General features: G+C 45.8%; 2 protein-coding genes across 5 annotated transcripts; both read left to right on the forward strand.

Annotated features, from left to right (window-relative positions):
- The first annotated feature begins 7,808 nt into the window (after window positions 1-7,808).
- Window positions 7,809-13,891, forward strand: ATP5F1B (ATP synthase F1 subunit beta). The gene is made up of 10 exons (XM_081128135.1): window positions 7,809-8,012; window positions 8,486-8,668; window positions 8,907-9,081; window positions 9,580-9,701; window positions 9,945-10,129; window positions 10,812-10,970; window positions 11,093-11,215; window positions 12,133-12,345; window positions 12,606-12,807; window positions 13,637-13,891. The coding sequence occupies exons 1-10, from the start codon at window positions 7,886-7,888 to the stop codon at window positions 13,732-13,734; spliced, it is 1,587 nt and encodes a 528-aa protein (XP_080984261.1). The 5' UTR covers window positions 7,809-7,885; the 3' UTR covers window positions 13,735-13,891.
- Window positions 13,892-15,399: 1,508 nt separating this feature from the next.
- Window positions 15,400-51,075, forward strand: BAZ2A (bromodomain adjacent to zinc finger domain 2A). 4 transcript variants are annotated; one of them, XM_081127899.1, is made up of 30 exons: window positions 15,400-15,585; window positions 20,305-20,389; window positions 30,977-31,114; window positions 32,672-33,265; window positions 34,134-34,319; window positions 34,931-35,149; window positions 35,630-36,106; window positions 36,246-36,306; window positions 37,340-37,448; window positions 37,612-37,713; window positions 37,879-38,089; window positions 40,331-40,431; window positions 40,736-40,801; window positions 40,980-41,207; window positions 41,337-41,591; window positions 41,969-42,183; window positions 42,466-42,540; window positions 42,747-42,927; window positions 43,638-43,697; window positions 43,896-44,040; window positions 44,572-45,224; window positions 45,387-45,609; window positions 45,717-45,872; window positions 45,985-46,136; window positions 46,293-46,582; window positions 46,672-46,804; window positions 46,912-47,058; window positions 47,650-47,876; window positions 47,992-48,135; window positions 48,222-51,075. In XM_081127899.1, the coding sequence occupies exons 3-30, from the start codon at window positions 30,979-30,981 to the stop codon at window positions 48,385-48,387; spliced, it is 5,712 nt and encodes a 1,903-aa protein (XP_080984025.1). In that variant the 5' UTR covers window positions 15,400-15,585; window positions 20,305-20,389; window positions 30,977-30,978; the 3' UTR covers window positions 48,388-51,075. The 4 variants fall into 4 exon arrangements, with proteins under 4 accessions (XP_080984025.1, XP_080984027.1, XP_080984026.1 ...); XM_081127900.1 differs by lacking the exon at window positions 15,400-15,585 and adding an exon at window positions 16,799-16,879; XM_081127901.1 differs by lacking the exon at window positions 20,305-20,389 and having other exon boundaries at window positions 15,436-15,585.
- The last annotated feature ends 2,492 nt before the right edge of the window (window positions 51,076-53,567 follow it).

The raw sequence follows: 53,567 nt of genomic DNA on the forward strand, positions 1-53,567 counted from the left end.
CGATGTAGATCACTATTAAATCTCCACTCCTTAGGACAACACCTGATGTGAAGATTCAGTAAGCACATTTCAGGAATATCATAGCGTGAATAATGTGAGTTGGCCTGGAGGCAAGGAAACAATGCAGGAATTCAAATGGCAAAAGGTGAAGAGGTAGACTTAGGCACTGGCAGTGAGACCTGGAGAAGCAGATTCCAGAGATGTAGGTGGTCAAGTAGGATTTGATAACGTTTAGGATACAGTCTTGCTTTGTTCTTAATACTTAACAGTTTTCCAAAGTGAAAAATCATGTCGCTTGCTTATGAGCTATATTGACAGCCTGGATAATTTCATTGTTTATGTGAAGAACTATCTAGAACTCTAGCCTAAATTTCTTAGCCTTAAATCGGTGACCTTCACTGCTGTACTATATTTAGCAGCTCATTCCCTTGGCTGTATCATGATGATCCTAAGTTCAGGAGTGAGAACTGTAAATTTGCTCCCCTACAACTAACAACAACTTCAATGAGGAGTAGACCTGTGCCTCAACCATTGTTCTTTTCTCACAACTAATTAGCTTCTTAGCTCTAGTTGTCTCCCTATCTGTGGCCATCTGCCTTATCTTGAACCCAGTGGTTCTCAAAATCATGGGGCTCTGGTAAAGTGGATTCCTAGGTCTCAACCCTGAGAGAGGCTTTAGTAGGTGCATGTGGGCCCCAGGAATTTGCAATTTAACTGATACTTGAGGTCAGTGAAGTGTGGTCCCCAGACTAGCAGCATCAGTCCCACCTAGAAATTGGTTAGAAATACAAATTTGGGGCTCCCAAGCAGACCTCTACTCAAATGAGAAACTTGACAGGGTAGAGTCCAGTGAGCTGTCTTAAGCCTTCTTGGTGACTTAGGATTCCAAGTTTGACAACCACTTGATTTAGATCTAAAATGCAGATTCTGAATCAGTTCCTGCTGAGATCAGTGCTGTCCAATGTGAATTTTTTGTGATGAAGGAAACCTATCCATTGTCTGACACAGTAGCTACCAGCCACATACAGCTATTGAGGATCTGAGATGTGGGTAGTACAACTGAGAAACTGAATTTTAATACCTCCACCTAGATAGTGATTACCAGATGCAGATAGTTCCTGGCCCACTCAGGGAAAACGAGTCCATTTATCAAATTCTTTTAAAAATATATTTTTTAATTTAAGAATCTTTTAAAAGATTTTTTTATTGATTTTTAGGGAGTGAGAGAAACTTCAATGTGAGAGCTAAACATCTGCCTACCTGGGATCTAGCCGGCAACCTTTTGGTGTACTGGACAATGCCCACTGAGCCACACCAGTCAGGGTTTTATTGATTTTATAGAGAGGAACTGATTTGTTCCACTTACCCACGTACTCACCAGTTGATTTTTTTTTTTTTTTTTTTTACTGATTTCAGAGAGGAAGAAAGAATGATGAGGGTCCTTGTACCGCTGCCTCCTACATGCCCCTACTGGGGGTCAAGCCCACAACCTGGGCAAGTGCCCTGACCTGGAATCAAACCTTGACCTCTTGGTTCATAGGTTGAAGCTCAACAACTGAGCCATGCCAACTGGGCCTACTAGTTGATTATTGCATGTGCCCTGACTGGGGACCGAACCCTCAACCTTGGCATATCGGGATGATGCTCTAACCAACTGAGCTACATCGCCAGGGCCTCATTAATCAAATTCTTTGCTAATGATAGGGGGAAATCATTCCAAGCATGATACAGAAAAAATATAGAAGCTACAAAGAAAAGTTAAATCTGATATTAAAAATTACACAGGTCTCCATAGCCAAGTAGCTCAGTTGGTTAGAGCATTGACCCACTATGTGAGTTTGATCCCTGATCAGGGCACATACAAGAGTCAACCAATGAATGCATAAATAAGTGGAACAGCAAACTGATGTTTCTCTCTCTAAAAATTAATTTTTAAAAAAATTACATAGGTCAACAGGTTAAAAGGTAAGAGACATACTAGAAGAAAATATTTACAACATATTTAGCAAAGCATTTGAAAATAGCTTGTAATCACTATGACGAGCCAATAGTGAAAAAATGGGCAAAAGGTAGGGACAGGAATTCACTGAAGAGATAAATGACCAATAAATGTGAAAGCATTCCATCTTAGTAGAAACGGGAAATGCAAATGTTATCAAAGTAATTTTATTCATTTTTTTAATCCTCACCCAAGGATATGCTTTTATTGATTTTTGAGAGAGGAAGGGGGAGAGAAACATCAATATGTTGTCTCCCATTCACACCCTGACCGGGGTCAAACCCACAGCCTTGGTTATGTGCCATGACAGAAACAAACCCACAACCTTTTAGTGTACGGGACAACACTCCAACTGAGCCACCTTACCAGGGCGTAAATTTATTCATTTCATATTAGCCACATCTTAAAAAAAGTTTTGGGAAGGATTCTGAGGACCTGGTAAATTAGCGAGATGGTTTTAGAAGGCCATTTGGCAGAATTTCATTTAAATGAACATAATTTTAAGCCAACATTTTATTTCTAGGAATCTACACTAAGTACTAGGTAGTGTACGTGATGTGTGCAGGCTCTCTTTTTCATTCAACATTACATGAAATAGCCATTTGAAACAATCCAGATGACCATAAATGGAGTAAATTAAGTTGTTACAGTCTTAGGGCATAATGTGTACTCACGATCAATAAAGTAAATGTAAAGGTACTGATATAAAAAGTTCTCCAGCCCGGGCAGGCGTGGCTCAGTCTAGGATCCAGGAGATCGCGGTTCAATTTCCGGTCAGGGCACATGCCTGGGTTGCAGGCTCGATCCCCAGTAGGGGGTGTGCAAGAGGCAGCCGATCAATGACGACTCTCATCATTGATGTTCCCCCCTCCCTCCCTCCCTCTCTCTGAAATCAATAAAGGTATATTTTTTAAATTATAAGAAAAAGTGAACCCATTAAAAAGAAGAAAAAGGAAAAAAGACTGTTAAGACCTATCTCAGCCCAAGCTAGTCAAGTTTATTTTTAGTTTAGACAGTATTACTTAAAAATTTAGCTGGTAATATGATTTCAGAAGACTATGGGGCAAACATTTACAGCAAAGAAGTTAGAAAAAGTTCACAAATGAGCATAATGGAGAAATGGCTCGCTATGTATATGCCCCTCAGTAACATTTTAGCTTTTAGCTTTGCAATGTGATGCAAAGATTTAATAACCCAAATGTCCCAAGAAAAAGTTTACTTGAATTTGCTAAGAGGACAAAGAAATGTGCGATACTTTTCAAAAAGTGATGAGTTTCCCAGGTTGGGCGTGGCTCAGCGGTTGAGCGTCAACCTAGGATCCAGGCGATCAGGGTTCGATTCCCGGTCAGGGCACATGCCCGGGTTGCGGGCTGCAGCCAATCAATGACTCTCATCATTGATGTTTCTATATCTCTCCATCTCCTTGCCTCTCTCTGAAATCAATAAAGATATATTTAAAAAAAAAAAGTGATGAGTTTCAGCCCTGGCCAGTGTGGTTCAGTTGGTTGGGCATCGCCCCATGTACCAGAAGGTTGCTGGTTTGGTTCCTGATCAAGGCATGTGCCTGGGTTGCAGTAGGGTGCGTGCAGGAGGCCACCTATCTCACCTCAGTGTTTCTCTTTCTGCCTCCCCCTTCTCTCAAAAAATATTGTTTTAAAAAGTTATGAGTGTTCTGGCCGGTGTGGCTTAGTGGTTAGAGCATTGGCTCCTGCACCAAAGGGTCGCAGGCTTAATTCCCAGTCAAGGTCACGCACCTGGGTTGCAGGTTCAATCTGGCTCAGTCTAGGCCTGTGCAGGAGGCAACAAGTCAGTGTGTCTCACATCAATGTTTATCACCTCGCCATTCCCTTCCACTCGCTACAAATCAGTGGAAAAAAATGTCCTCAGGTAAGGATTAACATAAAAATTTAAAAAGTGATGAGTTTCAGTTACCTGGAAATTTATGTGAAAATCTTTGACACCTGGATTAAGTGAAGTGTCAGTTTAACTGTGTTCAATAGTTAAAATTTTGGCCTAGCTCAGTTGGTGTAGCTCAGTGGTTGAGCATAAACCTATGATCCAAATCTTGGTTCAATTCCCAGTGCGGGCACTGCCCAGGTTGTGGGCTCAGTCCCCAGCAGGGGTCGTGCAGGAGGCAGCTGATCCATAACTCTCATTGATGTTTCTCTCCCTCTCCCTCTCTCTGAAATCAATAAAAATATATTTAAAATTTTTTAGCCAAGACCAAAGGATATACATATATATATATTTTTTCTAATACTCACTTGAAGATATTTTTTCCATTGCTTTTCAGAGAGAGTGGAAGAGGGGGAGAGAGAAACATCGATGTGAGAGAGACACATCGATTAGTTGCCTCCAGCACATGTCCCAACCGGGGCCTGGAGCGAGCCTGCAACCAAGATCAGAACTAAACCCGGGACCCTTCAGTCTGTGGGCCGATGCTCTAACCACTGAGCAAACCCAGCCAGGGCTAGACCAAATAGTCTAAGTCAATAGTAAGTAAAAATTGCCCGGCCGGGCGTGGCTTAGTGGTTGAGCGTCGACCTAGGATTCAGGAGATCGGGGTTCGATTCCCGGTCAGGGCACATGCCTGGGTTGTGGGCTCGATCCCCAGTCGGGGACGTGCAAGAAGCAGCCAATCAATGATTCTCTCATCATTGATGTTTCTATCTCTCCCTTTCCTTTCTTCTCTCTGAAATCAATAAAAATATATCTAAAAATAAATAGTAAAAATTATTACTAAGTTATTAGTAAGTAAAAAATATTACTAAGTGAATAGTAAGTAAAAGTACTAGCTAACAAATAGTGCTGTGTGCCAGGCATTGTTCTAAATGTTTCTTTCATGTATTAATCTACTTAATTCTTGAAACAACCCTCTGAGATTATTCCCTTTTATTTTATTTTATTATTTTATTTTATTTTTTAAATATCTTTATTGACTTCAGAGAGAGGAAAGGAGAGGCAGAGAGAGAGGTAGAAACATCAATGATGAGAGAGTCATTGATTGAGCCCACAACCCGGGCATGTGCCCTGACCGGGAATCGAACCCTGATCGCCTGGATCCTAGGCTGACACTCAACCGCTGAGCTACGCCCGGCCAGGCATGAGATTATTCCCTTTTTTAAAAAAAAGTCTATTGATTTCAGAGAGAGGAAGGGAGAGGGAAAGAGAGAGAACATCAATAATGAGAGAGTCATTGTTCAGCTGCCTTCTGCACGCCCCCTACTGGGGGTCGAGCCCATAACCTGGGCACATTCCCTGACCGGGAAGGGAACCATGATCTCCTGAATCCTAGGTCAGTGCTCAACTACTGAGCCACGCCAGCCGGGCTTCCCATTTTATTAACTCTTTTATAGATGAAGAAAGTGATTACAGAGATTTTATTTTATTGAGAGTACATTTATTAAAGCCGGGGACTGTGAAACAAGGAAGGGCTTAGGATAAAAGAAGCAATGGGAGAGAGCCTAAGTGGGGCTGCTTTGGCTCTCTAAAAACGTTATAGGAAAGAAGTGAGCCTAGGTGGGGCTGCTTTGGCTCACTGGAAAGTCAGAGAAAAGGGGGCCTGGGAGACAGGTTCAGGGGATTAGCCTGGGATGAGCTGCTGCTGCCCATTGCTCCCCTGATTGCAAGTGTCCTGGGGACCCTTAGAGTTTAGGAGGTTCACCTGTACACAGATTTTCAATAACTTCCCAAATGACATGTTTCCAGTGGCAATACTCTTTAAAGAGTATCCTATCTACAGACATTTTATCTCTACTGGTTGAGGGAAGCAAGTGAAATATATAGGTCCCTATTAACTGGCATGCTGCCAGTGTAATGTTAAGAGTACAGATTAAAAATAAAATTTCAAAAAGTTGTATATTTGGTGTTAACTGATGCAGCCCATTGAAATTACCTTTGATCTGCTTCACCATGGAATAAATTCCTGGGTACTAAACTCAATAGGTCCTTTTCAGCCCTTACTTTATATGATGATTATGTGATTGATACTATTGACCACATTTCTCCATGATTTTTAAAAAGATGTATCTATTGATTTCAGAGAGAGGGGGCGATAGAAACATCAATGATGATAGAGTCATCATTGATTGGCTGCCTCCTGCACGCCCCCAACTAGCGATCGAGCCCACAACCTGGGCATGTGCCCTGACCGGGAATTGAACCATGATCTCTTGGATTCTAGGTCGATGCTCAACCGCTGAGCCATACCCAGCTAGGCTCTCCTTAATATTCTTAACTTGATTCTTAACACCAAGGTCCTTGGTCCTCTTACTCTTTGCAGGTTCATTTTTCTCTGCTTGCTCCATACATGTTGCTGTTTTCCTTGGGTTCTATCCCTCTTACTAGGCAAGATTACCATAAGCACTTCAAATTTAACATTATATTCCTGTTTCCTTCAATAGCTAGCTCTACACTGCCAAACAGAAAACTTTTTCACTATATGCAGAAAAATAACTAATGTGGCTGGTGGGAGAAAGTTTGGGGAAGATAATTCCATGCTGAACTACTCCATATGGCCATGTTTGTTCTTACAGATTAAGAGTCTTCCCCCATCCTGCCCCCAAATGGCTCTGAATAAAATCAATATTACAGGAAAGGATGCCCTGTTTATCTACGATTTTTTTTTTTTATCCTTACCTGAGGATACTTTTTCCATTGCTTTTCAAAGAGAGTGGAAGGGAAAAACAAACATCAATATACATCAATCGTTTGCCTCCTGTACAGGCCCCGAACAGGGCCAGGAATCCACTCTGCAGTGCCCTTGGTCAGAATTGAACTGGGACCCTTCAGTTCCCAGTCCCAAGCTCTTCTCACTAAGCCAAACCAGCTGGGGCTATTCTATGATTTAACATATGAGAGGAACACTTCCACACACCTACCTCTGCCTAGCCTCCACTGCCATCCAAAGCTGAGACCTGGCTCCTGCTTCTCTTTTTATATTCATCTGTTTGCTACCCTCTTTTTTACCCTTCCTCACCTCCAATCTTCCTCAGCTGTATTTCCACAAAAGGAACATGCAGTTTCACGCAAACGTGTGCTTGTAATAGTCCTCCTTCCTATTTACCCAAGGAATTTCTCCTTCTATTTCACAACAGACCTATCAGCCTCCCCCACTCTGAGGCAATTCCTTGACATCTCTAGGTGACCCAAATTTATCCCCTCCTTCTTCGTGTACCTACTTAATCAGGGACCATCACACTTCACAGCGTTGTTTGCTCTTTCTTGAAAGGAAGCTCCTATGTCTTACTTATGTCTCTTTAATGCCTAGCACACATCTGTTAAATGACTCGTTACATTAATTTATTTCATTGTACAGCTTTAAGTGATAGAGATTCTGTCCGAATTCCTGACCTGCTGAGCTGTCTGTAAGCTTCCAGTCTCATCACTGCAAAAGAAAAATAGTTTTGACTCTTAAAGAAGGCTCCTGACTTCGCCAAGGTCACCATTAGTGGTGCTTAACGAAGACACCACTTCCTGAACCCCGCCCCTGAGGCTGTCACCCAGTTCAAGGTCCTATCTAAGGAGAGAGCCCAAGGACAGCCAGACAGCCCTCGTGCTTCCCAACAGGAACTCCGCCCCTTCCCTAAACGTAGTTCCGCCAAGGACTGTCTGCAACTGACGTCCCTCTTGTCCAATTAACTTTTGAGGCTCTGAGGGTTGCACCTAGCCTGACAATGTCCAGTAAAAAAAAGAGTTCAGATTAGCACCAATTTTGACCAATGGTTGAGAAGATGAGAGATTGTTAACCTATAAGAGCAGTGCTGAGAATGATAAGCAGCAAACTCATCCAATGGAAGTGCCTACTGAAGAATAGGCCTCGCCCCAAATGCCCTGGTGTTGGCGGCCGCTGCTGCTGCCGCGTTCAGTCTCCACCAGGACTCCGCCATGTTGGGTCTTGTGGGTCGTGTGGCCGCAGTCTCGGCCTCCGGGGCCTTGCGGGGACTCAACCCTTCGGCGTCGTTACCCCAAGCTCAGCTCTTACTGCGGGCCGCCCCGGCAGTGCTCCAGCCTGGTAAGTGCATTTTTCTAGGAACTGGGTTTGTTTCTGCCGCCCCATGACCTTGAGCCGGGGGCGATTGTCACTTGGGCCTAAGGTATTAGGTACTAGAAGGACGCCACGGCCAGCTCCCTGCCCTCTAACGGATGGAGAACAAGAACGGTTCGCCCATGGGAGCTTTCTTCGATCTAATTCCTTCTCATTTTGGAAAGGGGAGGCGCAGCGTGACGGGAAAATGCCGGCAGGTGCAGTGACCTTCCTGTGGAATGGGGCCACCGAGCTCTCGAATAATGGGGTTTTGTGTATTAGGGTGGAAGCTTGTGCAGGCCCTTTCTGGGCTCCTGCACGGCCCTCCTTCTGGACACGCCTTCCCTGCAAGCGGAAGGAGGTCGGGCCTGGGCTGAATTCACCAGTCCTTGTGGGTTAAGTCTCGCTTTCAATGACCTTCTAACTGCCATGACCCCAGCTCCTTCTTCTTTGTTTGTTAGCCAGAGACTATGCCGCCCAAACATCTCCTTCGCCAAAGGCAGGCGTCGCCACTGGGCGCATCGTGGCCGTCATCGGTGCAGTGGTGGACGTCCAGTTTGATGAGGGACTACCACCCATCCTAAATGCCCTGGAAGTGCAAGGCCGGGAGACAAGGCTGGTTTTGGAGGTGGCCCAGCATTTGGGTAAGTAGAATTTGTCAGGAATAGTAGGGTTTGTTTAGTCCAGATATTGCCCAAACCAGGCTGTCTTCCTTCTGTGATGATTTTATCAAAATGACTTTCGTTCTTCTGAGTTTGCTGAAGCCATATTTAGGTACTGAGAAGGAGTCTTGGTTGACTTAGGTCTTTCTATGCTGTATTAAATATCATAAAGCCAACTTGGTTTTATGTGTCACCCTGCAGCACTGCCTTTATCTGACAGGTGAGAGCACAGTAAGGACCATTGCCATGGATGGTACAGAAGGCTTGGTTAGAGGCCAGAAAGTCCTGGATTCTGGTGCACCAATCAAAATTCCTGTTGGTCCTGAGACCTTGGGCAGAATTATGAACGTCATTGGAGAACCTATTGATGAGAGAGGCCCCATCAAAACCAAACAGTAAGTATCCCTCTTGTTGCATCTACATGCAAAGGAACTGCTTTTTCTTGCAGTGTTATACATTAGATGACACCTTTTAGTATGCCAGAATTTTCCTGTAGGGAATACTTAAAATGCTGATATTATTAAAGCCATACAATGCAGTTTCTTCTGAAGAAAATTAAGGATGCAGAAATTCGCATTGTAAAAAACCTGCTACTTAGGACCCAAATTGATTATTTAAGTGAGTTTTAATGCCAATGACGTATGTTGTGGGGTTTCCAGAACTTGCATGATTTGTATTTCCTATTGGTATGTGAAGAAGTGCTGTTAGGTTAGGACACAGTAAAGGAAAATCTTTATGACAAAGTTGTCAGGAAAAGGGATGACCGCTTCCTGAGATAATGAAATCCTTTTGGTAAGAGGACATGAGACTATGAGTAAAGGGTTAGATTTGAGAATTACGGGGAATCTTTCAACAGGATGAATAGACACTGGTTTTCTCTTCTGCCTTTGCAGATTTGCTCCTATTCATGCTGAAGCTCCTGAGTTCATTGAGATGAGTGTTGAGCAGGAAATTTTGGTTACTGGTATCAAGGTTGTGGATCTCCTGGCTCCCTATGCCAAGGGTGGCAAAATTGGTATGTTAGTGGTGGGTACATATTTTCCAAACCTAATGTGGGAAGAAAAGATCCTACCATGTTATGAGTGGGTACTGAGCTCTATCCATCACTGATGAATAGCTTCTGACTTTCGTTCTTCTGAGTTTGCTGAAGCCAGATGCCATTCCTGAGAAGGAAAGAGATGAACTTGTTTTTAAAAAAAAAATTTGATTCTTTAGGAACACAGAACTCTTAACTATTCTTTTTCTAAACCTCTCCCAGGGCTCTTTGGTGGTGCAGGAGTTGGCAAGACTGTACTGATCATGGAGTTAATCAACAACGTTGCCAAAGCCCATGGTGGTTATTCTGTGTTTGCTGGTGTTGGTGAGAGGACCCGTGAGGGCAATGACTTATACCATGAAATGATTGAGTCTGGTGTTATCAACTTAAAAGATGCTACCTCCAAGGTGAGCACTGAACTGATTGATGTCCACATAGTAGGTACGCTAGAAAATTACTGTAGTCGACTGCATTGCTAGCTGAAGCCATGGTTTTTGTTTTCAATTTAGTGTCCCAGAATTCCCTACAATGGAAATTCCTGTCCGTGTTTTCCCCCCAATTTATAATACACTAATGCACATTTTTTTTTCTCTTTGATATTAGATTACATTTCCAGACTTTTTATGGTAGATAGACCCATCATTTGGAAGCTAATTTGGGGGGGGAGTTGGAGGTGGTTCATAAGTCTTCATATAACCCTATTTTGTGCTTTTCACTTACAGCTTATTTCCTTTCTACTATCTCAGTAATTTACAGACTTTTACCTCAGTAATACAAGAAGTTATCTTTTGTGTTTTGAACTGCAACTCTGAAAGGGAAATGAAATTTGTGAATAAAACATTAACACCTACCTTCTGAGAAGGAAGTGTTTTTTTGTGTAGTTTAGCTGATTTGGGGACCTTGGATATATGGCTTCCATACTCCTTTGTCAGGTTTTCTTTTTGCCACGGGAGAGCCATAACACAATCCCCCACTACCTCAAATTATAGAGTCAAGTTATCCACATTTGGAAAAGTCTGCCTTTGGAGCCTGAGTACATTACCCCTGAGCTCCACATTCAGGTTTTCTGATTGTGTATGATTACTGCAGGTAGCACTGGTGTACGGTCAAATGAATGAACCACCTGGTGCTCGTGCCCGGGTAGCTCTGACTGGACTGACTGTGGCTGAATACTTCAGAGACCAAGAAGGTCAAGATGTACTGCTGTTTATCGATAACATCTTTCGCTTCACCCAGGCTGGCTCAGAGGTAAGAGAGAAAGCTTGAGATGACCTGTTTCATTTGACCTTTCTATGGAATGATGCAGATGAGTCTAAAGATATAGATACCCAAGACCTTTTTCTTAGTCTTTTTTTTTCTTTTTCTTTAAGGTGTCTGCTTTATTGGGCAGAATCCCTTCTGCTGTAGGCTACCAACCTACTCTGGCCACTGATATGGGTACCATGCAGGAAAGGATCACCACTACCAAGAAGGGATCTATCACTTCTGTACAGGTAAGAATAATTAAATAAATGAAAGTCTAATTTGTATAAAGGCATGTACAGAGAGGTATAAAACCTAGTTACTTATATCTCAAGAGGCTTTAACTGGATTCATGTGCTCCCTGAAATAATGGGTAAAATTTTGTGTGTTTATGTTAAAAATGCTAAAAGGTTAAGAAACATTTATCTAAAGTAATTGAAGATATACATGTAAATGTAGATTACATAGTAGTGGTTTTCAGCCTGAGGGGAAGTCTGGAACTGCATGGAAATTGAGTGGTAAATGAGTATTCCATTAATGTACTACAAATTTTTAAATGTTTATAGATGGTATGTGTAGTAAAATTATCTAAAAATGTGTCTTAAATTGTGTAGTAACTTTCATGATTCTTTTTTTTTTTTTTGGTTAATCTTCACCTGAGGATATTTTTCCCATTGATTTTCAGAGAGTAGAAGGGAGAGAGGGAGAGAGACATCCATTGGTTGCCTCCAGCACATGCCCCAATAAGGGCCAGGGATCGAACTTGCAACCCAGGTACGTGCCCTTGACCAGGAATCGAACCCAAGATCCTTCTGTCTGTGGGCAGGTGCTCTAACTGCTGAGCCACACCAGCCAGGGCATGATTCCTTCTTCTTGTGAACTATTGTAGTGGGTGCAGGTTTTTTGGTTTTACCTCAAAAAGTTAAAATGTAGGATGAAAAACAAAAGGAATGACAATGAAAAATTCATCACAGCTTAGAGGGACCAGATAATCTGTAAATTCAGCAGCTAGTAGGGGTGGTAGGAAGGCTCTTTTGAGGTGAACTCTTGAATGCTACGAAGACAGAGTAAGAATGAGGAGAGGTTAGAAAAGGGGGTGGGGTGACTTGAGTAGAATTACTTGGCTTTGGCTTTCTGATGTTCTTCATGGCTTCTTGACTCACCTTAGGCTATCTATGTGCCTGCTGATGACTTGACTGACCCTGCCCCTGCCACTACCTTTGCCCATTTGGATGCTACCACTGTGTTGTCCCGTGCTATTGCTGAACTGGGCATCTATCCTGCTGTGGATCCTCTAGACTCCACCTCTCGTATCATGGATCCCAACATTGTTGGCAATGAGCATTATGATGTTGCCCGTGGGGTGCAAAAGATCCTACAGGTGAGTATTATTGCAGGTGGGATTAGTGTCTATAAAATCAGGAGTAGAAAGACCAAGACACTGATCTTAGTTGAGAGCCCTCATGACCACCCCAAGTATGTAACTTTTCCTCTAACTTGTTTACTTATAAAGCGAGATAAGGTGCTAAAATCCTTTGTACAAAGCTCAGTGTGAATATAAGGTGATATTAACCCTTAGATTTTTTGGTCCAAATTAAAGGAATGTGAATATTTACTCCAGGCTCTCTTGTTTTCTCACAGGACTATAAATCCCTCCAGGACATCATTGCCATCCTGGGTATGGATGAACTTTCTGAGGAGGACAAGTTGACTGTGTCCCGTGCACGGAAAATACAGCGTTTCTTGTCTCAGCCATTCCAGGTTGCTGAGGTCTTCACAGGTCATATGGGGAAGCTGGTACCCCTGAAGGAGACCATCAAAGGATTCCAGCAGATTTTGGCAGGTGAGATTTCAAGTATAAAGCTGAACATAAATGGCAGAGAAACTGAAATCTCTTGAATGCTTGCTGTGTTAATGTTCCCATTCCATCAGCCATTGAACAATGTATAAACATATTGCACCTAGTTACATAATTAAAAAAAAATAAGAAACAAGCTATTTCCCATTTTTCTTCTTTGGAAATACTCTTATTTACTTATGAGACAGATACCTGTGTTACTTTTCTTGTCAGCCAACATTTAGTGCATTTAGTCTTTGGTACTCTTCTTAGTGAATTACAAGATCTTATGAGGAAGGCATTATCATCTTGTTTTACAAATTGGGAGACTTATAGCACAAAGTTTAAAATAACCACTCCCAATATCACACAGCGAAAGTGGAGAGCAAGAATTTGAACCCAGGTTATGTGGCTCCAGACCATTTTTTCTTGTTATTATTTTTATGTTTTTATTTCAGAGAGGAAGGGAGAGGGAGAGAGAGAAACATCAATGATAAGAGTCACTGATTCGATGCCTCCTGCACGCCCCCTACTGGGGATTACCTGGCAACCAGGGCATGTTCCCTGACCAGGAATTGAACAGGGATCTCCTGTATTATACATAGGTCGATGCTCAAACACTGAGCCACGGCAGCCGGGCCCATTTGTTCTTAATCCATACTGTATCATGTCTTGTAAATTGGATTTGTGAGGGAAGTTTTTTAAGATTTCTTAGATGACATGAATATATCACATTCTGACTGGTGTCTTCTAGTGGTGAGATATGTATACACTGCAGAAAGTTGATATCCCTCTACTTCTCAATACTTGGGGTATTTTGTTGTTTTCCATACAGGTGAATATGACCATCTCCCAGAACAGGCCTTTTATATGGTGGGACCCATTGAAGAAGCTGTGGCAAAAGCTGATAAGCTGGCTGAAGAGCATTCGTGAGAGGATCCCAGCACTCTTCCTCCAAGCTGTCCCTCTCCTTTTCCTTAATCCCAAAATTTCAGTTTTCTCTGTAAGCCACATGAGAGCCTTGATTGAAGACATTGTGTTCTGTCTGAAGAGTATTTAAGGTTTCCAATAAAATGTACATCCCTCCGAATCTGTTTTTCTTCATCCTAACAACACAGCCAACATTGAAGTTTTTAATAGTAATTTTAGAGTGGTCACAAGAAGCAGCACAAAGTAGGCCATATGTTTGAAATGGAGCATCCAAAAAAAGGCCATTGTCTTGTGTTGATGGACAACTGTGGGTCTTGTTAGAAGTGCACATTGGGAAAAGGGGGGTTTAGAAATAACTGCTGTTCTAAAAAAAGGCAAGAGCTAATCAGTAGGTGAATTTAATATTTAGGAAATGGTGATGCATGTTCTCAACAACTGATACTGATATGTGCAAAAATTGAGTTAAAAGGGCTTCTTCCTCTGCTTTACCTAGGCCTTCATATTTTTTCAGAAAGTATTCTGCTTCCTGATTTATATTTTGGGCAAGCTTTGACTTGTGATTGCTTGAGGCAATGCAGGGTATAAAATGCCATGAGGCCTATCCTTAGCTCTGCTAAGATCCCTTACCAAAGTTGAGGAGAGTGTGTTGCTGAAGAGCAACTTTCAGGGTTGCTAGGCTTGGGCTTCTGAACTATAATAATGGGATTTGATAATTTTCCCTTCGTTTGAGCCCACTAAAAGGTGCAGGGTTAAAAGGAGTACTCAAACTACACCCATTTCAGTTTGAAACAGGTGCCTACTATAGTGCAAGGTTGGCTCTGGTGCCCCTTAAGTTTTTTGGATCCAGACCCATCTACTTCCCTCTGGTGGCAGGACTGGAGACTGCAAGAACTGATCTCACCATTTTGAAATCCTTGAAGGCCATTTGCTAGGATGTGGTTCTTAGCTAATGACTGTTTATAAACCAGCTAGGGCTTTAGTCCTGAGGAGGAGTCCACATCTATAAGCTCCTCCCCTGAGGCTTTCTAGTTGGGCAGAAGCAGGGCGGGGACAAACATCCCAATTCTGAGGCCCCTGGGGGCTGAAGGTTGGGGAGGGGCCTTGGGAGAGGCACCAGGGGTGGGGTAGGGTCCTCTTGAGTTTACTCCCATCTGCCTTATGACGTTCTGGTCACAACTCTCTTCTGTGTCATGTTATGGACGGAAGGTGGAGCCCCTGAGCCGCCTGTGCCCAGTAGTTTGCTTCCAGAAAAACCTGGATTTACGGAAATGCTGAGTTATGGAGGTGGGGGCACTAGGTCTTTACTCTAGAGTGGGTAAGAAGCTGGTTCATAAGGCCCTAGGCTATGGGTCTGCCCTTTCTGCTTTGCTTTCCCATTTTACCCAGATGCAGACCTGGGAACTGTGATCCTAAAGGTCATTTGTATTCCTCCACCTCCGTCCTCAGACGTTCATGCTTCAGCATTCGAGAACCTTCTCCCTCTTACTAGCTGCAACTATTTATTTCCTTCCCCCTTTACCACTCTCGTTCTACCACGCCACTGGAGTGTCAACACAGATCTAACCTCCCTCCATATTTCTCCTAGTTCTGCCCTGTCCTTGCCTCCTCCTCCCTCTCCACCCAGAGAAAGCCCCGCCCTTCCCTCCTCCCTCTCCTCCCCAGTCTGTCACACAGGGACATCACCCTACAGCAGTTCAGGCTGTGGTTTGCAGGAAGCATACGTTGGCTTTTTGATTCGTGCTAGTTCCCAGCTCAGTTTAGGAGGATCTAACGCCAGCCTTCAGGTGAAGGGGGAACCAAGGACAGCGAGGAGCTGGGTGGTCCCAGCCCTGAAGTCCTACCAGCCTGACATGGGTAAGTTTGAGGACCAGCCCCCGGGAAGGCCTGAGGGATGCCTGCCTCCCTCCCTGGCTGACTCAGCAGGGGTGGGGCCTAACCTTTGCTCTTTTGGGGGGGATGGAGGAGAAAAGGGACTGTAGGGGCACAGAGCTCAGCAGGTGAGGCTACCGACCAAAGGATCATGATCCTTGGCAAGCTCCAGGTCCAAGGAAGAGCCTGAGGCTCTGTACCTAAAACTGAGGCTCTCCTCCACCTTAACCCCCCCCCCCATCCCAACTCCTCAGCCCCTTGCTTCTTCCCATGTAAGCTTCTTAGATTCAAGTAATATTTTACAGTACTCACTGCTGGCCTCCAGCCCAAAAGTAAAGCCCACTTTTGGTAGCGCTGGAGGGTTTTTAAGATGTCTTTCCACCTCCTATTTTCTCCCAGGCCTTTTAAGTCCCCGTTTTCTCTCCTCCCCCACCCTGACCCATCACCAGGTGGGGGCTGCACTGAGCAGCTGTTTCCTGTTGCCCCAGAGGTTGCTGCAAGGGTGGTGGTTGGGGGAAAACTGAACCTGAATAAAGCTGATTCTCGCGGTCCCACATTAGCCTCATTAGGGCTGCTATTGGCGGCTCCCCAGGCTCCAGTCACTGAGAACAGAGTAAAAGACAAGATTGTGGTTGAAAGGCCTAGGAGGTCTTTGCCCTCGTGGCTTCCTGATTCTACAGGCTTTTAAACCTGGGCAGTGCCGAGGGAAGAAGACTGTGTCAGGTCTTCTAACAGCCGCAGGGATGGGGCCCTGGGGAGCCGAAACACAGGGAACCTGTTCACCGAGTAGGGCCTCTGTGCGTTACCCCATTAGGATTGGCCTTGAGTACCCTCTCTGGCATCTCCCATCCCTCCTTGGAGTCGTGACTCTCACTGCCTTCCCTGCCCTGCTTTGTGAAAAGATCTTTGCGGGTGTCCCAGGATCGCTGGCGGAGCCCTCCCAAGTCCTCTTGTTAGAACCCAACGCCATTCCCCACGTCACCGCAGAAGTTTCTGTCTCTTCTTCCTGGGATCTGTTCTCTTCCTCCCTCTGGGATCCTTCCTGGTTCTGGCCCCTAGGAGACGCCACCCGCTTCCCCCTCCCCCAGCGGGTTCTACGCGACAGCCTTACTCAAGGGCTCGTCCTTACCCCAGTAGCTCCTGCCCCTTTAAGTGCTATCCTCCGCCCGCCCCCCGCCTCCGCAGCCACCGCCTGCCCAGGGCTGGGGGAGGAGGCGCCGCCGCCGCCCGGCTCGGCCACCTGCGCCGCCGCCGCTGCAGCCGCCCGGCCCTGCTCCAGGTGAGGCCCGGCACCCACGTCCGGTCCCGGAGTTCCTGGGCGGGCCGCCCCTGCGGTCCCTTGCCCCGGGATCCCCAATGTCCGGGACTCAGGATCTGACCACCCCCCTGCGGGAGCTGCCCTTCCTCTCTCCCCCGCACTATCTACGTGCCCATTTCTCCCCTGTCCTCTGCGACCGGAATCCCGAGGCTTCTCACGCCTCTCGACAAACCTCTCCTGGGTATCCCTGCCATTCTGGACCCAGGATCTTCCCCTCCCCCGCGCCTTCCTCGCCAGAAAAATCTCCCGCGGTCTGGGTTTCGCCTCCTCTTCTCTGGAACCAGCGCTTTCCCACGCCATCCTAACCTCCAGTGGGAGGGGAAGAACCGCCACCCCAACTTCTCGCCTCCGTAGTAAGGGGGGGTGAGGGGATTTAGCGTAGACTACAGCCACTGTATGGCCCTGCTCCGCTTGGTCCTTCAAGTTTAACTAAGTCACATCTGAAGCTTTTCTGTTGTTGTCACCCAACCCCACCACTCCCAGAGTTTGGGGGTCCGACCTCAGCACCTGCCAACCAGCCCAGGTCTGAAAGGCCCTCTTCTTGGGCCAGTCCAGTCTAGGAACGCTCCTATCCCAGAGTCAGGGAATTGACGGGGGTGGGGGCCGAATCTTGTGATTCTGGGCTTAAGGGGCTATTGGGGGATAGTGGATGAGGGTGGGGCTGGGAGGAAATTTCTAAGGGTATGGGGTGGTGGAAAAGGGGAGGGAAGCCCAGCCTTCTCTATTCAGATGCAAAGGGAGTCCCCACCCCGAAGGAAATTAAGGCTTTCTTCATCTTCTCCTGAGACAATCCAGGAGAAGCTCCTTGCTGTGTTTGAAACAGGATTGTGCATGAATCTGAAGGGGTGCATACCAACTTGGAGAGAAGAGAAGGGGTTATGGTCCTTTTGCTGTGTTATAGGAGAATCTAGCCTCCCCAAAATATAGAGGGGGAGGAGACTGTTTTGCATTAACGTGGAGAGGGACAAGTTAAAATGGTTACAGGGTTGAGGGCCATCTCCCTATTAGACCCTATCAACATTATGAACCATTCAGCCAGTGAGGGCAAGGATCTTTAATAATTACCCAACATCCTCTGGAGAATTCTGCGTACCTCCAAGTCTAGCTGCTCCCCCAGCTCTGCCCCTTTTCTTCTTGTGCTCTCACCACCACCACCTTCCAGAAATGAGAGGACAAAATGGATTTGCTTCAGACTCTTCTGAGCCTTGTTCCATGGTCGGTCTAGGAGGAAGCTGGGGGGAGGAGAGGGTGGTCAGCAGTCATGTTTGGGATTAGATTCCAGGCGTATCTGGAGGGGGAGAGGGAGGAAGGTTGAGGGATGCAAAGGAATCCCCTTCTCACTCCTCTCTTCTTCCTCCCAACCCCAGCCATCTTGGCTCCAGAATGGAGCCAGACACTGTGGCAACTGACCCCAGAATCAGGGTGGTGCAGCAGGAACATAGGGTGAGAAAGAGGGAGCAGGTGCTAATTTCTCCCCATTTTTTAAAATTACCCACCCACTGGCCTGGTTTGAGAGAGATTCGGAGTATTCCCTAGGTACCCTTCTCACAAGTTGCTGGAAAAAAAAAAAATCATTTACCTCTTCCCCTTTCTAGTAGCTTCCTAGAGGGAAATGAGGTGGGTGATTGGCCACATCTGATAGGATTGAGGAATGTTTGGGGACATACGGGGTCAGTCTGCCCTCTGTCTCTGGCTGTGGGGAGAAGCACAGCTGCTGCCCGGGGTGGCTTCTGGCAAGAAGTAAACACCCAGCTATTGGGCATATTGACATCTCACCCTCATCCTTTCTCAAAGAGCAATGAAGATCTCTGATTAGATGGGATGAGGAGGGGTCTTATTCCGGAAGGAAGGTGATTGTAATCTTTCTGTACCAGGTGGGAAGAATGGATTTTGCCCCACTTTCTATTCTAATCCCAGGTGGCTCCAACACCCCTCTTCCCAACCTCTCCTGGCTGGGATAGTGCAGGGGTTGCCCTGGAGACTAGGCCCGGAGCTCGGAAGGGGTGGGAGCAGTCAAGTGGGGCACAGGAGTAACCGGCTCTTCCGGTGCGGAGCCGAGCCAGCCGGTGGGTGTGTGTGGGTGTGTGTGTGTGGGGGGAGAGGCGTGGCTACACCCGTCTGACTGGCACAGGCTCCTCCTCTGCCTCCTGTCTCCGGCAGGCCTGCCCTGCGATTGGGGGCGGGAGATAGGCAGATTCTCCCTCATCCGCCCTGGATAAGGGAAGAAGAAAAAAAAGGACACCGGTCTCTCCCCTGGCCCTTTAAGAAGCGAATTCCATGTCCTGAACTCTCTTCTTCACCTGTCTTTACTTTTTTATTTTTGGGAAGGAAGGTGGCATTCCTTAGCAGAAGTTTGCTGGATTCCCCGCTTTCTTCATAAGGAAGGACCTCTCTCCCCTGATTGTGGCCCCTACTTACTCAGGAACTTGAGGTCAGCAGACTGTTGCAGGGTCTTTATTTTTTCTCCAAGGTGACCTATAATTCTGTTATTTAGTCAGGAAGGAGAGAAGGGTTTCAATTCTACCTGTCTACCTCTTCCCCCTGGTAATGTGCTTTTCTCAGGACAGAAACCTTCCTAGTCCTCTCATCCTCCTCTTTCCAGTCCACGCACATTGAGGCTTTGCTGAAGTTTGCTTCCTTCTTAGCCTCTCTGAGCCATTTGTAGTGGGGAGTGGAGTCTGTCCCCCAAACTCAGGAAGAGCCCACTCCTCTGTGGAGTAAGGAAATCCAATCTAGACTGATGTATTTGGCCATGCCCTGTCCCCACCCAGTTTTCAGATCTCCTTCTTCCCAGACCCCAGAGGAAAAGGTATTTGTTGACCCCTGCCCCCAACCTGCCAGAGTTTCATCATCACCACAATGTCTGTTCCTCTTCCAGAATATTCAGCCTCAGCTTTGCACAATTTAGGTAATTGTTTGTGGAACTGCATTGCATTGAATTGAAGCCTGCAAAGCCTGTTGAGTTGCAAGAAAAGGAAAGCTGGTTTCTAGTCACATTTTATCTATTTGACCTTGAACAAGTCGGTTATCCTCTCTGCCCTTAATTTCTTTATCTGCCAAACAAGAGGAGGTTGAACTAGAAATTCTCTAAATTCTAACATCATATATGATACTGTTCCCCATCCTGGGGCCCTAAAATAGACATTTTAGATGGTAGCCACACTCTAGTCCCCTGTTAGACTTTTCTTTCCTATTCTCATTAGGTTTCGCAGTTATATAGCCCTATCAAAAAAAAGTACTGGAGTTATAAAATAGGTGGACATCTGGGGCATCTTATTTGCTTGTTAGTTTTCTCGATTATCCCCTCCTCTGACCGGGTTTAGACTAAACTTAGGTAGGTCTTCCCTCTCTGGCCCCAGAGCCAAGCTTCCTTTTCCTACGCACAGGAATCTTCCCGACCCGCAGGGCCCTGCTGATGTCGCTGGGAAAGTGATGATCCAGGCAGGACCAGGCTGCCCCCACAGGACAGAGGTGAGTGGGCAGCAGGCGCAGCAGGCTCTTGCCTTTCTCCACCCCTTTACCAGGACTGAACTTTGCTGACTAACCTTTCCGCTTCTACACTTCCACTTTTCCACTCACTACCCAGCCTGGGAAATAACTGCCTACGAAATTATCTCACCCCCACCCTCCCATAGGGAAGTGGCATGCCTTGGTCCTAGAAGTTTGGTCTTTTAGGTTAACCTTGGGACCGTGTCACGCCTTTCAGTTTGTTCAGTGTGAAGCAGGACTATCGGCCACAATGAGAAACGGTGTAGAGGGAGCTGCTCAGTAGGCTAGGGAAGTACCGCGGCGCTAGGACCCAGATCCGGATCGAGGAAGACAGAATGCCCGGCGCTAGGACCCGGTGGCGGAGGCCGCGGAGGGCGGCTCTCCGTCGACCGCAGCTTCCCCGCCCCCTCCGGCTTCGTCTCACTCCTCCTTAGCCGGCCATGTTGGCTCCGCTCCGGCCCCGCGGTTGAGCCGCGTCCCCCTCCCCCCTCCCGGACCCCAGGCCCCCTCCCCCAAGGTCCCCTCCCCTTCTGGCGCCCGGAGCGCGGCCATGTGAACCGCTTGTCCCCCGGGGAGAGACAAACCCCGAGTCCGGCTGGACGCCGCCACCTCAGGTCTGTTGGGTCTGTGGCAGGGGGCCTGAGGGGAGGGAGTCCGGCTTTCATCCGTGGCTTTCCTCAGGGAACTGAGCCTCCCGACCTGCCTAGAGCCTCGCCCGGGGCGAGGAGCTGACTCCAGCTTATTTCCAGTTAGGATCCAGTCCCGGGCGGGGGTCGCCTTGCCCGAGAGGCTGGGAGGAGAAGGGGGCTGGCGGGTCTGCTGAAGACCCGAGATGGGCCGGTGGGTGGGGGCGGGAGTAGCTTGTGGAGGCTCCTGGCGGCGGCGGCGGCGGCGGCGACGACGACGACGACGACGACGACGACGACGACGACGAGGCAGAGAAGCCGCCTGGCTGGTGGAAATGACTTCTGTGGGGAACTCGGGGTGGAATCCCCGGGAGGGGCTCCACCTCCTCGGGTGGGGGTGGGGATTGTCGGATTGCGAAGGGTGGGTGAGGGGGTTCCCTGGGCGGGTTAACCACCGTTTGTTGGGATGGGGCGTTTTGGCAGCTGTGAGTGGAGGGTAGATGGGGTTTCCAGGGGTCTCAGGGTGTCTCCCTTGGGGGTGTGTGTATGTGTATACGTTCTCATGAGCGTGGCCAACAGGAGAGGGCATTTCTGGAGTGGTGCTGTGCTTGGCTTGAGGCCCTCGAGTCCCGTGAGAATCCCCCACCGCAGGACCTGGGTTGATAGGGCTAATGCTGAAGCATCCGCATTTGAGCTGGCCTTAGGGACCTAAGGGAAGAATAAAGAGGGATTCCTTTCCAAGGGGGATCCCCATTTCCGTGGCGGAAAAAGATAATCCCGCATCATCCCTTTCTTTCCTGATGTTCCCAATTTTTAGCGGAAGGCAATGCCAGTTGCAGTCATCCTTTGTAGGATTTGTTGGAGTGAGAGATTTGCATCTTTGGGGGGGTGACGATAGGGGGGTAGATTCCACCTCCATCTGTACACAAACAGCCCCTCCCCCAAGCCTCCCGCAGGAAGTGGCCGGGAAATGGCAGCTGTGCGTTTGCTGCGGCGTCTCTTGTTTTGAAATGTCCATTTTAATCAGATTTGGTTTCATTTTCTGAGGCCTTCTGTGCAGGCTTGGATCCTGCCAACCATGTGGTATGAGAGCCCTTTCGTTCGACTTTTTTTTTTTTTTTTTTTGAAACTTAATTTGTCAACTGGAAGTAGTCACTGCTGTTGACCCACTGATCCCAATATCCCCTCCAGAGCATTTCTGTTTCCCTGTCTTGATTTTTTTTTCCCCTTGAGTTGGAGGTCATAGAGTAGCAAACTCAGTCATCCACCAGCAGGGCTACACTTTCAACACAAGTGATGCAAATTCCCTCAGCAAGGGAACTGCCAGGAGGACTTGGGATCTTTTGTGGCATGAGAGGAGTGGCTTTCTGGAACCCTACTTAATATGTTCTATGATAGTTTATGTAGTGCAGAGCACCTGAGCAAGTGAGCTTCTGAGGTGAAGGGTGGATACTGAGAGGTGGAAGAAGAGGAGGGAATGGGGAAGATTAACTGTGAGTGGGATTAACTGTGTGTGTTGGGGTAGAGACTGATTTGCAGAGTGAGGATGGTGGGCTTGTTCCTCACTGGTGATTGTAGCCTAAGGATAGTCTCTGTGGGAAGCCTGTTAGTTGACAAGGTGTTGGAGAGTTTACCTTCTGCAGAATCAACTAATTAGGGGAGTTAGCTATCATGTGACTTACTCTTCAGCCCATAAAAGACATCTTCTCTGTTATTACCCTTCTTGGAGAGTGCTATACTTTTCCTCTGTTTTTGTGCAGTCATGTGTCCAGATTTTCTCTTTCTTTCACCTGATAACTCCAGGATATTTCTACTACAGTATATAGTGATGGACTGTGTATACTGTGTCCACAGGCACTTTGTTAGACACTGGGTTTGGTTAAAGATGAGTGGCCACAGGATTTTATATTTTGAGAGATGAGGTATTGAGATCAAAACTTTTCATAATTTTCCAGTCACAAACTTCGTACCTGAATTGTAGATTCCTAGAATAAAGGTCCAGGATAGGAACAGATAGACATATGATTATCTGATAGTGTGGTGCTTTTTTCACTGGGGCCGTTGGGGGTTGATATTCTGGAAACAGTAAAAACAAGTCTCGTGTCATTGTCCTTTTTCTTGCCTCTGCTTGACTGGCTGGTTTGAGTTGCTTTCTGATAGGGTTGATTTGATACTGACTTTAAGTTCCCTTTTCTTCAATCTGTGTTTATCTAAATTGGGACATGACAGAATAGTACATTGATTTTTCCCTGTTGGAGTTAAAAGAGTGAAGGAGAAAGATCACTCCATTCTTTGGACTCTTTAAAAGAAATAGAAGTTGATTTTGAGAAAGTAGATATTGACTTCATTTGATACATGATTGATCAGAAAGCTGAATGAAACAAGGCTTTCATGGCTTTCTTGTAAAATGGATGCATTTTTCTATCAAGTAGATTTCTTGCCTGTCGCTGTGGCTCAGTGGTTGAGAGTGGACCCATGAACCTGGAAGTCAGGTTTCCATCCCTGATTAGGGCAGTGCGAGGTTGCGTGCTGGATCCCCAGTAGGGGGCATGCAGGAGGCAGCTGATTGATGATTCTCTCACATCATTGATGTTTCTGTCTCTATTCCTCTCCCTTCCTCTCTCTGAAATCAGTAAAAACATTAAAAAAAAGTAGATTGCTTAATATTGCCCCCCCCCCGCTTTTCTCTCTCTAAAGAGAAAAAAATTGAGGTATAGATAGAACTAGGTGGGCTGACCTCAGAGCCAGTCAGAAATCTAGAATGCCCTGAGAGAGTTAACCTTGCAGTCTTGTGGTTCTGGAATCAGGTGTTGTCAAGAGAGAAGAAAAGCTTGTTAGGGTTACTGTGTCTTGCTGCTGTTGACCTTTTTATCACATCACGTCAGAAGTGGTCTGCTATATTCTTTTACTGTTAAAATAGTGTGGAAGTTAGTCCAGTAACTGATGTGATGTTTGACCTTGTGTGAGATGTGTTCAGTGAGCCAACATTTTTATGTCCTAGGACACAGAGTAAAGTATAAAACTCATGCCCGGCCGGGCATGGCTCAGCAGTTGAGCGTCGACCTAGGATCCAGGTGATCGGGGTTCGATTCCCGGTCAGGGCACATGCCCGGGTTGCAGGCTCGATCCCCAGTAGGGGGCGTGCAGGAGGCAGCCAATCAATGACTCTCATCATTGATGTTTCTATCTCTCTCTCCCTTCCTCTCTCTGAAATCAATAAAGATATATTTTTTTAAAAAATAAATAAATAAAACTCTTGAAGTTTTTTTCCTGGGGTAAATAATCTTCCCAATTTGTTTCTTGCAACATGGTTGTCCTCATATACCTCATAGCCCAAGATTAATACTTTATCAGCATTGTTACACATGGCTCAGTAGGACCACTTTTCACCAGCTTGACAGTCTGCATAATTTTTAAATTTATAAAATTCTGCAAAACAAAAAGCTTTAAAGAGCTTTGGAGTTTGTCCTTGGATTGGGTCACTGACAATAAAAGTAGAATTGTGTTATTGTGTTACTGAGTCTTTTGTCCTCCGAGTTGTAAGGAATAATTAAGAGGGTATTTTACAGACTAAAAGGATAATGTAACCTTAGCAAAAATTCATCAGAAGACTAATAAAACACGAGGGGTTGTTTTGTTTTTTAAATATGTCTATTGATTTCAGAGAGAGGAAGAAGGGAGAGGGAGAGAGAGAAAAAGATAGAAACATCAACGATGAGGGAGTCATTGATTAGCTGGCTCCTGCATGCTCCCCACTGGGGATTGAGCTGGCAACCCATGCATATGCCCTGACCGGGAATCGAACCTCGATCTCCTGGATCATAGGTTGATGCTCAACCACTGAATCATGCCGGCTGGGCAAACATGAGGGTTTTTAAGAGACAGGTGCTGTCACTACTTTCGGTTTCCTGGGATTGGAATCTTTAACCTGCATGCTCAGCTCAGGTTTTTTTGGGCTGGGGGATATCTTCTTGTTGGAAAGAATGGAGTCCTTAACTGTTACAGCTGAATTTCTGAAAATCAATCAGCTTAAAGAGAGAAATAACCTTTTACAACCTCTGGAGTGTGGTTTTTAGTGTCCGGCAATTTTAGAGGCATAGAAGTGACCAGAACTGTGACAACACTTAGCCTAGATTGTGATATGGTTCTTTTATTCAGTCAACAAATATTTTAAAACCTATTCTGTTTCTTGAGTATTTAAATCAAGCAGAACATTTTACTAATTTAGAGCTTAAATTTATTGCCTTTTTACACTCTCAATACTTCTGTTTCCTTGCCTTATTTTCTGCAGGGGACAGCTGTCTAAAATAAGTCAAGATTTGGGGCCTTTCTTCCTCTAGAAATTGTCATCTCTATTAATAATGAAGCAGAATTTATCGGTTCTCTGAGAATAGTAGGAGCAAAAACCACAAGCTTTATTGGATGAGTAAGCTGGCAGAAAAGATCTATTCATTTATTTGTTCAGTCTGTGGGTTTGACAAATACATATTTCCTTTGGTTCTATTATGTGCTTAGCACTAAATTAGGTGCTGGAGATACAAGGGTAGAACTTAGTATCTGATTGATGTTGTAGAGCCTACATTGTTTAGAAGAAATCAGGACAGAACAGTCATCTTTGTATTCTCCTGAGCAGCTTGGACATGGCAGTTGCCCCCCCCCCAAAATCATCTTTCATCATCTTCCTCCTGCTTTGCTGTCCTGACTAGGAAAGGGGGTTAAGAAAAGGACATTTTGAGGGAATAAGCCTCATACAGTACATGCTGTAGTCTGAGTAAGAGTTTGAAGGGAAGATTTTTACCAGAACTGTCAGAATGGGCTGTGGGGAAGAAGGCATGTCAATTTTGTGGCTTGGCACTTAGAACTCAGTATTGGTAAAGGAAGACAGCTTAGCCAGGGAGGGGTTTTTTAGATACAAAAGTCAAAGCATCCTTGTTTGCAGCATCAGGAACTGGGAATAGTGAAAACTTTTGAAACTTCCCCAGGGTGTGGGGTAGGAATGGGGAATGGGCAGCTTTTATATTTGAGCAGGATTTTTCAGCCTTGGCTCTATTGATATCTTGTGCCAGATGATTCTTTGTTGAGGGCTGTCTTGTGTATTGGCAGGGTCATTAGAAGCACACCTAGTTTCTACTTACTAGATACCAGTAACATACACCTTTTGTCATTAGTAAATACCCAGGGGGCAAAATCACCCTGATTGGAAACTACCCTATTAGAGTCTGGTGGATGAATCCAGAGATGTGTGGAGTTGAGAAATAGTCTTCATAACATTCACAACTATAAAGCTAAAACATAGTGTTGTGATTTATTTACCATACAGCAAAACTTGCTTTTGTTGTTTAGTAAAGATAAACATTTGAAATCTCTCCCCACCCCTTAAAAAAAAAAAAAAGAATTAGAAACCTATGTGTGAAATTTTCGTATACTATATGGAACAAACAAACCAAAGTGTATAGCTGGATGGTGTTAATGTGTCTTGCCTTTCTGTGGGTAGCTTCAGAGGTCTGAGTGTTAGGATTGGTCAGGGCACCTGCAAAAGTGTTGAAATCTGTAATGTTTATTTCAACACTTTGTGCATTGTCAGCCTTTTTTTGTTAAAACCATGTCTCAGGTCCACACAGTAGTAATTCTTCAGTTACAGCTGAGAGAAAAGCAGTCTATTTGGCCATGTGGCAAGGGCTTTGCTTTACTGCTTCAGGCTTAAGGGGTACCATCCCTTAACTCATAAACGAAGTATAGAGGTTCTTAAGAGATCCATTTACATACTACTGGGACTGGGCTGGGTATTGGCCTGATTGTACTTCCTGGTCATGAGAGCTGTCTGCTATTCTGGGGATTGGGCACTGACTGATTTCTTTTTTCATTTGGCCAAAATCCTATTAGTTCAAAGGGAGACACTCTCCTTTACTGTTGTCCTTACTAAGTTCTAGACGGGAAGGCATAATTTACTTTCAGACTTTATTGTGAAAAGCATCTTGGGTAGGGAGGTTAAAATGAAATAATCCAGGGTTTATTGCTGAGAGGAGCTGTCCACATTTTCTTTGCATTCCCATACTGTGATCCCACATTTAAGTGACATCTGAAATCAAGAGTCCAGTTGCCTATAGGGAAGTCTGGCTGGGTAGTGATTTAAATTATATTTGTATTATATTTTGACCTTTTGGGCCCTGATTATCTTTTTGAAAACTAAGCAGTCTTTGCTCCTTTTGTCTAATAATAACAGCTAACATTTATTGAGTGCTTGCTGGATGACAGTGTGCTAGTTCCTTTATATAGATTTTCTCATTTAATCTTTACAAGCCCTGAGGTTCAGCAACGTTAAGTGATTTGCCCAGGGTCACACAGTTAGTGGTAGTAGAGCTGTGATTTGAACCTGGAGCCCACTGTGTTGCACTGATCTCACTGCACAGCACAAAGAGTATTTTGTTTCTAGGAGGCCTCTTGTAAATGAAGTGATTGTGGTCCTGATGACCCTTCAGTAGAGGCTAGTGGGGAAACAGATCTCAGGCAGTAGATAACTTCCCATTCCATTTACTTATCTGATTTCTGTGAGCCATCCATTTATTCTTATTAGTGTATAATTTATGAGACAAGAAATGCTGTGCTCTCCCAGAGTAGCAGAGAGGCCACTCACTAGTTTCTTCATGAATTCAAAAAGAAAATGCCCCTAGGTGGTTTGGCTAAGCGAGTAGAGTGTTGACTTACAGACTGAAGGTTCCCGGGTTTGATTCTGGCCAAGGGCACGTACCTCGGTTGCAGGCTCTGCCCCAGTCAGGGCATGTGCGAGAGGCAACCAATTGATGTGTCTGTCTCACATTGATATTTCTCTCCCTTTCCCCCTCTCCCCTTCACTCTGAAAAAGCAATGGAAAAAATGTCCTCAGGTGAGGATAAAAAAAAGAAAAAGAAAATGGAAAAATGAACTGAACTGTGGCCTCTCTTTGAGTGGGAGGATATAGTCCAGTGTACATAGGAAAGAAGGTGTGTGTCTCAGAAATACACCAGGGGACGTGTGGCTGTGCATAAAACTGGGGGAGGAAAATAGTGGGGGTGAGATGAGATTGGCTTTCCAGACAGCATTTCTAGGACTTCTGAAATGAATTACTGAATGTCCTCTTTGGTCTGTGATGTAAGCTTTGTAACCTAGAGAATTAGGTAATGAACTTTCCTCCTTGATGTCTTTCATTTCAGAGAGATCATTAATCACATGATGTTTATTTTTCAGATCCCTTACTGCTGAAGAGTGGCCTTTAACTATAGGAAAATCCTGGGGGGGTCCTGAGGTCTTTCTTTATAGAGACTCAGTTTCTTCGTTGATGCATAGCAGGTTTAGATTTGCTGCTTATTTTAATTTATTTAAAATATATATCTATATTGATTTCAGAGAGAGGGAGAGAGATAGAAACATCAATGAGAGTCATTGATCAGCAGCCTTCTGCACACTCCCCACTGGGGATCGAGCCCGAAACCCGAGCATGTGCCCTGACTGAGAATTGATATGCAATCTTCCAGATCGTAGGTCAGCACTCAACTGCCGAGCCACGCCTGGCTGGGCTGCTGCTTATTTTAGAGTGAAGATGTGGAAATAAGTTAATCCTAAAGACTTTTCCCCCTTAAATCAACACAATACAAATTGCTTCTATTTTATTTTAAATTTCTTTATCTCTTTTAATACTTTTAATACATATATATATATATATCTTTATTGATTCCAGAGAGAGGAAGGGAGAGGGTGCTTTTATTTTTTATTTGTTAAAATTTCAGTTAAGCTTGGCTGGTGTAGCTCAGTGGTTGAGTGTTGACCCATGCACCAAGAGGTCACTGGTTCAATTTTTTTTTTTAATATATCTTTATTGATTTCAGAGAGAGGAAAGGAGAGGGAGAGAGAGAGAGATAGAAACATCAATGATGAGAGAGTCATTGATCGAGCCCGCAACCCGGGCATGTGCCCTGACCGGGACTCGAACCCCGATTGCCTGGATCCCAGGTTGACGCTCAACCGCTGAGCCACATCTGGCCGGGCAATGTTTCTATCTCTGTCCATCTCCCTTCCTCTCTCTAAAATCAATCAAAACCTTTTTTCAGTTAAAATTGATGAAAGTAGAGCTAATTATGGTATTTAGCTTGGAAAGTCTTATAGCTATCATGCCGTATTCTATACAGGGTTCGTATTTCATGCTCACAATTATGTTAAATTCACATATTACCTAATGGTGTCTAATTTGCATTATCTAGCATATTCAGTCAGGAACATGCAAACCTTGGGCAGTAGTCATACATACTCTTAGCCAATTTATTCATTTTTTTTAAAAAAAGAGGTTATTTAATCCCAGCCAGGCGTGGCTCAGCGGTTGAGCATCGACCTAGGATCCACGAGATCATGGTTCGATTCCCGATTAGGGCACATGTTGCGGGCTCAATCCCCAGTTGGGGGCATACAGGAAGCAGCTGATCAATGACTCTCATCATTGATGTTTCTATCTCTCTCCCCCTCTCCATTCCTCTCTCTGAAGTCAATAGAAATATATTTTTTAAAAAGTTATTTAAAACATCACTAGGTCAGTTTATTGCCTCATCTTTCTACCTGAATTCTGCTGCCCTTTTAAAACATTGTGACCCAAGGAGCTGCTTTTTCAGTATGAAGAACAGATCATGTCTCTCACAAATCAAATTAGAATGCACTACTAATACATCATAAATGTCTGATTGACATGTCAGACTACCAGTAATTCTGGCTTCTGCTTCCAGTATCTTTCTCTTCTCTTTGCTCTATCAGAGAATTTATTCTGATCGAGGGCTTCACTAGTAGCATATCACCTCATATTCAGGAGAGAATGAAAAGCTTTTTTAACCCTGTTGCCTCCCAGTGAGCCACTGCATTTTACAAATATAAATATCCAGCTGTTCTCTTCATGACCTTTTACATTTAAGCCACAAAACCAGAACATTATGAACCATAGTAGGTAGAGTAATATTCCTTGGGACATCCTCTTATTTAATAAATTTTCCACCTCTGATGCTTTCTGAGCTGTGTTCTTGGACAGCATGGTATTTCCCAAGGAAAAAGAGTAGAAATGTTGCTAGATGATTATACTTTTGCCATTATGGTCACCTTTCCTGAAATGTAGTCTCCTTTTCAAATCCCTTTACTAAAGTAATATTATTTTCTTCAGATATCTAGGGCTATGGATAGGATAACATGGAAATTGTTTAACTCAAGCACAATAATAAAACAAAGCAGGATATATATAAAATATGCTTTTCAGCCAATACCCCCATTTCTGTGGCTTCCTATAAAAAAGATGGGTTTGAGAACCTTCTGTGGGACTCTGGCCTTACCTTGAAGGGAAAAAAAACCAAAAGGATGGAGGATATTAAGTGTTATAATAGGGTATTCATACCTAACATAGAAGGGTAACTTGGCTGGGAATTAAGAGGGTAGGGCTGCCCGGCTGGCGTGGCTCAGCAGTTGAGCATTGCCCTGTGATCTAGGAGATCCCTTTTCAATTCCCAATCAGGGCACATGCCCGGGTTGTGGGCTCAATCCCCAATGGGGGGCATGCAGGAGGCAGCCGATCAATGACTCTCATCATTGCTGTTTCCATCTCTTTCTTCCTCTCCCTCTCAAATCAATAAAAATATTTTTTTTGAAAAAAGAGAGTAGGGCTAACACGGGGAAGACTCCTGCAGGCTTGTGTCTTGGTTTTTCTCACTCTTTTTATCTCTACAAGACTGACTTTAAAAGACTATTTCTATATGGTCATTGCCCAGGTTAGGAGTATGTTTCTTCCTCTTTTTTTCCTGACCTCTTTCCTCCCCCTCCTACTTAGGCAGGAGAAGGGTAAGTAGATAGAAGGGAGGGGGCATTCTCTTTAGAAAATTCCAGGTGACATAACTTTGTTTAACCTGCAGTATTTTTTTTCCCCCTCTCTCCCCTCCTACAGAAATGGAGGCCAACGACCATTTTAACTTTACTGGCCTTCCCCCTGCACCTGCTGCCTCAGGACTGAAACCCTCTTCCTCCTCAGGGGAGGGCCTCTACACTAACGGGTCTCCCATGAACTTCCCCCAGCAAGGGAAAAGTGAGTGTGAGGGCCACATGGCATGGGGAGGGAGTGGGCATCATTTCTTTAGAGCAGGTTGATGGGACAAGATTTGGATCCCCTCTGGGCTAGCTTCCTCACAACAGTTCTGTGCCAGGAGGAGAGGGAGGGAGGGAATCCTCAGAATTCCAGCTGCTGGAGGGAAATCAAGCTTCTAAGAACAAGTTCTAGGGGGTTATGGAAGCAATACTTCTAGTGTTGACTTAAGGTTGGAGGGGATTAGATAAATATACTGGCTTTTTCATCTTAGCCTGCTCTTCCCTGTTCCCTGGCTACTGCCAGAAAGTGGTGAGATGGCTAAGGCTTCTGATAACCAGGTCAAACCCATGAGAGAGATAATGGGGCCATCCTATGAGAAGTTGTATTTAGAAGTTGGAGAAGCCACCCCTAGGATGGGGGTGGGGAGTTTGGGGGTTGGATGAAGGTTGGGATGTGTTTCCCTTTTAGTTTGTGCAACAGAAAGGAGGGCAAATGCTTGTGCCGCCTCCTATCCTTGAGGCTGGAAGATAGGGACGGAGAGTTTTAATGCTTACCTAGTTCCCCAGAGAGAAACATCTAATTCCAGATTGACTTGTTACTGCCAGGATCAGGTCTTTTCCTGAATTTGGTTTATCTGTTGCTCTATACCATGGCTCTGCCAAAGTGCCTCTCTAATCTTGCCTGGGTTTTAGGTACTTTATGCTTGGAAGTAGAGAGAAGCCCAAATGCTTCTCTTCCTTACAGTAGAAAAATACTACCATAAACTTATACTTCCCATCTGTCCCTCCTATCATTTATAAGGGGGTTGCAGGTAGATAGAAGCTCCTTTATTTCACTGGAGAACACCTCACCCCCACCCCCACCCCCCTGCAGCGTCCTTATAGCTTGGTTCATTTTATTTGATTGTTCTCCAGTGTAGAGGTTGCCATTGGTATTGAGAACTGAAATACGCAGTATTGGTCATGCAGAGATCCCCCCCCCTTACTCTCTGGTGCCTATGGGGAGAGGCCAATCCCAGCCTTCTGAGCTGGGATCTTGCTGCTGTGGTGACTGCAAATCTATTCTTAGCCCAGCACAAAGTGCTGAATCTGCATGTGCCAGTGAGGTGGAGGCTGTCCCTTCTGGTCCCACTGTGGGGCCAAACAGGCACTGGGGAAAAGAGGCTAGGAGAATTCAGTCATGCCACTCCAGGGGAAAATTTCTTTAGGGAATGAAGATGGGAAAGAATGCAAGTCACTGTAGAGAGTCTGCAAATAGCTTAATTTAAACAAAACAAAAAGCTCTGAACATAGGCAGGAGCCACTGGTCACTCCTGTGATAGACCAGGAGAGCTCCCCAGCCCCCCACTCAGTAGTCTCAGTAGCAGTTGCTAAACTTATATACAGGAGCATCTGTGTTGGGTGTTCCTTGAAGACTAAAAAAGCTATAAATGTTGCAGAGGGGAATCCCCTCCCCTTCACCTTCCTTTTTTCTAGTCAGAGCTATTCTTTTGGTAGAGTTGGTAGAGTTACTTGCATACATATCTGTAACTGACCCTTTTTCCTCCTTTTCTGCCAGGTTTGAATGGGGATGTGAATGTTAATGGCTTATCTACTGTATCTCACACTACTACTTCAGGGATTTTGAACTCTGCTCCCCACTCCTCCAGCACCTCACACCTCCATCACCCCAACGTGGCCTACGACTGTCTCTGGAACTACTCACAGTACCCATCCGCCAATCCTGGCAGCAACCTCAAAGACCCACCCCTTCTTTCCCAGTTCTCGGGGGGACAATACCCACTCAACGGCATCCTTGGGGGCAGCCGGCAACCTTCATCCCCAAGTCACAACACTAACCTTCGAGCTGGGAGCCAAGAGTTCTGGGCCAATGGTACCCAGAGTCCAATGGGGCTTAACTTTGACTCACAGGAACTGTATGATTCCTTTCCTGACCAGAATTTTGAGGTGATGCCCAATGGACCCCCTAGTTTTTTCACCTCTCCACAGACTTCTCCCATGTTGGGCTCCAGCATCCAGACTTTTGCACCTTCCCAGGAGGTAGCCAGTGGTATCCATCCTGATGAGGAGGCAGAAAAGGAGCTGACTTCAGTTGTGGCAGAGAATGGCACTGGCTTGGTAGGCAGCCTGGAGCTGGAAGAAGAGCAGCCAGGTATAACTGGGCCTGTGAGCTTGGTTGGGAGAAGGAAAATGGGGCTATGGGGGCAGTGGCTTTTTGAGGTGAGGAAAACTTGTCTTTCCAGCTCTCTGCAGTGGAGGCTGATTTGCATGTTGGTGATTAGCAGAGCCAAGTGGCTGGTGTTTTTGTGGCAGCAGCACCAGCTCGTGAGTGGGAGTGCAAATTATTTCAAGCTCATGCAGAGCTGCTGGCCTGGAGAGGGCAGGTGGGCGAGCCTGAAACATATTTCAGCCCCAACAGACACTGCATCAGGGCTTTTTCCAAAATATAGGAAGGGGTTGGGGCATTAGCAGGGATCATTGAAGTCAGTTTGACTTGACTATGGCAGGATTAGACTGGCTGCTAAAGTGGCCTGAAGCCTAGTAGTGACTGGCACTTGAAGGAGGGAAGGAAGCAGGCAGAGCATACCATTGCTTGTCTGCTCACAGTTTTCTTTCTTTTTGTTGTTAGCATTGATACATGTCATCATCCCTCTCATCTTTTCCCTCTAAATAGATAAATGCTTAGTTTGCTATTGATTCCAAGAACAAGGGTGACCATCCTGTAAAATCACAAGATGTTTTCTCTGTTTACCACCTGTTTCCACTGAATGGGGGAAATAGCTGCGAACATGATGGGAGTATGGTCTCAGACCCCATACCTGCTATAGGATTTTAATAGTACTCAGTAAGTACTCTGCTTACTGAGAATATCTTGATGTGAAGGGTATCCACCATAGAACTGGCACCTATAAATATTGAAAGAATGAACATCCGTCTAGTGAAGATTGACTGCCTGCTATAGCTGAAGGAACCAGGTGAAGGTGCTATTTCATACTTTTGCTCTTCCTGATATTTCCTAGAACTGAAGATGTGTGGCTACAATGGCTCCATCCCTTCTGTGGAATCATTACACCAAGAAGTCTCAGTCTTGGTCCCTGACCCCACAGTGAGCTGCTTAGATGATCCTTCACATCTTCCTGATCAACTGGAAGACACTCCAATCCTCAGTGAAGTCTCTCTGGAGCCCTTTAACACCCTGGCACCAGGTAGGCTTGGAAGCTGTCTCCCTTCAACTTAACCATGCAGAGGGATAACCAGCTTTTGCCACCTGGAATAGATAGTAAATCAGGAAAGGATTTGGGAATCTGGGTCATGGAGGCTTCCAGATACTCCTGTGGCAGACCACAGTCTCCTGCCACTGGCCTGACTGGGCCAACTGCACTCTGAGCTGAATTGGTTCATTTCCCAAGTTCTCTCCCAATGTTCCTTTTGGCCAAGAGCCCTGGACTTTAATAATTTACTGGATAGGGACTTATTACCACACAGTTGGGCTGTTTGGGTTCTTGCTAAGTAGAAAGAAGACATTTGCCAGTGAACATTTATCTTTTACCCCACTGAAATATAAGAGAAACCTATTTTGTGATAGATGCTAGAATTTTTTGCATTTGTCTGTGGGTTGTTACAGGGCCCATGCTTTTCCCTTCATTTCCACTTCAAGCTTTTATGATCCCTATAGCCTGGTGACTTTACTGTTTCATTAGAGGGCTATAAAATTGCCCTAACTTATTATTAGAAAGAGCTTTCCCACTGTGGGAACTAGAATTAGATATATTCAAACAAATATTAAATCTTGCTTTGTTTTTTCCACCCCCTGAAGAGCCAGTAAGTGGAGGACTCTATGGTATAGATGATACAGAGCTGATGGATGCAGAAGACAAGCTGCCTCTTGAGGACAGCCCTGTGATCTCTGCCCTTGATTGTCCTTCCCTCAATAATGCCACTGCCTTCAGTCTCCTGGCAGATGACAGTCAAACTTCAGCCTCTATCTTTGCCAGCCCCACATCTCCACCTGTCCTTGGGGAGTCTGTCCTACAAGGTAAGTGAGGAGAGGTAGGACAAAGAAAGTCCTTTACCTAGGAAGAAGTGAGAGAACACAACACGTTCCATAGATAGGACATTAGGGGTGGGATATCTGTGAAAGCACCTTGCTGGGAGCTGAGGGGGCTTTGGGATAGTGTGTGGTGGGACTTAAAAAACATAGGCTGCTCCACTCTAACTTATGCCCTGTGCCCAAAAGGACTTGTGAGACTTGGAGTTTGCAGGGGAAAGGAGGCCAGAGGCCTTACTGGCTCCAGGTAAAAGGTATCTCTTCACACAGTGACAGCAGCAGCAGCTTTGCCCTTTAACTTTCATGAATGGTTGGGGAGGACAGCCAGAGGCTAATTCTCTTTTACCAACTCTAGGGAAAAGCCCTTGAAGTAACCCTGTTTATCTTAGTCTAGGTTTGACTGAGTAGATTCTCTTGTTTTATATGACACCATTTTTCCTTTACCCATCCTGTCCCTTTGGATTCTAGATAATGGCTTTGACCTGAATAATGGTAGTGATGCAGAACAGGAAGAAATGGAGACTCAGGCAGCTTCAGACTTCCCAGCACCTCTGACGCAGCCAGTCCCTGAGCAGTCATCCACTGTTCAGCTACATCCAACACCCTCACCAGCAGTCTCACCAGCAGCCTCCACAGCAGTCTCCCTGGCAGTTTGTCCAGGAGCCTCCCCAGAAATCTCTCCAGAAGTCACCCTAGCAGCCTCGCCAGAAATCTCCCCAGCAGCGTTCCCAACAGTCTCTCCAGCTTCCTCACCAGCCTTCCAACCAATCTCAGAAGTTTCCTTGCCGGCCTCCCCGGTGACCTCCCCAAAAGCATCCACCACAGCTTCCCCTGCAGCTGTCTTCCCAACAGCCTCCCCAGCAAATAAGGATGTCAGCAGCTTCCCTGAAACCACTGCTGAACTGGGAAAGATCACTGGAGAAGGCGTCACTACTTCTGGTGGTGGTGAGTGACCAGATTCTGTTCCATCCCTAGTTGGTTCCAGGAAAAGTTTCTGTTCATGTGGTATTTAGCCCTTCCCTACTGACCTGTTTCATTATTTTGCTGAATTCTTAATTTGGGTATCCTCTATTTTTCTCCCAAGGTGATGTACTGAGGAGACGAATTGCTACACCAGAGGAAGTTCGTCTTCCCCTCCAACATGGGTAAATGCTCTAGTTTGCTACAAGTATTGACCTTGACTATTTTAATGAATGACCAGGAAGAAGGGAAAGGAGCTCCTCATCTGAGATGGGGAGGATTGGGCTAGACAAGAGTGGATTAAAGGACAGTTATTTGCAATGATAACGTTTCTCATGAGATTCCTAGGCTTTCCTTTCTCTCAGGGTCTGCCTCCCCTCATCTATTCTTTCCTCACCTTGTGGCTACTCAGGTTTTTACTTAGAGTGCTATAGCTATTGCTGTTTCCAAACCCAGGTGGTGACCCTAGGGATCATATATCTAAATTAGCTGACTTGTCCTATATGCTTGTCCTATGGCTAGTAGTGAATGAGGAGTGGCTTAGTCCCAATGAATCGGCTTTTTTTTTTTTTTTTTTTTAATGCTCTTCAGAGAGGTATGGGCAGGAACAGTACGTGACCAAAATGAACAAGCCAGCTGACACCAAGGGCCTTGTAAGAATACCTTCCTGATCTTTCCCACCGCTGCCCCTCTAGGCTCCTTGTGGTCACCAGGTCTGAGTTCTGTTTAAATTTTGAGAGAAAGATAGGACTTAGTGTTAGAATAAGCTGTTGCTTAGAACAGAGTTCTTTACTAAACCCTGGCCTTCAGAATCATTTCATGGAGTCAGCAATGAGTTTACTCTTCCCCACCCTCTGTCATTTCTGCCTTTATTCCCTTAGGTCTTCATCCTCTTTATTGGAAACCCAGTAATTGCCCTGAATGGCATCGGTGATGGGGGTTTCTGGCTGCTCGTATCACTGACTTTGTAAAGGGAGGGGTGGAGGCCTTTCTGGGCTTGTGCAGTTTGGCATACTGCTTTCCCGAGGCCCTGAAGGGGTTTGTGGTACTCATACCTGCCACCTAGCCAAGCTTGTATCTCAGGCTGTTTGCATCTACATGCAGTCCTAGTGAGAGAGAAGTGGGGAGGATCATCTGCTCAGTGGGCTTGGCTCCTGGGTGGCTTGAGAGTGGGTAGGGGTGTGACCTGGCGGCAGGGCCCGTGTGCTTCTCTGGCAGGTGGCGGAGAGAGGTGCGCATCAAGAAGGGCAGTCACCGATGGCAGGGAGAGACCTGGTATTATGGCCCCTGTGGGAAGAGGATGAAACAGTTCCCGGAAGTGATCAAGGTAATGTAGCTTTCGTGGGCTTTTTAAAGGAAGTACAGACTCCTTTCTTGGGTCCAGTGGCAACAGGCTGGCATTGTCTGCTTTGGGGACTGTTCTTGTGCTATTGCTGTCCAAAAAGTTTGGTAGGGCTATGACTTCATTAATGCCATTTTATCTGTTTTAGTACCTGAACCGCAATGTGGTACACAGTGTCCGCCGTGAGCACTTCAGCTTTAGTCCCCGTATGCCTGTTGGAGATTTCTTTGAAGAGAGAGACACACCAGAGGTACAGACCCAAGGGTTAAATATACTTTTGTCCCCGAGAAAGGGTTGGTGGATAAACGGCAGCTTTCTTTTGGGGTTTGGAGGTTCTGGGGCATTGAATTGTTCACAGGGCCAGGTGGCTAGCGCTGACTCCCTCCCATTGTAACAGTCTTCCGCATTATCTTAGGGCTTGCAGTGGATAAAACTGTCAGCAGAGGAGATCCCATCCAGGATTCAGGCAATTACTGGGAAACGGGGCCGACCTCGAAACACTGAGAAGGCCAAGACCAAGGAAGTTCCCAAAGTGAAACGGGGCCGAGGTCGACCACCCAAGGTCAAAATCACTGAGCTGTTGAATAAGACAGACAACCGCCTGCTAAAGAAATTGGAGGCCCAAGGTACAGTGGAGTTTCTTTTTTTCCCCAATTACAGTTGACATTCAGTATTATTTTATGTTAGCTTCAGGTATACAGCATAGTGGTTAGACAATTACATAATTTATTAAGTGATTCTCCCTATAATTCTAATACTTACCTGGCATTATACATAGTTATTTCAATATTACTGACCATATTCCCCATGCCAGTGATTTTCAACCTTTTTCATCTCATGGCACACACAAACTAATTACTAAAATTCTGTGGCACACCAAAAAATTATATTTTTTGCTGATCTGACAAAAAAAATAGGTGTAATTTTGACTCATTCACATCAGACAGCTATTGTGTTGGCTGTTGTCATTTTTAAATTTGACAATCTGAGGGAAAAGAGGTCAGTGCCCCTGACTGAATAGTCAGGTACTGCATATTTTAAAAATTCTTACAGCACACCAGTTGGAAATAGCTGCTACTGTGGTATACTCTATATCCACATGAATATATACATATATATTTTAATATATCTTTATTGATTTCAGAGAGAGGAAAGGGAGAGAGAGAGAGATAGAAACATCAATGATGAGAAAGTCATTGATTGAGCCTGCAACCCGGGCACGTGCCCTGACCTGGAATCGAACCCTGATCGCCTGGATCCTAGGTCGAAGCTCAACCGCTAAACCACGCCCGGCCAGGCCCACATGAATGTTTTGTAACTACCAGTGGTGTTTCTTACTTTGAGATTCCGCTTGCTCTGTGAGGTTTCTGAAATGTTGATGAATTGCTAATGTCTGACTTTCCCAGGAGCATGGCTGATATGGTCTGGACAGAATGAATCTGAATCACCTCCTCACTCCCTGGAAAGCAGCTTCGGGGTCCCAGCTCTTTTGTGGTACTTTTTAAACAACCAGTTTATTCCTTGAGTTGCTCTTACTAGTGGAGCCTTGGGCAGTCCCCAGATGTTATGAGAGGAAAGGGCTTTCATGCCCTTTTTACCATCTTTCAGCTTCTTATTTATCTCTGGTTTGGGTTATACACTCTTTACTCATTGACACCATCACAGAGGTTCAGAATTCATATCTGAATCCAAAAGATAATTGGCACTGTTTTAGTGTGACAGACAGGTAGGAAATGTCTAATTTTTTAGTAAATATTGCATTTACCCTAATATAGTATGAAGAATTTGAAAAAATTTGTAGTCTTCTGACTCCTAATTCAGAGTTCCAGCTCTGCCAGTTTCTGACTGTGTGACCTAGAGCAAGTAACTTATATTTTAATAGAAGCCTATAGTGGTTCGTCTGCAGATAGTATCTGTCTAATTTAGAAGGTTATTGTGCAATGTGGAAGTATTTCTATGCCAGAATAGAATAGGTACTATCATTTAAAAACATCAATTCTAAAACACTCTGTTGTTTGCAGAATCACACTCAATATTCAGTTTCCCAAAAGGGAAGAAATTCAGTTCTTTTTATGGAGCAACACATAGGAACTGAGCATAAACGACAGCTATGTCAGTGTTGATCTGATTCCACTGAAATGTCCATTACTTGGGCCCTTCCTTTCTCACACATTTTGGTTAATCAGTGCTTCTAAGTCTGGAGACCACTGTCTTTCCCTGGCAGTTTGGTTTTCTGTTTCCTTTCTCTGCTCTAAAATGAGTCTGTGGGTTGCTGCCCTTGTCAGTTAGCCTAGGAGATGGATAGGCTCTGAGACTACTCAGCCATTGTGTCCTCTAAAGCAATGCAGTCTGTTCCAGAGGCTGGCACTTCTGGGCCAGAGATACCGTTTGAGTTCTTTGTTTTACTCTCATAGCAGGTGCCTCTCCTACATCCTACCCACCATGCTCAACATTTTCTTCTGTGTACTTAAAAAAAAAAAAAGCCCTGGCCAGTGTGGCTCGGTTGGTTCGAGTATCGTTCTATGCCCTGAAAGGTTGCTAGTTTGATTCCCGGTCAGGACACATGCCCGGGTTGCAGGCTCAATCCCTGGTAGGGGTGTGCAGGAGGCAGCTGATAAATGTTTTGCTCTCATATCAATGTGTGTATTTTTCCCTCTCCCTCCTCCTGCCCCTTCCTCTCTAAAAATCAATTTTAAAATCTTCTAAATTAATAAATAAATAAAATGAAAAAGAACTCTAAAAAACCAAACTTCTAGATTCTCCAGGGAGTTGCTTGGGAAGCCAGCTTTGTGACAGGCAGGTGCTGCTTTGGATGCCAGAGATTGTTCTGCCTATCTCACTCTTTATTTTTCTTTCTGTCCTCACAGAAACACTGAATGAGGAGGATAAAGCAAAGATGAATAAAATCAAGAAGAAGATGAAACAGAAGGTACAACGTGGAGAGTGTCAGAATACTACCCAAGGACAGGTGAGAGACATCAGAGATTACACAGCAGGTTAACATTTCCTGCTAACCAGCTCTTTCCTACATCTGTCAACCTCCGTGTAGCAAGCACACCTTGATTACCTAGAATTTGGGGGGGCTTGATTTAGAGAATTGGGCTTGTTCAAGAATAATGTGGGCATCTCCAGGGTGAGAGAAATGATCCATTGCCAACCCCTTATCCCATCTCTCACCTCTCCTCTCCAGCACCCTTGTCTTTTTGGAATCCTAGCCCAAGCAGAGATGCTTTCAGAGTTTGAGGAGAAATGACTTCCCTTATGGTTTACAGGCCAGAAACAAGCGGAAACAAGAGACCAAGAGCTTAAAGCAGAAGGAAGCTAAGAAGAAATCCAAGGTAGGTGCATGTACACACAAGTATAACTTTGAAGTCACCAAACTGATTTTGCAAGACATGTGAGTTGGTCTTTTTTATAGTATGTTTCTGGGCTCTGGGATGGAGGATGGGGAACAGGGAAGGGTGGTGACTGGAATCTTTATGGCACTCTTGATTCCTCTCTCCTTTGGGTGGGTAGGCTGAGAAGGTAAAGACAAAGCAGGAAAAACTGAAGGAAAAAGTCAAGAGGGAAAAGAAGGAGAAGGTAAAAATGAAGGAAAAGGAAGAGGTGGCCAAAGCCAAGCCAGCCTGTAAAGCAGATAAAACACTGGTTATGCAGAGATGCTTGGAGGAGCGGCAGAGGCAGCAGATGATCTTGGAGGAGATGAAGAAGCCCACAGAGGATATGTGTCTGACTGACCACCAGGTAGTGGGGGGAGAATAATGTCCTGGGTCTTGGAGGGGCCACTTCAGTTAAAGGAACGACCTCCTAGATAACCAAACTGTTGTCTTCTAATCTGTTTGACAGAACCCCTTACCACTTTTATCCTTGCAGCCTCTGCCTGACTTCTCACGCATCCCTGGTCTGGTCCTGTCTAGTGAGGCCTTCTCAGACTGCTTGACCATTGTGGAGTTCCTGCACAGCTTCGGCAAGGTGCTGGGCTTTGACCCTGCCAAAGATGTACCTAGCTTAGGGGTCCTGCAAGAGGGACTCCTGTGTCAAGGCGACAGTGTGGGCGAGGTGCAAGATCTGCTGGTGCGGCTCCTGAAGGCTGCACTCTATGATCCTGGCTTGCCCTCCTACTGTCAGGTGGGTTCCTTTCCAAGGCAGGTTGGGAGGGCCTGGGATCCAGTGCTTTGTCCCAGTTTTGCTTTCTCTTTAAGTTAAACATATGAAAGCCCCTCCCTAAAGTGATCGGGACAAGTGAAGAGAGAGATAATTTGTTTTCCTTGTATTTTTTCCTTCTGTTTCTTTTTCCTGACCTCCATCTGCTTACTTTTTGTTCATTTCTCTTTCACTCCTTTTCTTTTGTACCTTTCCTGTGTCCTTTCTTATCTTGTCCTGGCAACTTTCGTTCTTTTCCTACCTTAACCCCAGTTCTCTCCTGTATTTTCCTGTTCCAGATTCATACAACTTGAGTTGTTCCTCTTTCTCTCTTAACTTCCATTATGTTCTCCTCCAAACAGTCCTTAAAGATCTTGGGGGAAAAGGTGTCGGAGATCCCACTGACAAGAGACAATGTATCTGAGATCCTGCGCTGCTTCCTCATGGCATATGGAGTGGAGCCAGTCCTCTGTGACAGCCTGCGCACCCAGCCTTTTCAGGCCCAGCCACCCCAACAGAAAGCTGCTGTCCTGGCCTTCCTTGTACATGAGCTTAATGGCTCCACCCTCATCATCAAGTGAGGGGCAGGGATGGGGATGGTTATAGTATGCCTTGGTCAGAATCAGATGGGGAGGGGTTTAGCCATAGAGAGTCTTGGGTGATATGTATCCACTGCCATGCTCTGGAGATGCTGGAGTGACTTGGGACTGAATCTTATTGCCTTCCCTGGAGAACTTAAGCCTTTCTCTGCCATTTTTTCAATCAAGGCTAGGCTTCACCCCTTGACCCTTGAGCTTCCCTTCTTTTTTGTGTGTGCTGCCACTTCTACCTCAAAATCCCATTCCCTGTTCCCCTGCAGTGAGATTGACAAGACTCTGGAGAGCATGTCCAGCTACAGGAAAAACAAGTGGATTGTTGAAGGCCGGATCCGGAGGTAGGGACAAGACAGATGGTAGGGTCCAGAGAGAAAGGTGGAAAGGGTGAAGCCTAGACAGGACTTTTGCCTGGAACTTGATGCTCTTAGCTCCTTCCCCAGGGTTGGGACCTTACTCCAGGGCTCAGGGTGGCTTAGATTCCAGGTGTTCCTTTTGTGGTAGTATCACGTTCCTCACCATAGTTTCCTTTAATCTCTATTTCAAGACTGAAAACTGCTCTGGCCAAGCGAACTGGGAGAACTGAGGTAGAGATGCAGGGGCCAGATGAAGGCCTAGGGCGGAGGCGCAGCTCTCGGATCATGGAGGAGACTAGTGGCATGGAAGAGGAAGAAGAGGAGGAGAGTACAGCAGCTGTCCATGGCCGTAGGGGTCGAAGAGATGGAGAGGTACTAGCCATAGACCAAGGAAAATTGAAGTTGAGAAATGGAATATAGTTGACTCTTGAACAACATGGGTTTGAACTGTGCAGGTCCACTTTTTAGATGTTAAAAAGTAAATAGCCCCTCATTTCCATGGGCTTTGTATCTATGGATTCAATCAACTGTGGATTGAAAACAGTACATATTTTCAGTCTGTGGTTAAGAGTGTGAGTGTATGCATTATTCTACACCATTTTACATAAGAGACTTGAGCATCTATGGATTTTTGGTATCTGCAGGGTGCCCTGGAACCAACCCCCTGCAGATACCAAGGGACAATTGTAGTTTAGGTTTGGGGGAGTCAAAAATTATATGTGAATTTTTGACTGTGGGGAAGGGGAGAGTGTTAGCATTCTTTTTTTTTTTAAGTATTTTCATTTTTTATTTATTTTATTTTTATTTTTTTAAAAATATGTTTTTATTGATTTCAGAGAGAGGAAGGGAGAGGGAGAGATAGAAACATCAATGATGAGAAAGTCATTGATCAGCTGCCTCCTGTACGCCCCCCACTGAGGATTGAGCCTGCAACCTGGGCATTTGCCCTGATTGGGAATCGAACCACAATCTCCTGGATCATAGGTTGATGCTTAGCTGCTGAGCCATGCCCAGGGGGTGCATTTCTCTTTCTTGAATCTGATAATTTCTTTTCTCTCAGTGTCCACTTGTTTCTTCTCCAGGTTGATGTCACAGCATCTAGCATCCCAGAGCTAGAACGCCAGATAGAAAAACTCAGCAAGGTATTGTGCTTCTAACCTCTCAGGAGCTGGAGATATGGGCTGGGTGAGAATTGATTACCTTATGAGTTGGGCCCAGATGGTATCAATTTTATAGGGAAGCTGAAAGCCATTGCCCTTCTCCCATATACTGGATGAAGTCACCACTGTCGATCTGGAAATGTGTTTTTTATTCATCTTCCTTTTCCACTGTCTACCCAGCGTCAGCTCTTCTTTCGCAAAAAGCTGCTTCACTCATCCCAGATGCTTCGGGCATTCTCCTTGGGTCAGGATCGTTATAGACGCCGCTACTGGGTGTTACCTTATTTGGCTGGTATCTTTGTGGAAGGAACAGAGGGGAACTTGGGTAGGTGTGTCAATGTGTCATGGGGGCCTGAATTGAGACCTATCAAACAAAAGTTAAATAATTCCTTTTCCTTTGCCTAGTCATTTTAGGTGTCTTTCATTTTATGAGAATCAGCATAATATAGTGGTTAAGGGCATAGGCTATGGCGTGAGACTGCCTACATAACTGCTCTGCCATTTACAGGCTGTATGCTTCAGTTTCCTAATTTGTGAAATGGAGATGATAATAGTATGTATACTTCATAGGGGTATTGAGAACTTTAAAATGAGTTAATGTCCTTAGAATAGTGCTTGACACATAGTTGGTTCTTCATAAATGTTAGCTTACAATTATGCTGCTGCTGCTGATTGCTTGGGAGAATAGTATTTCTTTCCCAGATACTGTGTTTATTGGCATATAAATTGTTCCAGTAGAATGTCAAAAAAGGGATTAAGACCGAGAGAAAAAGGAAGTGTATATCCTGTGTTTGTACACCCTCTTTCTTTCCCCATATATCTATGTATGCCTTAAGCTCTGTACTTTTCTTTACAGTTCCTGAGGATATGATAAAGCAGGAAACTGATTCCTTAAAAGTGGCATCCCACTCAACACCCAGCCCAGCCCACTTTTCTCTGAAGAGGGAATTAGCTGGCTCCAGCACCTCTGCCAGTTCTCCTGCCCGGGCCCGAGGCAGACCTCGGAAAACTAAGCCTGGGTCTGTGCAACCTAGGCACCTTAAATCCCCTGTCAGGTGTCAGGGTTCAGAAGAGCCCCAAGCCCAACTTCAGCCGGAGACTGAGCCCCCCCCTCCACTTGAGGCTTATGCCCAGCCCCAGCTTCAGTCCCATCCTCCAACCCATAATGGGTTCCTGGAGCCAGAAGGCTCCCTTTTGTCTCTGGGTCAGAGCCAGCATGACCTCAGCCAGTCAGCCTTCCTGTCTTGGCTGAGCCAGACTCAGAGCCATGGCTCCCTGCTGAGCAGCTCAGTCCTCACACCTGATAGCAGCCCTGGAAAACTGGATCCGACCCCATCACAGCCCTTGGAGGAGATGGAGCCTGAAGACACAGAATCCAACCCTGATTCTCAAGCCCCCTGGTTTAACTTCTCAGCCCAGATGCCCTGCAATGCTGCCCCTACACCACCCCCTGCAGTTTCAGAGGACCAGCCCACTCCCTCCCCTCAGCTACCTGTCTCCTCCAAGCCAGTAAGTAGCCAGAATTAGTGGTATGCACTTGACTTTGTCTTGCCACAGGCTCCATTGCCTGGCTATGGACTGTTGCTAAAATTGGGGGAAGGGATAAGACGCCATTAGGGTCCTATAAACATGAAAAAACCCTCATCCCCATATGTTTTATCTCACGCACAGGTTAATAGACCCAGTGCTGCCAACCCCTGTTCCCCAGTGCAGCTCTCTTCCACCCCCTCGCTTGGGGTGGCTCCTAAGAGGCGAACAGGAGACCCTGGTGAAACACCACGGAGTCCCACAGGGCTGGGACAGCCAAAACGGAGAGGGAGACCCCCTAGTAAGTTCTTCAAACAGATGGAGCAGCGTTACCTAAACCAGCTGACAGCCCAGCCTGTTCCTCCTGGTGAGTGACCTTGGGGTGCATGGGGGTAAGAGGAGTGGCATCAGATATGGGCCATGTGATTCATACTGGTTCCCACCCCACCCCGCATACATGAACTCTGTTCACAGAGATGTGCTCTGGCTGGTGGTGGATCCGAAATCCTGAGACATTGGATGCCACCCTCAAGGCCCTGCACCCCCGAGGCATCCGAGAGAAGGCACTTCACAAACACCTAAATAAGCACAGGGACTTCTTAAAGGAAGTCTGCCTACGGCCCTTAACTGGTAAGATAGATAGTTAGACCCAGCCAGAGCTAAGAGCCCAAGGTGTAAATGTTGAGTTGCTGCTGTGGACAATGACCTGATGGGCCTTTTGCTCTGCCTTCTGTCTTATCAGATTCTATTTTTGAGCCCAGTCAGTTATCTGCTTTTCAAGAAGGGATTATGAACTGGTCCCCCAAAGAGAAGACATATGAGACAGACCTGGCTGTGCTTCAGTGGGTAGAGGAGCTAGAACAGCGGGTTATCCTGTCTGATCTGCAGATTCGGGTACGCTGGGGCTGGCACTGGGTAAGGGGTTGTTGAAGGGAAGGCGTCTTTAATCTTTTGGGAAAAACCCTTGGGTCTCTCCTTCACAAGTGATCTCCCATGACCTTTTCTTTCTTTACAATGAGGAGTTGTACAATCCCTCTCTCCTACCTGCAGGGCTGGACATGTCCTAGCCCAGACTCTGTTCGTGAAGACTTGGCCTACTGTGAGCATCTGCCTGACTCCCAGGAAGATATCACCTGGAGAGGTCGAGGCAGGGAAGGACTGGCTCCCCAGCGTAAAACTACCAACCCTCTGGATCTGGCTGTGATGCGACTGGCTGCCCTGGAGCATAATGTGGAGCGGCGGTACCTACGGGAGCCCCTTTGGCCAGCTCATGAGGTTGTGCTAGAGAAGGCTCTGCTCAGCACACCCAATGCTGCCCCTCAGTGCACCACTACAGAGATGTGAGTGACTCCCCCCCTTCTTGGTCTTGGGAAGAAGGGGTAAGTTTAATGGATCCTACTCATCCAAGATCACCACTTTCTCCCTCCAGATCATATGAGATCACCCCTCGCATTCGGGCCTGGCGCCAGACGCTTGAGCGGTGTCGGAGTGCAGCCCAGGTGTGCTTGTGCCTGGGCCAGCTGGAGAGGTCCATTGCCTGGGAGAAGTCAGTCAATAAAGTGGTAAGAGGCTGGGAGAGCCTGGTAAGGCTGGGGAGCCGGCTGGCCCAAGTGGGTAGGGTCACTGACGAACAGGGGGCTCACCTTACCTCCTCACAACCTTGGTCTAGACCTGTCTAGTTTGCCGGAAAGGTGACAATGATGAGTTTCTTCTGCTTTGTGATGGGTGTGACCGTGGCTGCCACATATACTGCCATCGGCCCAAGATGGAGGCTGTTCCAGAGGGAGATTGGTTCTGTGCTGTCTGTTTGGCCCAGGTAAGCCTTTTGCTCTCTCATTCCCACTCTAAAGTCAGAGATTTTCTTTCTCATCCTATTTACCACCAGTCCTACAAATACCACTTTTTACCGTGTCCTTGGAAAGATCTTCTGACTAGGTGCTAGGAGACCTGGGTTCCTGAGTTCTGGTCCTTCTTTGGACAAGTCACATAAATTCTATAGCCTCACTTCCTTCTATAAAATGGGAGTGATTAGCCTGGCCAGGCGTGCCTCAGCGGTTGAGCGTCGACCTAGGATCCAGGTGATCAGGGTTCGATTCCTGGTCAGGGCACATGCCCCGGGTTGTGGGCTCAATCAATGACTCTCTCATCATTGATGTTTCTATCTCTCTCTCCCCCTCTCCTTTCCTCTGTCTGAAATCAATAAAGATATATTTAAAAAAAAAAAAAAGAGTGATTATACTTTCCCCTTTTTGGGTTATGTGAATAAAAAATTTACATGCTGGCTTATGCGTGAACATATTTGGCAGCCTTCTCAAGCACACCTAGACATGTAGGAATTATAATGAACTGGAGGGCAAGCAGAGTACATCTCCAGATGTTGCTGATACCATCTTTTTCCTATCCTTAGCAGGTAGAGGGAGAATTCACTCAGAAGCCTGGCTTCCCGAAACGAGGCCAGAAACGGAAAAGTAGTTATGTGCTGAACTTCCCAGAGGGTGATGGCCGCCAACGCCGTGTACTGTCCAGGGGCCGAGAAAGCCCAGCAGTGCCTCGGTACTCGGAAGAAGGGCTGTCACCATCTAAGCGGCGGCGACTCTCCATGCGGAACCACCACAGTGATCTCACATTTTGCGAGTGAGTTGAGTGAATTCTGGGGACAGTTGGCTCTACCTTTACCAGAGTAAAAGGCTAGAAGGGGACAGTGTATTTGCTTCCTGAGATGTAGCCATCACTGTCTCTTTAATGGTAGGATTATCTTGATGGAGATGGAGTCCCACGATGCAGCCTGGCCTTTTCTGGAGCCTGTGAACCCACGTTTGGTGAGTGGGTACCGGCGCATTATCAAAAACCCTATGGATTTTTCCACCATGCGGGAGCGGCTGCTCCGAGGAGGGTAAGTAGACATCAGCAACTTTCCTGGCTCCTCTGTTGCTACTGTTAACTCTACCCAACTCACAGCTTGGCCTCACCCCTGCCCAGGTACACCAGCTCAGAGGAGTTTGCGGCTGATGCGCTCCTGGTCTTTGACAACTGCCAGACCTTCAATGAGGATGACTCTGAAGTGGGCAAGGCTGGGCACATCATGCGACGCTTCTTTGAAAGCCGCTGGGAAGAGTTTTATCAGGGAAAACAGGCCAATCTGTGAGGCAAGGGTGGTGGGGAGTCACCTGTGGCATCTCCCCCCACTCTCCAAACAAAAACCCCTGCCATTCTCACCTGCTGATGCTGCCCTAGGTCTTGACTCAAGTCTGAGATATATCTCTGATATTTGACTCTACCTTTGGCAGCACCCTACATCCTCTTATCCCTATACCCCTTCTCCCTTTCCTCCTCTTGCTCCTCAAATAAGAGGGGCAGAGATGAGGTCCTTCTGGACTGAAAGCCAAAAAAAGAAAGAAAAAAAATAATTTTTCCTTTGTTTTATTTCCTAATTAAAAGTGAGGCGGAGGAAAGAAGTCCCTACTTCCTCCCCCCAGCTTCCTCTCCTTCCCTGTACATGCCCCAGCATTCTGGGGCTATTTAACAATAGCAATAGTTCTAGTGAATGTGTGAAACCGAGAAACACTCTGTACTGTGTGTGGACCCGCAGTGACGGCCAGTAAAGTGGACTTAATTCCCAAGTGTGTCGAGCCGGACACCGGGCCCTGAACATGCTGCTTCCATGTTCAGTCCCTCCCCTGCTTCTCACTATCTCTCAATTTTTCTGTTCCCTCCCCTCCCCCCTTTCAGATTTTCTGTCATCCGATAATCTAAAACTATCGTGTACGGGTTCCTTCATCCTTTTCCAAATCTTTTTTCCTTCAAAGGAAAAAAAGTTCAGAGGTCCCTGTCTTTCTGTCCTCATCTGCCAATAGCTGTCCCCTCTATAATGTTGGATACTCCTCACATGCTGAGTTTCTAGCCTTTTCTGAAACTCAGTATCTTAGAGAGGGCAGGGAGGCACCCTGGACCTTGGGCCTTGCAGCCTCCTTCCCCCACCTTTTACCCAAACCTCCCTCTTGGGAACTCCTCAGGGACAACTACTGCTGAGTTTGGGCGCACCCCAAGATGGAGGCCAGGTAGCAATCGACTAACCTGAGAGAGGTGTGTGTGTGTGTGTGTGTGTGAGTGTGTGTGTGTGTGTGTGTGTGTGTGTGTGTGTGTGTGTGTGTGTGTGAGAGAGAGAGAGAGAGAGAGAGAGAGGACGCTGTTAATTGTGCCCCAGTACTGTTTGAAGGCATCCATTCAGTTTCCCCAAGTATGTTTTTATTCCCACCTTTCCCATTGTTTCAAACCATCATATTTTTGTCTTTGGGAAACCACAGGAACAGTTTTTCTGGGTACAAGGCTGTGTCTTTCTTCTCTCTCCCAGTCATTTCTGTTCCAGCCTCTAAACTGTGCAATCTTTCAGCAGAAACTCTCTCTCCTTTCAGTAGCTTTGAGTCTTAAGCTTTTGCAGGGAGAGGGGTAGAACTGGATTTTTCCTAACCCCATGAGCTTCTGTGGGTTTAGTTGTGCTTTCCTTCCCTTATCTACTTCATACCCCAGGACCCCTTCCCCAGCAGCAGAGAACCTGGAGCACAAGAGTAGGGAGGAGGGGTTTTGGGTCCACCACTGCCCTACGTGTGACTATGTACAAGTTAAGCCCCAACATGTGAGAGGAAAGCTGCTAACTCCCAGCTATAGCCATGCGCCCCTGGCCCCCTGCTTTCCTGTTCAGCAGAGCCACTCCCATCAGAAATTACGGGTACTTGCACTGGGGAGGTGGCTGCTGGCTGGCCCAAGCAGAGCGCTAAGGCACCCAAGAAATGTTCCATTTTAGGGGGGGTACCAGGTGAGGTGGAGCATTCTTTGTACTTCTGGCAGCACTGAATAGCCACTGGGGGGGGGCGGGCAGTGTAGGTCCTGGGGCAGCCCTTTCTTATTCCTTTATGCCCCTTCTCCCCCATAGCCTATTTCTAAAGTCGCCTTTTCTGTCAGATAAACCTCAAAACTTTTAATTTTATTTGAGATTTTTTTTTTTTGCTTTTAAATAAGAGGTGGATTGAAGAATATTTGAATTGACTTTATATTATGCATAAATATTTATATTTTATCTAAATAACTGCGCTGTAACAAACTTTGTGTTAGTCAAACATTTGGAACTGTTATAGTTGGGGCTCTTCTTTTTCCCCGTGGCAGTTTGCCCCTGGTGTAAAATGTACTAGAGTTTATTGTTGGAGGCAAGGTGGACAGGGGAGTGAAATCTCAGTTGTTCCTACTTTGTGTTCCTCTCCCAGCTCCATCTCTTTCCCTAGGGACCAGGCACTCGTAAGGTGGGGTGGAGTCCTAACCTCAGTTTGAAGTGTGGGGGCTGAGGGGGGGTGGGGTAGGGCATGATCAAAGGGGCCATTTCTCACTTTTCTTTCCTTATCTTCACTGCCCCTTGAGCTAGGTGGATTTTTTTCTCTTCTTGATAAATAAGAGTATTTGGTGGGGAAGGCAGGTTAAAAAAAAACACACACAAAAACCCACCCCCTACCCTTTTGTTTCCCTTCCCCCTATCAGTCTGGTAACAGGAAGAAACCACACCATCAACACCAACAAGTTTCCATGTTCCTTTTACATCAAAAGGGACTTGACTTTTTATATAACCAAATGTGGTGTTTTAGTGACTTTTTGATAATGTACAGTTTTTTGTGAATTTAAATTTATTTCTTTCTATATTTTTAGGACCAACCTCATTTTTAATAAGGTTAAAAAAAAAGAAAAAAAAAGTCTAGAGAAAAAACTCCTGTTTTTGCCATGTGATGTTCCACAAGTGCAGCTGTAGAAAAGTGCTTGTCAGTTGAATAAAAACCACATTTGATAGAGATTCAAAAGACTCTGTGTGTTTATCTTCCCTTCCACACAGGTTCTCACACTTGCCTAAAGGAGAACACAGGGTGTTAGGGTGAGTATGACTGGTTTGGTGGAGATAGCAGGCAGGATCTTAATCTTCCAAGGTTGATTCCAAACCTCTAAGCTTGCCTTTCCTGTGCAGAATTTCTGCTCCTATTGATGGAAATGGGGTCTTAGTGTCTCTGGCCAAGGGGCTGGAGCAGCATGGGATTCAGTGTGCCTAGTTCCTGCTTTGTGAGACATGGCTTTGGCCTCCTAAGCTGCCACCTGTATTCCTGCAGTAGCAAATATGAGCCCATCACCAACTTCCCAGCTTCCACCCATGGATAAGACACCTGGAGGTAATGTTTGTGTTTTATTTGAAAGGTTGAAATGAGACAAAATGAAACTCGACCAAATTGTAGGGAAGGAACATGAGAGTACCAAGGGTCAGAAAAAGAATAATAAGCTAGGTGGGTGGAATTGGAATAGACATGGGAAGAGTATAAAACTAGAAGCCTCTGGATAAAGGAAAAAATGTACAAAATGTGCTTGAGTATAAATTAAACTTTTTTCCTGTCCAAGGTGATAAGTGCATACAAGCATGCACTCACCACCCAAAAAGTATGTGTTGGGGGACAGGATACCAGTAATGGGGTGAGGACTTTCTTTACTCAGGCTGGAAAATCTTATTACCCTCCAGGCTAGAAGTTTTATTTTGGTGAACCTTCTAAACTAACTGGAATAACATGGAGAAGGAACTTCTGTTCACAAATGCCTTGTTCGGTGCTTGCTTACCTTCTCAGCTATATGGCAGCCGCTGGCCTATCATCCTAAATTCTGAGCTCTGCTCCAATGTTGGTGTTCCTGGGAATGGCTCCCAAGTATTGGTTAATATCCTAGGCCAGGCTGTCATTACACAGTTTATCCCCCTGGCCTCCCACAGCAAGACCTAATTGAAGAGTTCCAGGGTGACCAGAAACAACCAAAGGAGTTTTTGCACTTGATCATGAACATTTCTAGCTCCCAGCTTCCTAACTCTCATGATGGGAAGAACAGAGTAAAGGAAAAATGTAAACCAGGTGTTTATGCCCTTCCTCCTAAGAAAGGAAGGGGGGAAAAGCTGAGTAAATATGAAGGATCTGCTAATTCTCGGAAGGACTTAAAATATAGGTAAGCACAGAAATTGGCTTAAGAGGGAATTGGGAAGAATTGATATGATAAGGCATGAGATTTAAGACCTAGCCCTTACAGGTTGGCTTTTATAACACCCACCCTTTTTCTCTGAAGCTAGTCTATCAGGGCTGGGGACAAGTTTAGACCTGATTACCCATCCAAGTTTATTGCCCTTGGATAAGGTCAAAGTATCCTCATGAGTGCAATGCTGCTGCTCTCCCAGAAGGTGGAGCATGTGTGCAAGAACTGCAGTGACTTTTATTTCTTCTAGAAAACTACCTCTGTCCAGGATCCCTACAACATTCCATTCCAGCAAGGCCTCTAGCAGCACCTTTGTGCTGCAAAGTACCAACCCACATGTAGGCCCCCAAAGGGCTGACACTGAAGCATCAGGGAATGAGTGCTGCAGGCACCAAGGGGGGGAATGAGCTCACTGATCCATAAGCTGGAAAAGGAAGAAAAATGAAACTGGGCTGAAGTAGCCCAACCCAGGGATGGTCTATAGTGCAGCAAGGTCTAGTTTTCATCCTCAGTGCAAGTCAATGTCTTTCTACCATCCCCACTTATTACTGACAAGGGCTATTGCTGCTTCTGAGCCATCAGGCTTCCAAGTCTGGGCAGCTCTTCGAATTCTTTGGTTAAAAAGTAACACTTCTCATCTTCATTTCCCACATCTTCCCTAACCTCTACCCATACTCTCCAAAAAGTCTTACCAGCCTGGGGTCTGTGTATCATCTCAGCATGAGAGGAACAGTAATAACACTGGCATGATATGGGACAGGCAAGCTCTGAGCCTAGTAAAGGACGGTATCATTTGAAGAAGGGACTTGAGAGTGCTCTATCTGACTAAAAACAAACACAGTACTAAAGTATTTTAAGAATGTTATGAGCATCTGTAATGAGTGGGGATGAGATTTGACATGCAGAGAAGCTATTATCTGGGCTCTACGAAGACAATTCAGAAACACTAGGCAGTAGTGTTTATAAAGAGCCCAGCCCTAGGCTGTGAGCTGCTTTTCCCCTACAATTCCCCTGCCACCACTAGGCTATTTCATGAGAGAAAAACTATCCCTCATTCCTCCCCTCTCCTTTATCCAATCACCCATGTTTGAACTGTTAGAAATGAACTAACAACTAGGAGAAAATATCATGAGGGTAACCCAAAAACACCAAGAAGAAATTCCACAGTGCCATTAACCACTACAAAAATAACTTCAGGCCTGGCTGGGCGTGGCTCAGCGGTTGAGCATCGACCTAGGACCCAGGCGATTGGGATTTGATTTCTGGTCAGGGCACATGCCCGGGTTGCGG

The sequence above is a fragment of the Miniopterus schreibersii genome, assembly GCF_964146895.1.
Source record: "Miniopterus schreibersii genome assembly, chromosome: 2".
In the NCBI taxonomy this organism is placed as follows: Eukaryota; Metazoa; Chordata; class Mammalia; order Chiroptera; family Miniopteridae; genus Miniopterus; species Miniopterus schreibersii.

Bases quoted from the DNA above. Each gene is read 5' to 3' on its own strand.
- ATP5F1B (XM_081128135.1), top strand. From the start codon at position 7,886: ATGTTGGGTCTTGTGGGTCGTGTGGCCGCAGTCTCGGCCTCCGGGGCC. The intron at 9,082-9,579 runs GTAAGTATCCCT...CTGCCTTTGCAG, and splicing joins GGCCCCATCAAAACCAAACA to ATTTGCTCCTATTCATGCTG. The intron at 12,346-12,605 runs GTGAGTATTATT...GTTTTCTCACAG, and splicing joins GGGTGCAAAAGATCCTACAG to GACTATAAATCCCTCCAGGA.
- BAZ2A (XM_081127901.1), top strand. The intron at 34,320-34,930 runs GTAGGCTTGGAA...CACCCCCTGAAG, and splicing joins CTTTAACACCCTGGCACCAG to AGCCAGTAAGTGGAGGACTC. The intron at 42,928-43,637 runs GTACTAGCCATA...TTTCTTCTCCAG, and splicing joins GGGGTCGAAGAGATGGAGAG to GTTGATGTCACAGCATCTAG.